The sequence below is a fragment of the Ostrinia nubilalis genome, chromosome 24 (genome assembly GCF_963855985.1).
Source record: "Ostrinia nubilalis chromosome 24, ilOstNubi1.1, whole genome shotgun sequence".
NCBI classification, from domain to species: Eukaryota; Metazoa; Arthropoda; class Insecta; order Lepidoptera; family Crambidae; genus Ostrinia; species Ostrinia nubilalis.
Window position 1 is genome coordinate 4,493,643 of NC_087111.1, and position 72,089 is coordinate 4,565,731.

At 34.8% G+C, this 72,089-nt stretch overlaps 4 protein-coding genes across 7 annotated transcripts in view; 3 read left to right on the forward strand and 1 right to left on the reverse strand.

Moving 5' to 3' along the window:
* The first annotated feature begins 2,060 nt into the window (after nt 1–2,060).
* LOC135083802 (uncharacterized) lies at nt 2,061–5,937 on the forward strand. 3 transcript variants are annotated; one of them, XM_063978550.1, is made up of 4 exons: nt 2,061–2,562; nt 3,080–3,264; nt 4,047–4,319; nt 5,244–5,372. In XM_063978550.1, exons 1-4 carry the CDS (start codon nt 2,249–2,251, stop codon nt 5,318–5,320), a joined length of 849 nt encoding a protein of 282 aa, XP_063834620.1. In that variant the 5' UTR covers nt 2,061–2,248; the 3' UTR covers nt 5,321–5,372. The 3 variants fall into 3 exon arrangements, with proteins under 3 accessions (XP_063834620.1, XP_063834621.1, XP_063834619.1); XM_063978551.1 differs by having other exon boundaries at nt 5,281–5,372; XM_063978549.1 differs by lacking the exon at nt 5,244–5,372 and adding an exon at nt 5,584–5,937 and having other exon boundaries at nt 2,068–2,562.
* Nucleotides 5,938–10,267: 4,330 nt separating this feature from the next.
* On the reverse strand, nt 10,268–11,991 carry LOC135083968 (uncharacterized). The gene has a single exon (XM_063978730.1). The coding sequence runs from the start codon at nt 11,889–11,891 to the stop codon at nt 11,130–11,132; it is 762 nt and encodes a 253-aa protein (XP_063834800.1). The 5' UTR covers nt 11,892–11,991; the 3' UTR covers nt 10,268–11,129.
* A 67-nt stretch (nt 11,992–12,058) lies between these two features.
* On the forward strand, nt 12,059–56,730 carry LOC135083969 (uncharacterized). Of its 2 annotated transcripts, XM_063978732.1 has the most exons (4): nt 12,059–12,136; nt 35,012–35,386; nt 39,832–39,959; nt 55,812–56,730. In XM_063978732.1, the coding sequence occupies exons 2-4, from the start codon at nt 35,062–35,064 to the stop codon at nt 55,986–55,988; spliced, it is 630 nt and encodes a 209-aa protein (XP_063834802.1). In that variant the 5' UTR covers nt 12,059–12,136; nt 35,012–35,061; the 3' UTR covers nt 55,989–56,730. The 2 variants fall into 2 exon arrangements, with proteins under 2 accessions (XP_063834802.1, XP_063834801.1); XM_063978731.1 differs by lacking the exon at nt 12,059–12,136 and having other exon boundaries at nt 34,932–35,386; nt 55,812–56,729.
* Nucleotides 56,731–69,186: 12,456 nt separating this feature from the next.
* Nucleotides 69,187–72,089, forward strand: part of LOC135083701 (uncharacterized) — a 7,967-nt gene continuing 5,064 nt past the window's right edge. Inside the window, exon 1 of the mRNA XM_063978411.1 lies at nt 69,187–69,869. Coding sequence (XP_063834481.1) covers nt 69,335–69,869 — 535 coding nt within the window. The 5' untranslated portion in view covers nt 69,187–69,334. The remainder of the gene's footprint in view (nt 69,870–72,089) is intronic.

Genomic DNA, 72,089 nt, shown 5'->3' on the forward strand with positions numbered 1-72,089 from the left:
TCTTTATTTTAATTACGATTTTTTTTAGAATCTAGGTATTTACTAGATACTTGTAAACATTTCCTCTGTATTATTGTAGGTAATATTAGATTTGAATTTACTTCGAATTGCAAGTTGGGGATGAAAATGATATATCATTGTTCCTAATGCCATACAAACTATAGTAAGTAGAGGAATCACAGGCAGATAGCAAATAAAAAATATTTTAAATTGTTTGGTGGTAAAAGATATTCAAATTTTGCAACCAATAACATTCAAGAGACTTAATTTTTTTTATAACAAAAACGTTTTTATTGTTGAACGATCTATACCTACCGCTTCTAACAAAATTATAAGTTGATAATAAACAATGTTCTCGCAACACTGAAACATAATAAACATCTTAGCAGTCATGTTTTGTCACATATTTTTTCATATTAACGCGATCGAGTAGTTCTAATGCAAAAATTAATTGCTAACTGTGAAACAAACAAGCAAAGCTGAATAAAAAACTCAAAAAAGATGTTTATTTATTATTTATCACTTTATTGTCTAGAAAATATAAATTAAAAATAGATAAATTCATTATTATGTACATTTTATGTACTTAAACGACACTAATAAGCAAGTAATTGCACATTATTACGCAACGAAACTTTTCTAAAATAAATATTTCGTATAAATTAATTTATATAATTTACATTCCAGTAATGAGCCTGTTATTTAATAACAAAAAATCGCGCTCTTAATTATATCCACCAAAAGGCAAATTTGAAAACAGTTTACTGTAAAGTTGTAAAGATATTACGTCAGGCAAAACTTTTACTAAGGCAAGCCGGACGTATGTTAAAAAAACGTACTTTCACTACTTTACTTCTTCCAAATAGTATAGTCGAATATGACGCGGATAAGAATCCGAATGCAAATGAACTTGAACCTTAAAATAATAACGGTAAAGAAGAAGTCAGAGTCATAGTTGATGAAGTTTAAGACGTTTTTAGAGATTCGTGAGCAAGCAGGTTGTAAAACAATGAGGGGTCAAAGGCTCTTGAAGGCGGTGCTTCAGTATCGAACTTAGTTTCTATGTCAAATGAAACGTTTAAAAGTAAAAGTCATAATGTTTATGCAATGGTAAAGATAATAGTTTTTGTTTTCAATGGCTAACGTCATAATGCGTGGACATAGCCATGTTGTCTTGATTTTCTAAACAAGTTCAATTTTGAGGACATGAGTTAAATCAGTGCTTCAAAACTTTCATGACTATTTATTATTACGTCACTTAAAGTATATTGAAGGCAAGAATCATTTACATGATTATTAAATGGGACTTGTTGAATTTGGTTCGTTCGTTCGTTCGTTCGTTTCAGCCAAATGACGTCCACAGCTGGACAAAGGCCTCCCCCAAGGCTTTCCACAATGAACGGTCCTTTTTGTTAATGTTGATGGTTAATGTTTCTCAATCTTGAAATTCTGTATAGCTGTTTAGAGCAGCTTTTAATAAATTGCGATGATCTATAGGTTTGTATCAAACGATTGATATTTACAGTATTATTTATGATTAAGTAAGAGCTACCTAACTGTAATTTCATAAATTATGAAGTTCTCGAATAACACCTTGCTGGATTATGATCCAGCAAGGTGTTATTCGAGAACTTCATAATTTACATTAATAACATATAATTTACTTCATACAATACGTTCAGTTACTTGTAGTGTGTAACGGAATCACATTTAGACATTTTTTTTAGTTATTATGAAGACGTGTCTTTTGCTGCCACGCTATTTGCAACTAATAATTATTCGTTAGTTTGTGTTTATTCAATAACAATAACCAGGTAGAGTTGAAGGCATGTGTTACCCTCATTCTGAAATCACCACTTTTTCAAAACAATGAGCAACTTACAATGGTCTTACTCCACCAGAAGTCTTGCATGAGCTAAATATGCAAATCAATCTTTTGTGTTACAAAAATTACGAAAATTATGCAATGCGGTGTAACAGTACGAAATAAGAGATAGCTCGCACAGATTGCAAATTATCTACATCGAATTTTCACCTTATTGTTGGGCAGACGTGGGAAGACCCGTGACGGAGCTTGCCAAAACAATGGCAAAGTTCAACGAGACATAACCAGGAAAGTCTATAAAACAGCTGGAGCATTGTTACAGTTTTATACGTAACATTTGTTTCATTTCCATCGGTTGTGTTCAAGTGTTCCTGAAATGCAAAAGATATCCTTTTAGTGTGTGACAAAAAAACAAACCCAAAAATGTCTGGACTATTCAAAATTGTGTTCCTTTTAATCGCTTCAAATGTAATCGAAGTTATACCTATTCAATTGAATTTACAAGAAGGGGAGGAAATTAAAGAAAACAATGTAGAAGATTCCCAGTTAAATGAATGTTTGAGTGTGCAAAGAGGAGCAGAAGTTGGAGTTTGTTTTGGAAAAGAACTGCTACAGAAACTCAGTAAATTCAATGAAGCTGATACCTTCAGTTTGGCTACAGGAGTATCGTTTGTCAGAGATGAAAAGACGCCGAGAGATATAGGAAGCTTTCTTGATAAGGATCCAATGGATTTTCGGTACTTTGCATTTACATCAATTCTACTTTCACTTTAAAGTGATAATTTTCATTTAATTTGCGTGCATACATTTTGAAAATTGGAATAAAGTTTTAAATACAATCCCGGGGCTGTGAGTGTCTATGGGCGGCGGTAACCATTTACCATTAGGTGATCTGTTTGCTCGTTTACCTCTTGTCCCATTAAAAAAAATTCTTAAACCCAATTAGTTTCTTAAAAAAAATATTTATTGCTTACTTTTAGATTCAGTGACATTAAAATTATTAAGAGGCAATAACTGAAAAACTGTTACTTTGATGTAACCTTGAAATTGCGAAATTCTTTAAATCTAACAATGTCACCGTCCAAACTTCTACTAATAAAAGATTATAAAATTATTCACTTTGTCGTTCTCAATAATTTTAAGTCCACTCATATTTAATGGTGCATTACCATCAGTACACACAAGTTCCTCCAATTTGTCTTCACAAACAAAGCTTTCTAATCACCAATGTCCAACGTTTTCTCCCAACACTAGTTCCATGATGGAGGACGCCAGTAACCTGATCTCCAAGAGGTCGTTGTACTGGGACCTGAGTTCGTTGTACCCGGGATTGGCCATGAGGGTTGGACCAACCTTGGCCAATGGTGTGTTGGAATTCGTCATGGACCCGAGGATCAAAGATCGGACGTATCATCAACAGCCGCATGAGATGACTACGGGTTTGGATATTACTTTTGAGTTTAATTTATTATGTAGTTTTGGAATTAAATTATGGCCATAGTTATAGTGCCTATACGAATCTTTATCGGAATAAGTTATTATATCAATGAATTTTAACATACGATATTATAACCTTGGTTAGATTATAATATATAAAACCATGGAAAAAATACATAAAATTCAATAAAATAAAAATATTTAACCTGAAGCCGGATAATATTTTTGTAGGTTATTCTAATTATGTACAATTTGTAAGTAGTTAGGAAAATGCCAACGATATAAATCTATTTTAATCTAACTGAGGTTCTAGAGTTAAAGAAAGTTTAAAACCAAACACATTCTATCCTCATTATTATACCAGTTTCCAATTATAATTATCTTTTAATGGGATAATTACGAGTAGGTAAATACTTAATGTACCAACTAACATAGCTTACGATTTTCTATAATCATAATACATATTTAATTTGATTTCATAAAAACACCTTTATACGAATTTAGCGACACCTCTACAAAAAGCAAGGAATTAACTCGTAAGCCTACGTTCAAGGCTGCCAAGGCAATGAACTTGAAAGTTACAGTGACATCTAGCGGAAAACCTTGGCATTAGAATTATCTATCAATGATTGTGCTATGTTAGAAGGTGTTGCTTTGACGAAAGTTTTCCCTTGTTCACTTAGATTTTATTTTATACTCGTACGAGTAAAAGAGTGTTTTAATATTATATTTTTGCACAAGAGATTTAGTAAAAAAAACCTAACCTTTTTATTATTTTTTTCAGGGCGCCTCCTAGCAAGAAACCTGCTAGTTCCCTTCCTCCTTGGCTTCAAATTTCAATTGTCAACTCTACTGCCATTATTATTAGGACTACTTTTGATAGCCAGCAAGAAAGCCTTCTTACTCGCAAAGCTGGCGTTACTTGCTGTAACAGTTTTCAGTGGAGGATCTAGTTTTGGGAACTATGGATCTTATGGAGGATTTGGACCACAGCTCTCTTCTTATACTAGTTATGATCATCATCCTTATCACGATCACCATGATCACCATTCGGGAGGTAAGTTACTTAAAGGTTATTAATTACATTCATCATTAGTTTGGCTCTCATCATTCCTCTCCTTATTGCTTATTCCTTATCCCTAAGAGAGGATCTTATGCCCGTTTTTACCATCATTCCCTAATTTTTAAGTGACTCCTATGGTAACACATAATAGGATTTTTGTTTTTATAGGGGCCACTTAAAAATTAGGGATTGATGATGAAAATGGACAATACTGTCGTTTCAGATCCTTCCCCTATTTCTCAGTCTTCAGTTTCAGTAGTTTTTACTTCTAGAGAACAAATGTTTTATCTCAATTTGACACGAAAGAACATCACAATATCAATCTAAACATAACAAACAAGACACAAAAATCATAATTCATGTCTAACTGGCCTACTTACCCATAAAGATAAAATTTATCAAGGCTCTAAAATCTGTGAGAGAAACAACACAAATGTTCACAAGAGAAAAAAATTAAATTCATCTAATAAATGCCCTAGTTTGACTACGAGTATAATTAAAAACTCATTTTTTCATCACTTTTTTGTCAGTGTTTGCGCTTACCCATAGAAAGCTCACCACCATCCATTGTTTTGGTTTCACACAGTTGTTGGTCTATATGAATAGGGCATTATCTCAAAATACTGATATTTAGGAGCGCAATTTTTAAGTTTATTCTAATCATTTCACTCTCAGCCTTTCATGTAGCTTTTATTTCAATACCAAAAATATTGTTATTGTTATCATACTCAGAAGTCATAATATCTTATCTTTAATATTAAAAAAAAACTACACAGACGTCACTCCTGTAGTTAAGCTATAGATAGGACGAGTAGATAAAGCCAATGGTTGGAAATCTTTGGGCGTATTTTTCAAAGCAAGGAGTCAAATTTTTTGATTTACTGCCCCGTTTATTCAGTTCTTTATGTTCCTTTATAGACGTGTTTTGTTTCGGGGACATTTTCAACTTTTCCAGGCGTCAAGTCATCGACTTCATGTCGGTGTTCTATCACTAAACCATCTTCCTTTGGAAATCGATAAGTTGAAATGCCCCCGTTGACAAACGACAGTGAGTAAGTGAAGAGTCCTGAATCTTAAGCATTCATTTTAATGTTAACATTATCATTATGCTTGCTTGGTTAAGGACTAATCCACTGTAATGACGGAATTTGGGCAGTAGGTAACATTAAAACTGGTGAAGATTTTAACAAATCAGGACTTTATTGTGTAAGATATAAGAATCTACCAACTGATAAAATTGTGCCTCAAATCGTTACAGGCCTATCAGGCTACTACTCATCCAGGCGACCACATCACTCAGAGTACTACTACAGAGAAAAGTCAGCAGCAGAGCAATCCACGGCCACTCCTATTACCCCTGATGAGTTACGAGACCGATTGGAAAGGCTTTTTGTAACTAAGAAGGAAATAGAAGAACCCATTGACGAAGGCAAAATCAGGAATGCTCGGAATTTCGCTTGGACACCTATAAACGCAGGCTAAAATGTAGCTTAAATAATAGGTTTTAGAAGGAAGTAGTATTTTTTTGTGATTTAAATTGTGATCGGTTTGTGTGTATAAATTATTGTATTAACATTGTAAACAGCCATAAATTAAACATTTTAGTTTTGTTTCCGTGTTTTTTTTTTTTCAAATAGTCCATCCTCAGAATCATTATTAAAATCATGCAAGATTTTCTCTAGTCCACTACTTTAAATTCATTAATATTCTTACGGTAACATTTTAAAGAATCGACGGTTAGAGAGACGGTTTCATCATCATCATTTCAGCCATATGACGTCCACTGCTGAACATAGGCTTCCCTCAATGATTTCCACATCGCCCGGTTGGTAGCAGCCTGCATCTAGCGCCTTCCTGCTACCTAAACCTTTTCGGTGAATGCAAGTAGCAGATTCCAATTATCGTCACTCATATCGTCACCAACAATGTCTGTATCGATACCATTTTCACATGTGCCACTTGCGTTGCATCCTGCATTGTCGTGCGATTACATGCTCTGATTATTTCGAAACGGCGCGGTACTGCATCGGAAGCGCGTCCGTCTTGGGTGCTGAAGAAAGTATGTTTCTTTATCAATGACCAATTTCGTATTAATTTTTTCTATTGATTAATTATATTTAGGCAGAAAAGATGCACTCCAATGGATATTAGAGAAAGCCTTAGTCTTCATCTTTGACTAATTTGTTTATTTTTTTATTAAACGTGAAGATTTACGTATCCAATATAGAGAATAGTTAGGCATCGAAATCGTTTTGTGTTTATAACACATTCCTATAAATGTTATTAATTCATAATATTGTATTATGTGTTTGTATATTTATTTTATGAACATAAAATGATTTTGTAATGTAGTTGAATAAATAAATCCTTTTCAATCAAAGTAAGTTCCTGGAATTGGCTCTTACTTATTTGTCTTACTTATGTATCCGTATTTGCCGACAAACAACAATCTATTATTAAAATTGATCCATTAAATCATACAATTACATTCTTAAATTAATGAATTTGATGAAGAACCAAACTTCTACGTTTTCCCTCTTTATCACACCGCCCATTAAAAAAGAAATACAATACTTTCTTATCCCATTTTCCAAGTTTCATAGAACGCCGCTTGTCGTTAAGTCTGAAGTGCATCTAAATACTATGCAACAATTATTTACTAAATGATCAACTAACTGCTCGTATGATTTACTATTTCAATTTTCTAAAAGCGATTCGATCGTATAATTTGTAATAAAGCCAACGCCAATCCCGAACTCCCAACAAACATTGGATCGTAAATTTAACTCTAAACTAATTTAAGCTTCCACCGCTACAGCGATGTGCGCACGCGCTCGTATACTTTCATCGGTTTTTTCAACAAATACCATGCCGGGTATTTGTTCAGCATCGCGTGCTCCTCGTGCCTCAAGCCGATTTTGCGTGTCTAAGAGGTTTTCTTTCATTTCTATGTACGAGTATTTTAAATTCTTACCAGTATTTTTCAGTTTAGCCGTTCTAGCAGAAAATATGATCAGTACCTACTTCTCGTGGATGTCTTATGAGACTAAGGGAGCAATATGCGAACGTCAGGTCACCCTAACACTTCTCTCAAAATTCTCCAACTCCAAAATTATGGTCGTGTTCCTGGAGACCAAATTACTTAATAATGATGAGTGACTCTGATTGTAGCTCCATTTCAAAAGCCTTTAAGCTTAAACAAGACAAGGATTACTTTTCTATGCTCTTGCTCGTAGCATTTCAATTTGTAATTTTGTGTGTAATCTTATTCGATAATTTAAATAGACTGTCATTGTGTAGTGTTTTTTGTCTTTAATTAACCGACTCTGAAACGATTTACGTTATGGGCTCTACTTTTCCCTTGAAAAAGATCTCCTCTTTTTTTTTTGGATCATTCGATTTAGTTGTCAATAATACTCATGCATAATGAGCAAAATAATAATTATCTGTATCCCCTCATACAGAATTTGTATAAAGCAGCCGAAGTCGCAGGAACAAAACTAGTTTATTATAGCGGTTATGTCTTGCTCCAACTGTTTTTGATCTGTGCTAATTGGTGCCAACGGTTCTCCTATAGTCAATTAAGAGGGTTTTTGTAAAGAATATGTACACGCGAGATAAAATCTTATATATTTTTGAAAAGTGGGTGATTAGTTTTTACTAACATCGTCGATTGGTCAGCAAATTATAAGGTTTTTAGAACTAAAGAGAGCACTAAATCTTTATTAAAATATTCGCTTCTTTGATCTCTGGAATTAATAAGATAATTTTAAAAATATTATGTGCACCATTAAAAAGATTAATTAATTAAGCCCGTATTCCCAAAAGGTATTTTATTCAGCGATATAAATCCATCAATCACAACATCAATTATTTTAACTCACGGTGGAAATAGGTAACCATGATACATCAAATGAAGGAAAATGAGACCAAGTAGACCGATGACCTGGTCAGGGTACTTGGAAGAACCTGGACGCGGACAGTGGAACAGTTGTTGAGGAAATGCTCTCTTCTATCCTCTTCGTAAAATGATGAAATTGAAACAACAGTGCCTTTACCCTTAAATATTGTAAGCCTTGGTGGTGGTCATGTAACAGACTTTGATTCCCATCAAATCTTAAGCGGTCGAACAAGGTAGCGTCTCGATTCCCGGGGGCTACAAACTATTTACATAAACCTTCTGATTTATACATTAATTTATGGTGACCCTACTGACGCAAATGGCGAGGCGAAGAAGATCGGCAAGACCTGGAGCGAGATCAAGCGAGAAGCTCAAGACCGAACGAGATGGAGGACTGTTGTGGACGCCCTCTGCCCCATCTAGGGGACATAGGACCATAAGTCTACTGACGCAAATACGATATTTGATGTGATCATCTAAAAATAAAACAAACATAACCGTATGATTAAATTATTACCTCCCCATTATTAAGAAAAATGCATACGTATTAGTATGTATTACTTTTAAAACATGTTTGTAGTTGCTGAAGAAATTACAATATTATGATCATTACTAGTTAAATTGTGTTCCAGAGATCCAAAGAGTGTAATGCATTAACATTAAATGCATACTGACCAAGTTACTGCACCTGTTATAATGTTCATTGACCTATATCTAGGTCACTGCCAGCCACCACGTCACAGCTCAAATAAACAAACAACATCACTGTGAACAAAAAAAATGTTTTAACCCAAAACAATACAAATTGAAAATGGAAGAAAAATTGTATTCACAGATTTGTGGCTAGCATGAAAAAATTAGCAAGAATGAAGGATAAATACGGCATATTGGTTTGGAAGATCAGAAAAAAAAACTCAATTATTATGGATTAAACTGAAGACTCATGGTTAACTATTGCAGTTTATTTAGCTATCTGAATCTATATTAACTTAAATGTCTTGGGATAGATCAAAGCATTAGGAAGTAATGAAGAACAACATTCTTGTAACCAGACTCAACTTAAACACTGCTACAGACCTGATATTCCCAAAGATAGCATCTACAATTATGATCCGAAGATTAGCTTATAACTTTTTATCTTCGTCACTAAACGAAGCATTTACAGCCAGCAATTTCAGACAGCTGATTATTACAGCGTTAGCTGTACGTCACATATAAACGAAAGATCCGCCTCTAAATGGGCTGTCTGTTGCATTTGTTCTGTGTCACCGTCTCGGACTATTTCTTTCAGCTTCCTCATTCACATGTTCGTGATTCTAATTGCAGATCGATATTTTCTCGATGGATATTTCCGATGGAAGCATTCTTCGAGTTTTTGTCACGTTCTTTTAAGCGCCGTCGCTTATCCGTCACAGAATTCGTCACGATTACATTTTCCATATATTAATTTCTTTCATACGTTAGTCGGATGGAACGTCCGAGTAAATGTATGAGTAATGAAATCTGATAAATGTCGGAGACATGGTTTTTCTTGTATCAGTGTTAAGGATCTTTATAATAGGTCAATTTAATGTAGCGCTATAATACCTTTGGACTACAGCACATCGAAGTTAATCCTGTGGCATCTGAAGCATTTGTAATAAGGTGCAGTTTGGCAACAAAATGTAAAGTAATTGATTTGCTGTCGGCTCTACATTTAACTATAGTCAGATTATAGTCCTAATATAGAGTTATAGATATAATACTGATAGAACAACTACACCTATATTTTACTCGTCGGAAATGCGACTCATGTACAGTCTATCTAACGATCAACATCGTTATTTATACATTTATTGTTACACATAAGAACAACTTTTAACGAGGCAATGTATCTGATTCTGAAGATATAAATTGGATCCAATCATGATTTAATTGCGAAGAATCTGATGTTTTTTCTAGTTAGTCGATTGCCAATTAGTTATTTGTCTTACAAAAATATATTTAGTAGTAAAGATCATAACTGTTATATTATTATGAACGGGATTAAATGAAATACTGATAAGCATTCAAACCTTTTTTATTTCGAATGTCACTAAATTTCCAAACCCCAAAATAAAACAAGCCAAACGGTTTCAATCAATTCTCTTTTTATCTCTCTCTCTCTCTTAGGATATCTTTCATCATCATACGTAATTTAATCATAATCCAAGCTACAATCATTACAAAACTATTATTATAGTTAAATTCAGTTACACATTATTACAAATATTCATATTAAAGGTACTCGCGTAACCACCTTGTCTATTATCGACAATTAACAGAAAACGGAAATGTAGTTTATAAATAATTCTGCTACTTATACTAAAAGCACCCTTAAATGAACTACGATAAGATACAAAACCTTATTTGTAAACTTATGCTATTTTTACAAAATTGGACAATTGAACGTTGCGACGAAAATGCACGGGACCCGTCGAATAACCTAACTTATATTTAGACAATAAATAACCTTAAGTATATAAATACTTTCTGTATAAAATACTCAATACATCAACATTATATTTGGTGCAATTATTACTACATATTTAGTTACTATCTAATACTTAAATACGCGCGAATATGCATAAATATAATGTCAATTTTTCTCTTACTTATTTACATTTTGATTACAGTTTCATAAATAATGCCATCGTAAAATAATCCACTAAATATTGATTAAATGATCGTTACAGTAACTACTGAGTAAATACATTAATGTAGTATTATAGTTATTAGTATCGTTTAATTATGTGTTTCATAAATAAATAAGTTAGTGATTATGTTTGTCTCTATTCAAAAATAAGCTTTGGGTATGCTTGAAATGCCGTCGTCGTTGTAAATTTTGTATTTGGAGTCGTAAGCCAACCTTCCTAAAGTATCGTCTACTGCTTCATTGAATAGGCTCTGTATGCCCTATCCTGGGCAGCCGCCTCGTCTTCCACACTCCTCCTGTAGTGTCCTCCAGGTCCTGTAGCGTCGAAGTCGCTGCCGTAGTGGGAAGAGGAATACGTGTGACTCTGAGACACTTGCGGGTGCTTCACGATTTCATACGTAGTCTTCTCATGGGCTTCACCACCGGACACTAACTTCTTCAAACCGATGATCGCAGACAGGAGCAGAGCAATCTTACCAATCAGCAAAGCTTTACCGGCGATCAAAGCGATAGCCTGGAACGCGATAGCGAGGAAACCACCCTTGATAGCAACACCAGCGATGATCGGTCCAATCATCTTCTTCAGCTTGCTCCGCGCCTCGTTCATGGATCTGCCCACATCGCCTCCAATGCTCGTCGGAGATATCACCACTCGGTGCGTCTGCAGAAGCTTCGTAGTAGCAAGATGGAGATATTTGTCGACTTGGTCCGACGGGAGGGCATTGAGGTCCCCATCAGGTAGCGAAGCAGGGAACGCCCGTTCCGCGCCCTCATTCTTCACTAGAGAGACTCCTTCCACGATGGGGAGGTTATCCGCGCGGGCGGCTCGGTCGATGAACTTTGCGGCTTTGACCTTCAAACACTTGACGATCTCCTGGGACCCCTCGCAGCTGTCGTACACCCTGCCCAAGAGCTTGAGGCTGACCCCTAAATCCGCGGTGACAGCTGCCACACTCAAGCACAAAAGGACTATAGTTCCACGGCACTGCATTTTGAATTAAAACCGCGGATGTCCAGTCCCGGGCCGTGTCCAGCCGGTGCGGTTGCGTCTATTGAAATGTGTAGAAAATGTATGAGCACTGGCATTTATCTATTTTCACCGGGAACTGCATTTATCTATAAATCTTTTAGAGCGTGCAATCGTTGCATCGTATGGTAGTGCACTGAGGCATGCGTGGCAGTGTGCGTGTGTGGTGGCTCTCTGCTGACGGTGCGGATTCAGTGGTCAGTGTCAAGGTCAGTAAGCCGCATAGGGACTTTGCTGAAATGTCTAAATAGATTATTCATGTATCAACAAACACTTTTTCCTTGGCATTTTTTCATTCATAGTTAATTTTAAGTTAGCCTGTAAGAAAAGTTGCAGTCAGATAAAATTAACAACACTTCGTACGCGTGGATCCCGTTTTACCCCCTTAGGGTGGAGTTTGTCACAGATTGACATAAATTATAGCCTATATAGCCTATAATTATCTATTAATTATATATAAGTTATCGTTGTAATTTTATTGAATTGTATTCTGTGGTTGTGCCTTTAAATAAATAAATAAATAAAATAAATAATAATATGTTATTCTGCATTATAAACAATAATACTGTAAAATTTCATCAAAAACCGTTCTGTAGTTTTTGCGTGAAAGAGTAACAAACATCCAGACATCTACACAAACTTTCGCATTTATAATATTAGTAGGATCAATAACAGTTTTTTTTGCTCGGATAAACTACAGCTTTCGATTTTAAACATGCCAGCCAAATTATTAAGGTCTGAACTTTTATCATTGAAATTGTAAGTCTATGAAATTTCAGACAAGCTCAGATATTGAAAAATAAATGTAGTCTTATACATTTTTAACTAAAAAATAATGAACGATTATTTTTAAATTAAAATAACCTTAAAAAACTCATTAAAACTCATTTATTTCTGTAAATAGGCTTAAAAAAAGCACTTTTACACGTCCCAGTATTAACCCTACCACTGCTTCAGGACAATAAATGGGCCAGTGCTGAGAAGAAGCAGCGCAAGAAACTCAGTCACTATTGTCAGCCTCTTTTTCAAAGGTTTACATGCTTTAAAATGTACAAAGTTATAAATATTTATGCGAGCTAGGCAGTAACGTATCCCAAACATTTTTATCTTTTAAATAATCATCGACTTTATAGTAGCCCTTTTTCATTAAGGTACTTTTAATATGTGCTTTGAATTTATGAATGGGTAGTTCTACAACAGTTTGTGGTAATTTATTAAAGAATTTAATACATTTACCTGACTTCATTTTATAATTGAATAATATTAGGCCACTTATTATACTGAAACATTTATTGTTATTTTGATCATGATTAATATTAAGACTTCAAGTAGATGATCGGCTAAATAATTAAAAGTCTAATAAAAAATATAACAATAAAAGTGGACAAACGTTTGTCAATCAGAAAATTACGTATTTTCAGAATGTTAACAGGTTTGAATTGCTCCGACTAATACGTTTTTTTGTTAAGTAGTCTAAGGCTGGGTTGCTCCATTTTACTTTAACTTTGACAAACGTCAAAAATCTGTCAAACTCCAACAAAAAACACCGGTTATCGTTAAAGCTACGGTCAAAGTTAGTTGGTGCAACTCAGCCTAAGTTTAACTATTTATAAATCGATACCCATTTATAATGATTTATCACTTTAACATTATGATTGATCACTTCAAATAATACTATCACTTCTGATGCCCCGAGGACCAGAATTTTAGCATTGTTCGTTTCAACTTAGTGCCGTCAATGCTGGACAAAGGCCATCCCCACGGATTCTCATAATATCCAATCCTTTTTTTTCGCTACCTGCATCCAGAGGTGCTTCTCATGACCTTCACCAGATCGTTGGTCCACCGAGGGATGTCTACGTTTTCCGGTACCACTCGAGAACTTTTTCGCCCTTTTGGCCATCAGTTCTAACGAGCTTTGAGCTTGGCAATTTTGCGGACTATGTTATATTAATTAATTATTCAAAAGTTTGTTACAAAAGAGTTTATTTGGTTAACTCGTATATTGGGAATTTCATAAACATAAATCCCTCATTTCAGTCCCGTTCAAGTTTAATTTTCAAGGCAGGCAAATCAATTAGTAAGCGGGCAAACATTTGCCAAATGCAATAGCACATTTTAAAATCACTGTTTATTATCAGTAACATTTAGGAAATAGGTCATCATCATCATCATCTCAGCCATAGGACGTCCACTGCTGAACATAGGCCTCCCCCAATGTTTTCCATGATACCCGTTTGGTAGCGGCTTGCGTCCAGTGCTTTCCTGCTACCTTCATGATGGTCGTCGGTCCACCTTGTGGGTGGACGTCCCATGCTGCGTTTTCCGGTACGCGGCCTCCACTCCAGGTAGGTAGGAAATAGGTAATTCGGAAGAATATTTTTTTTCACAATTCATTGTTTTGTGTTATATTTCCTTACTTCCTGAAATATTTTAAAACATTTGTTTATTCGGGTGTTTTTATTGAAGTTTAAACTCGTTTAACAAGAAGTTGTATAATCAAATGAATCAAATTTATATTAACATTATTTTCCTTTTACACCAGGCTCGCCGGTAGGGATGCGCAGTAGCTAATAGGGCTTCCCGCTGAAAATCAGTGTCGGGACATCCTATAAGGTGTCCCAACTAAAACTGAGCGGGCGCCCTATTAACATGCATTCGTCTTTTTCTTTTTAAAATCTGTTGTATTGTTTTTTGTAATGTGTGTTAATAAAGTTATTTTATTATTATTATTATTTTATTATAAATGTTACTTGAAAAATGCAAAGTAGTCTAATTATTTCATTTCTTTTTCGTAATAAGGCAAAAGTGTAGCATTTAAAGCAAATGAAAATCAACCCTGATTAATGCTGACGGTATTAAAATATACAGTACATTATTTGGGACAAGTTTGAAATATTTTTATCACACTAATTTTTGTTTTTTGTTGTTGTGTAATGCAGTAGGTTTTCGGGTCAGGTTCAGAAAATGGTTAAAATTGTTTGAATAATTTTTCCCGTTTTCGCAACATTATTAATTGATGCTTTGCTCCTTTTCTAGCGTGATGATATTACTGTTATTATTATAACCTCGATAAAAAGGCCATCTAATACAAACATCAAGTGGCAGTGGGCTGGGCACATTGACATAGCTCGTAGAGACGATGGCTGTTGGGGCCAAAAAGTTCTCGAGTGGCGACTACGGGCTGGAAGACGTAGCGTGGCCAGGCCTCCTTCTAGGTGGACCTACGATATGGTAAAGGTCGCGGGAGGAGCCTGGATGCGGGCAGCGCAGGACCGTTCATTGTGGAAAACCTTTGGGGAGGCCTTTGTCCAGCAGTGGACGTCATTTGGCTGAAACGAACGAACGAATGAACGAATACAAACATATTTTTTTCAAATGGAACCAGTGGTTTTTGAGATACAAATAAACTCTTAATCTTAATAATATGAGCAAAAAAAATGTGAAGTCAATCAAGAAGCAAAACATGTGACGTAATAAAGGTCTACAAACCTTACTTTTGTGCAAAAAATTAACATCAGCCATTTCCAACTTTAGCGAATTCAACAAACTGTCCGCAACATATACGGGACGCGTAATCTGCTCTCAATTACGCTGTGATCAAGTGAGTTTAATATTACACCCTACATCCGTAGAACTAACAAATTAACTTACTTTTGCTGCATATTGGAAACCTATAAATTTTTCGATTTTAGAGAAGGCTTTCCCTTGCACTTTTTATGAACGACGTAGTTGGATTTTAGCGTAGTTTTGGAGTAAACTAACAAAATGTAGTATAACAGTTATTTACGTTGCATCTTCTTAGACTGGACAACGTGATATTCCTGAAGCATCGGTCCATCCATCGCCCTTTGGGTAACCTTTAGCCTTTTTATGAGGCCCATAGACCATGTTTCAGATCCGTATGTCATCATTGGCAGAGTTAATAAAACTTAAAAGAGCTGTATTTCGCCTGCCTAATTGCAAAGTAGACCAGTAAATCAGCTTTTTATATAGGCTTGATCGCAAAATTAATATCATTGGACATTTTAAACTGGTCAAAAGTAAAGAAAAACTATGGGTCGTGTAGTGTCCCATAACTAACTCAAATCTCTTACTGCTGCCAACTGCTGGGCATAGGCCGTCTGCTTTTAGTGATTTCTTGCTACCTTATCTAGGTCATCATTGACCTAGTCCACATAATAGAGAAATACTAAGATTAAAGTCGGAGGTAGTCTGGAGGAGATTGCTTCACTTTAATTGTGACATTTATTTTTTTGTTTCATCATCATTTTATTATTCTGCTTTCATGTGTTTTGAAATAAAAATGCCTATTTAGACATATAAACAGAAATAATTATACGGCTTCAACTGTGTATTTAAGTAACACTTTACTAAAATAAAGAAAACATACTTGTTCTTGTTAAATAATTAAACTGCCAATTGCATGCATGCCAATTACATAGTTTAACATGATACCATACCATATCATGCAATACAACAATTCATACATAACACTTCTTTGGTTAGTTAATTATGTAATTATACTCGTAGTTTATAGAATGTTCCGTAAAGTTTAAAATGCTACTAAAGTTGTGATCGGTTTCATTCAAATCACTTAGGCTGAGTTGCACCAAATTACTTGGACCGTAACTTTTTAACAATAACCGGTGCGGATATTTGTTAAAGTCAAAATAAGAACGCAAAACCGTCTTTAATTTACCAAATTCAAATTAAGATTTGTCTTACCCTACGCTGCCGCGCTGGCTGGCTACGCTACGACGGTCTTTTAAAACAGAAGAAGAGTGGGAGTGATCCTATGCTACATTGCTAGAACTACACTTAGAATTAGTTATGTGGACATTAGTTGTCAAAAGTTATCATCATTATCATTCCAGCCACATGACGTCCACTGCTGAACATAGGCCTCCTCAATGATTTCCATATCGCGCGGTTGGTAGCGGCCTGCGTCCAGCGCCTTTGTGGTGGACGTCCTACGCTGCGCTTTCCAGTACGTGGCCTCCATTCCAGAACCTTGCTACCCCATATCGGCCGTCAGTTTTGCGTACTATGTGCCCAAAATGTGCACGCTGTCTTTGCCTAAGCACAGACCACCGACTTTTAGATGGCCGATAGTTGGGTCGGGCTGTTATCAGTATGGAGATTGTATGAAACTGTGTACATTAGGTAGGTACACCGATTTGGTATCGGCCGATTCTTCATACAAATTAGAATCGGGTCCAACTACCAGCCGACTAAAATTCTGTAGTCTACGTCTAGGCTAAAAAGTCGGTGGTTTGGGTCTAGGCTTATCTGAGAGCTAATCCAAGGGTCCAAAGGAAACCAGTCTCTAAACACTGGACTATAACTAGACCATGAACGTCGACCATGAGCTAAAGTCGGATTCTTTAGAAATTTCCCTAAATGTAAACAAATATGGCCAACTGACATTAAAACATTTTTAATCTGTGCCCTAGTGAGACGACAAAACCTCTCGTTAATCGCGGATTGAAATTATTGTAGTACTTACGTACCTATAGAAATAATTTATAATGCTTTATAAAGCAATGCATTAAACAATTAGTAGTACATTCAATGAAGAAAAAATACATTGTTGATTAAGACCCTATTTAAATGCAATCAGTAATAAAAATGATTGAATAATTGAAATAAAATCGATTAAAGGACAATGACCAAAAGTGGTCCAAATGTCCACCACTAATGAGACCTATATTGGCTTATAGTCCATTAAATACAGATTAACTTTCAGTATGGAACGAAAAAAAAATAAGCTGTCAGTAAAAAGTTATGACCGTATGAAAAATTGTAGTAGTTGACGCGCTAATCTCAGAAACTACTGGTCCGATTTGAAAAATTCTTTTTGTTATGGATAGCCCATTTATCAAGGATGGTTTTAGGTTATATAACATCACCCTGCAACCAAAAAGGGCGGAGCAGCGACCACCCGACCATAATTCCAATATTGTTGTCTTTCTTCTGAGTTTATTTTTTTTTTCTTTTAGCGAAAATCTAACACGGCACACTAAGCGACATGACAACATGCATAGATTAATCCAAAATGTGCGATGGATAGAATGATATCTAGAACATTTTTCAGGTGAAAAGGTAAAAAACATGACTTTTCATTCAGTCATAACTTTTTACTGACAGCATATTTTTTATTGCGGTTTGGTTATAATAAATCAGTATTTAGTAGACTATTTTACTACATCGATCTCGTTAGTGGTGGACATTTGGACCACACTCCATACATTTTTGGTCATTGTCCTTTACCGATTATTATCTATGACTTACAGGTTACAACACTGATGTGTCAGAGACAACATGGAGATAACACATAATTTTAAACTTCAAGTCAATTTGACAAGTCTCACAAATTTTCATCTTTCACATAATTTTGCTAAAATAATTTGTTTAAAGATTGATTCCAAACTTGTATAATCGTGAGAATAAAGTTGGTTTCATGAGCTTGTGAAATAATGTGTATGATATTATGAACACGTAAGTGATTATGGTGTAATTGTGTGCAGAAGTGTTTGTTTACATTTAAGGAAATTTCTAAAGAATTAAGGTATACGTCACTATTCATAGTGACGTAGCTTGGATCAATCAAACGTAACCATCTCATTCATCACAAACCCAGGAAGTGTCATAATAATTGATGTTCCTAATCATCCAGTATCATTATTTTTGTTAGTCTAAAAAACTTGATATTCACAATTTCAACCCTATGTCCTCAACATAGGGTGTATTTTGTAATTATTTGCCGATAATGCGCTAATTTCACGCCTAATGAACAATAGTATGGCTTATTACAGGTTATTTGTCTATAGCATGTGTCTATGATTTAAAATGACGGAACCGAATTATTGACTTTCGCAGAATAGGTGTTTTATGTCCAACTGTCTCGTTAAACTGTTACTTGAATTATGGTAATAGTGTAGGTATAATGTAACATTATGTAAATGTTAATTTGTCGCTTTGTACCGTACAGTGGGTCTAGACAAAGTGCACTTTTTGATCGAATCGAAAATCGAATCCGTCAAAACTCCATACAAAAAAAGGCTCTTCGACCACTTTTCGACTGGTTTGCGATTAAAATGTGCACTTTGTCTAGACCCACAGGTAACGTTGAAAAAAGATGTACAAAATAAACGACTGAATGTTTTGTGAAATCCATGGATGTTGAACTGTCCAAAGAAATATATACAGTGTGAGTCACGTTAAAGTGTACATATGAAAATAGATGAAACTAGACCTATTTTTATCGACAAAAAAGAGGTCAAAAAATTTTTGAGTTTTTTTTTTAATTTTTTATAGAATTTATTTCTTCCAATTACTTATTGTAAAGAAAATGTAATAACTTTTAAACTAAGCGGTATATCCTGATAAAATAAAAACAGCAATAATGCTAAATAACAGGCAATACTAAAAAAATACATAAAATACACAAAAATGGCCAACAAATAATAAAAAATGATACTTTTTGAAAAAAATCTGCTTTTAAATTCGTGTTTTTTTGGTTATTTTTTAAATTTCTCCAAAAAATGCCCCTATAACCGGTGGTTTTTATTACTTTGTATTATTCGCTATCGTATTACTTTCGTAAAACCAAAAATCGCATGTCTCTATCCCTATCACAACGTTTGCAATGATCGTTTGAACTAAGCCTCTCCGGGCGCGCCATTCAACGCTTTGTTAACAACAAAACTGAAAATGGCTCTAGATTTTTAATTTTGATAAAGACAAGTTAGATTTCAAGTAAAAACAAAAGATTTCGAAGAAAAATAAGCATTTTAGTGAAAATTAAAATTGTCTCTACCTGTAGCGGAGAATAATGTTGTGGCAGGCCTTTGTTCAAACGATCATAGCAAATGTTGTGATAGGGATAGAGACATGCGATTTTTGGTTTTACAAAGATAATATGATAGAGAATAATACAAAGTAATAAAAACCACCTGTTATAGGGGCATTTTTTGGAGAAATTTATCAAATAACCAAAAAAAACACGAATTTAAAAGCAGATTTTTTTTTTAAAGTATATTTTTTATTATTTATTGGCATTTTTTGTGTATTTTATGTATTTTTTTAGTATCGCCTGTTATTTAGCATTATTACTGTTTTTATTTTATCAGGATATACCGCTTAGTTTAAAAGTTATTACGTTTCCTTTACAATAAGTAATTGGAAGAAAAAAAATTCTATAAAAAATTAAAAAAAAATCTCAAAAAAAATTTGACCTCTTTTTTGTCGATAAAAATATGTCTAGTTTCATCTATTTTCATATGTACACTTTAACGTGACTCACACTGTATACTAATATTATAAATGCGAAAGTAACTCTGTCTGTCTGTCTGTCCATTTAGCTTTCACGCCTAAACCACTGAACCAATTTTGATGAAATTTGGCATAGAGATAGTTTGAATCCCGGGAAAGGACATAGGTTAATTTTTATCCCGGTTTTTGAAACAGGGACGCGCGCGATAAAGTTTTTCTGTGACAGACAAAATTTCACGCGGGCGAAGCCGCGGGCGGAAAGCTAGTTATCCTATAATCTGGCTTCCCCAACCCATCGGGTTGAGGTGTAAATATAGGTCTTCTTCATCTTCGTTGTCACTCAGTCTTGACAGAGTGATCGTGGTCGTCACACCTGGTTAGGTGGCAAGCTTTACAATCCGTCGCCATTTCTCCTGCATTGAAAGAAGAAAGAAAGAAAGATACATTTATTACAATGGACATCACACAAATACAGGTAATTACAAAGACATGACAGTGGCACATAATAATGGAAGAAGATAAAATAAAAACAAGAGTAAAACAGCAGTGTCACCCATTCACAAACAAGATGCCCAACGGGACCCCACTCACTCAGCATAAATGCCGTGGGCCACGGTGACGAAGGCCACGGCGCTGGTTTTCAGTGTGCCATTGCAGCTTTTCTTGTAAACTTGTGGAGGACAAAACCTCTATTTAAATCTGGTAAATTGGAAAGGGTCGTGTTCCTTCAAGCAGTGTTGACTAAACCTCTGAATTGAACTTTTCATCATATTTAGTTCGTACATAAGTATTTATAAGATGAGCACTTTAAAAATCTCAATTTAGATACCAAAAATGCCAGATTATGAAGTTAATTTTGATTGATGTTGTTGTACGTTTTAATAAGCTCTACTGTAAGCTCACCTTTAATCTAAAGCTATTTTATCCATGAGAACCTCCAAACTAATGATTAACCTATCAAACGGAACTATACTCATCGCGTTAAGTATTAAAAAGTGAATGTGTTACATTAGCTGATTGCAGCATGACCTTTGGGAGATGGTGATGCAATTATTAGAGGAAAGTGTTGGGCATTATTTTAGTTCACACCAAAGAAACCTCTGTTGTTTTAGTGGTTATGGGAAAATTCTCTTGGAGGTCCTTGATCGATTCTTAGATGAAACTTTATAGTATTTTTATTAAAAAGACCTAAAACGGCATATCTTGTGGTTTTAATTTTGAGGTTGAAAGCCCTTTGTGTTTACTTACTGCCTGGTGAAGCTCGTAAAGCTATGGCTACAAGCACAGCTCATTCAAAAATTGTGGACATATTAAATACTCGTATGAAGAGGTCAGAAACCAAGCTCTTAAAATGGTTATTTAATAACCAGAAAACTATAGGACTCATATAAAAGTTACTAGACAAAATCTTAGTGAAAGATTTTGTTTCCATACAAAATCTATGGGAGAATCTCGTTTTGACAGTTTCAAAAAGTACGTCAATTGATTGGTGGTGTCAACACGTCTATTCTGATGACCAATACTTATATTGAATGGGTTTTAATTAACACCCATTAATTAAGAAAATTAAGTCTGAATTTACAAGTTGATGACAACAACATAAATAATGGCGCTTGCGCATGAATATTGAGAGATAGATGGTTTTTAATTACGCTTCCAACCCATGTTATGAGGTCTTACAGTGCGCGTGGACACACAGGGTCACACACGAACCAATCACAGAGCTCTATTCAACGCTGTGCGTGCGACTTGCTGCTTCACATAAGCAAGCACCATTTGTGTTACATACGGGTGTTAATATTCACAACGGTGACTAGACGTTGCGACTTTTCAATTTCATTCGACTAATTCGAAAAATTCGACTAATGTCGCGACGACAGCTGGGCCATTCTTAAATTTGTGCCAAATTTTTTTTTAAAATTAAAGAATTTTTTTTTTAACTTTTTGCGATGTGTATCGAAAGTATAAACCAAAAGCATACTTTTGATGTATATGGACAACCTTAAAGCCCTCGGAAAGGAAACAAAATAGCCTACGTAAACACGGCTGTGACACTGCATGACACGGATGTGACAGTTTTACATTTTTACTGTAAATAATAATATTTATGTTGTTAAATTTATATCATAATAGTTTAAATTGATTAACAACAAAATACACTAAATTCGTTTCATCAACAAAGGTGTTATTTGGTAATTATGTACTTTTTTCTGAACATCCAAAAATTTAATTAAAATTGAGATCAAAAATACCGTCAGGTAGTTAATATATCTACTAGATAATAAAAAAATAGACTTTTTATTATTGGCACTATCTGATCATGCTTCCGATATGCTACCTACATGGTTTCGATATGATAATATGCTTAACAAATTAGTAAATCTTAAACACAGTAGGTACCTAATTGAGTATCAAATGAGATTTCTGTAGGATTCACATAACAGTTGGTTTTGACAACTTAAACATGTTTCATAGTCACCCTACCACTAAAAATATGGTTAATAGCAATTCCTTTTAAAACAACTCCGACCACCTCTGCAGGGCCTTTACCGGGAGCTGTCTCAGTAAAATTTGATATTACTGCAGAAATGAGAAAGTGCAATAATTTTTCCTTCGTGGCATCTAGAAAATCATACTAGCGAAAAATAAGTACACTTACTAAAAGGCTACTCCTAAAAATTGCACAATACACAAAATAATTTAGCAGAACAACAAAAACTATTAAAATAATAAAAATAGAATGTCACAACCACGCGTTGTAATGTCACGACCATGTACTTAAATAGTTTGCGGTAGTGACACATTTTTAATACCATGGCCGTGACAATTTGGAACGTGTCCGATATATCCAAAAAACTATCTGTGAATTAGCAGATCTTTTGCAATTATCTGAAACTATACTGCATGAGGTACATAATTATGTTTTATACAATAGCGTGACATTGATACCTACCTTTAAAAACCGTACACGGGATGGACGTGTTATGGTTGTCCCTTTTTTCAAATAAATAGGAAATATTTTTTTGCTGCTCACTCACTACGTTCAGCCATTTGCAAATCTAATAAGATGACAATGTTACTGTTCTAAAAAAACTTAGCAAGGGATGTCAATATCAAAGATAGTTTTTTACCGAGTTACGCATATTTAAAGTGGCGCACGTGGTTGTGACACAAAAACTGCTCACACAATGTTTGGTGTTCAAAATCAAAAATGGTAATTATTATTGATATAAATTTTTAACAGTCTTATATAACATGTATTAATCTTGCATAATTACTGTAATATTTATCAAAATAACATAACATCTCTTTAGAAAAAAATATTGTATGTCCAAATCCGGGAATCTCACACTACACGGTCCGTGACATTTTGGACTTGTAACTTTTTTTTAATATTCTTCTAATAGTTTTATGATAAAAATGATATTGGGCCTAGTTAATAGAGGTATTTTACTAAGTAAATTAATATATAGTGCACTGATTTTCTTTAAAAACATATGCTATTCTTACATCTCACACAAAAATGCGTAAGAATAAGAATGGCCCAGCTACCATAATTTGAAATTGACAAGGCGCGGTGTCTAGTCGATTTATCGCCCAGTGTGCGCTGTCACTTAGGGTTCAGCTAAACCAACGCGATCACACGCGATAAGCCGATGCAGCGATGGCGATAAGGCTGAACTTTTAATAATGAGAAAGGATTGCGACTAAACGATTATGAAAAATCAGTTTGTGCCACCACAAGATTAGTTAAAATTAATTACCAAATGTAGTTTTCAGTGGTGATTCATACGCCCGTATTCACAACGATGCTTGCTTAAGTGAAGCAGCAAATGGAAAGCTCAGCGTTGAATAGAGCTGTGTGTTTGGTTCATGTGTCACCATGTGCATCCACGCGCACTGTGAGACCTCATAGTAATGTTTGTGAATACGGGCATATGTATGCTCAAGACATCACAAAGTCGACCGTCTGGTAACACAGTCGCGCTTCGTTTGAAACAAAGTGGAAGTTAACCGCGTTTATGTAGTAAACGTAGATATTCATTACTGTACACCCGCTGGAGAGGGTGGATTGAGAGGTTGTATTTTTGTTTTAAAAATATATTTTTTGTTACTTTTACTATGAGGTTTTGCGTGTGCTTTGATAATGTAAAAAAATGCCCATTTGCTGCCTAGTAGTAAGTACAACAATATTGTATAGCAATTAGGTATACATTCTCGATACCTTTTAGTAGACTAGCCATACCATCAAGTTATAAGCTTGTATTGTATTTTTGCATCGAAATTATGAAAGCAGTTCTCATAACAGACATAGTTTATTTCTTATTGTGTATTAAGTATAGTACCAAATAACAGCCGAGTTCCAATTTTAAGGAATGTCAGATAAAATTCATAGACTGGGTTTCGATAACTCAGAACAGATAATTATACCATCCTAGACTGCAGCTCACTTAACACCAGGTGCGATTGCGGTTAAATACCTGTTTTGTTATGGTTATGCATAAAAAAAAATAAGCTGATTTTTTGTGCCAAATTCGTACTAATAACAATCAAAGGGTTGTGACATTATTAGTGAGCATAACGATTTTTTGACCTAGAATTTACCTCCGCTTTGAGATTTTTAGCTTGAGCGTATTCATTTTTTAGATAAGTATAAAAGAGAGTAAATCAACTTTGAGAATTTAGCTAGAGATATCTTTGTTAATTATTGTGATTTATAATATTTTATTGGTTGGCCAGCGTCTCAGATCATAGATCTGAGGCCAGCGTAGATCAAATAAGTAGGCCAAGTGCAAGCCAAATCCTCTATTTGCATCTGGCTAAATGGAGTGCTTCGTCTTGAAGTGGAAAAAAAATAACTAGATGACAACGATGTGATAATCATCTTTGTTAAAAAAATACTTTTAGATTTTTTTTTTTAATAAAATAAAAATCCATCAAATCTCGCGACATTTTAGCCTGCGTCTGTACATAGCAATTCATGTTAATTGTGATATCCAATTAACGCGTTTTATGAACGATGAAGTGTATAATGATATCATCATAAATATATTTTTTACTTTTAGATTTAGAAGCTTATTAATAAACAAAATATTTGCAAAATTGGTACCTAACCGCTTCAGTAGTCAGTACAGAAATCTGAAATAAAAAAATTAAATAAATTAATGATAGTAACAAACTGTCCATTCCCTAAGCTATCTAAAAAATATCGCTTCATAACGGGACTATTCCCACCTCTCATTCCCACCGCTGCAACTTCTGTGTAGCCAGGATCTACAGCTTAACCGCCAATAAAAAACCCAACTAATGAAGGTCAAGTTTGTCCCGGGGGAAAGTTAAACTGTCATTGGACCTGCAAGGAAATTAATCAGAAGAACATATGAGGAGTTCAAACTAACCATAACTTCAATAGATACTACTATCTACATATCTATACTAATCTATACTATCTATCAATTATACTAAAGTTTAGTAACTCTGTCTGTCTGTCTTGCTTTCACGCCTAAACCACGGAAGCCATTTTGATGAAATTTGGCATAGAGATAGTTTGAGTCCCTGGAAAGGACATAGGTAGTTTTTATACCGGTTTTTGAAACAGGGACGCGCGCGATTTTTCTGTGACAGACAAACTTCCACGCGGGCGAAGCCGCGGGCGGAAAGCTAGTCGTATAATAAACCATAGTAGTATCTATAAGTTTTATTAAGCATTTAGTCGTTAGTGTCCACTGTTAAAGTTAACCTAACTTTTCTTACACCCCGTATAACATAATCGTATAAATGACCATCACACATCTGAGCACGCAATCACTTCTGTAGGCAGTTTGGTTCATTAAATTTGCTATACCATCATCGTTTTAGTCATGGGAAGTGACAGTTAGATTCTATACATAAAACTTTCACTACATTGTTAAAGACATTTAGAATGAACAGCCTTTTGACTAAGCAATTTGGTGATAAGAATCGAATAGTTCTGAAGGGAAAATATACAAATATTTGTCGTAAAGAAGGATAATTTAATGAAATTAATATTAACTGAGTAGGAAGCCATTGTTTGGAGGGATAAGTAAATACTCATATTTATGAATGAGTAAAAGTATGAAACTAGGTCAGGTCAGCTTCTTTCTGAAAATACTACAATATTTTGTGCTACCTAGTAACTTTAATTGAAGACATTCAATGTATTAAAGGAACTTCTGTACTACTCGCAAAGCAATTCTTAAATAAATAAAGTCTAAAAAAGTCTTGAAATTAAGCCGGGATATCTTTGGAGTACCTAAATAATTGTTCTAAAGATTCTGTTCCTGAGTTATCCTTGCCTTGGCTTGTTTTGTAGCTACTTAAAATGCCTGACAAAAGTGACCCACAAGCCCATTTTTCAACTAACTTAATTAGTAATTGGCAATGAAACTTTTGAACTTGAACTTGAACTAAAATATAAGACAATAAAATTCAATGTCAAAGCTGCTTTGTTTCTTTAAAAGATTCCCAAAGTCTCTTACGTGTAATTGAAGAAGGTACTTTCATTGATAAGTTACAATTAACTTCTACATTCTACTTAAACATTTCCTGGCGCTTTCCACTATCATATCCAACCCTTAAATTCCCGTCACAACAATAGCAATCATTAAGTACTTACTACTTTTCTATCATCAAGTAATTACTGCCAGATCATTGTATTGTTTGTAGTCTTCAATTTGTAATGCGCATCGATCTCCATTCCATATTGGTTTTTGCGTCAAATGATCCGCAATGTGAGGCACACGGTCGTAGGTTCATTACCCTAGTTACAAGAATGTGAGCTGATGATCTATGGTGATATCGGAATAATAGGTCTACCGCTTAACTCAGATGCCCGTATTCACAAAAGAAGCTTGCTTAAGTGAAGCAGCAAATCGAACGCACAGCGTTGAATAAAGCTCTGTGACTGGGTGGGCAGGGCACATAGTACGCAGAACTGACGGCCGATGGGGCAGCAAGGTTCTGGAGTGGAGGCCGCGTACCGGAAAACGCAGCGTGGGACGTCCATCCACAAAGTGGACCGACGACATCATAAAGGTAGCAAAAAGGCGCTGGACGCAGGCCGCTACCAACCGGGAAGCATGGAAAGCATTGGGGGAGGCATATGTTCAGCAGTGGACGTCGACTGAGATGATGATGGTGATGATTGGTTAGTGTGTCACCCTGTGCGTCACGCGCACTGTGAGACCTCATAGTAATGTTTGTGGATACGGGCGTCAGTGCCTGAGGTATGGGAGAGGCACGAGAGGATTTTTGAGACGTTTGTGTCAGACGCCAGCGAGACTTCAATGTGCTTACCATAAGTTTACGTTAGGTGCACACACACTGCACTCCTAGCAAGCACTCGCTAGCGAGTACGACAAAAAAATCTATGAAGATTTTATTTCTTGAAAGTAAGTAGCCGCTAGGAGCGCTAGAGGACAATAAATTATGTCATACATTATTAATGTCATCTTTTACTACAGTCGCTAGCGAGCATACGAGTATCTAACGTAAACTCATGGTAAGCACACGTCACAAGGTATGCTTCAGACTGTATGCTCTTTCATGACAGACCATATTTTATATTATGAAATCTCGCTGCTAGCTATCTGATATAAGGGGATTTATTACAAAAAGTTAGACCCTGGTTTTAATTGACATTTAGTATGGAAATGTCATTTTAAATCAATGTTCGTCCCGGGTATAACTTTTTTGTAATAAGGCCCAATATGTTAACGTCACCGCTCCCATACCTCAGGCCTGACTGAGTTAAGCGCTAGACCTATAGTACGAAGTTGACATAATTGACTATGCATATCGTAGATATCGTTAGTCAATCGTAGGGATAGAGTCATCATCTATACTTGTCTACTATGTACTTGATCGCAGAATTGCTAAATCAAGTGGCAGTGGGCGGGGCACATAGCTCGTAGAGACGATGGCCGTTGGGGCAGGAAAGTTCTTGAGTGGCGACCACGGGCTCGAAGACGTAGCGTGGGCAGGCTTCCTACTAGGTGGACCGACGATCTGGTAAAGGTCGCGGGAAGAGCCTGGATGCGGGCAGCGCAGGACCGTTCATTGTGGAAAACCTTGGGGGAGGTTTTTTTCCAGCAGTGGACGTCATTTGGCTGAAACGAACTTGATAATGAGACGAGAAAGTATGTGAGGATGTAGAATGTGGATGTCTCTTATTCCTTTAAACAAAAACTAAGGACGGGTTTTGATTAATTGAAAAAAAAAAGGCTGACAAATGTTGACTGTATTTCTTCCGCCACTTCTTCTCAGCACCTGCCCATACGTTCACCCAAAGTGGTGGTAGAGCAAGCTATATTTGGGACGTGTGCAAATGTCTTAAATGGAAAGGAAAGAAGGACGGAAAGGACCTAAGTACTGGATAAATATCTGCTTTTGATTTTAGGATGTTACAGCTTAAATCAGTATAGCTAATAAATAAGTTAATTAGCTACCAGATTGTTTCAGAACCCTAATAAGTAGTTAGTTCTCCTAATACGTAGTAATATTTACATCTGTAGATTAAATTAATTGTAATCTCCACAACGCCTCCAACCATTTTTGATGGTGATTAAGATTTGAAAGCGATTGTAATGGTCTTCGAATACATTAAACGCATGATTTTGCTTATTCGATTGTGTAACTCAGTGACATAACAATTAATGTAACTGAAAACATCTTACTTATGCTACATGAAAGATTACATGAATGATTTTTAAAATACGGCAGCGGTAATTAAAAGTCTTCAAAATATTGTACTAACAAGATTCTATGCTAAGTGCTCTAATGAAACGGAATGATTCTACTATTCAAATACAACTAATTATTTACCTGGAATTTTTCACATGACTATTAATCCAAATTAAAAAATAATAATGTTCATACTAAACTAATTGAATTTATTGTTTTTCTCATGGGAAGAGTTGTCGCATTTGAGTAATCCATTTTGTTTGCCTTTAAATACGAGTATGCTTCCGTGTCAAAAATAACTGTTGACTAAATAATTTGATATAATTTTGACGAATATTAAAAATCACAGTGAATTGTGGGACATGTACTACCTAATGAAGCCTTACTGTCACACTTACCCACTAATAAGAAGGGACTTGCCACCTTACTTGCCACTTACATAAACACAATACTCTAAACTAAACGATAACATTATAACTTTTCTTTTTACGACAACACTGATGTGGCTGACGACCGATAAATTCCGTAATGACACTTGATGATGACACTTTAGTTGTCGAAAGTTTAGCTTGGGTGACGCGGGCGCATCAAAAGTGGTCTTATAATGAAAATAAAGTTCAGAAGCTCAAAGTTGCACAGCGTGCTATGGAGAGAGCTATGCTCGGTGTTTCTTTACGAGATCGAATCAGAAATGAGGAGATCCGTAAACGAACTAAAGTCGTTGATATAGCCCGACAGATTAGCAAGCTGAAGGTGCAGAAGGCAGGACACATAGTACGCAGAACTGATGTCGATGGGGCAGCAAGGTTCTGGAATGGAGACCGCGTACCGGAAAACGCAGCGTGGGACGTCCACCCATAAGGTGGACCGACGACCTGATAAAGGTAGCAGGAAGGCGCTGGATGCAGGCCGCTACCACCCGTGCGATGTGGAAGTCATTGGGGGAGGCCTATGTTCAGCAGTGGACGTCCTGTGGCTGAAATGATGAATGAAAATAAAAACTACAATTGTGGTATCTACATACAAACGACGGCACATCAAGCTACTTGACGTTGTGTGTCTTATGCCTGTTTTCACCATCGATCCCTAATTTTTAAGTGACCCATATGAAAACAAAATTCCTGTTATGGTTACCATAGGGGTCACTTAAAAATAAGGGATTGATAGTGAAAACGGGCATTATGTGATGTCTTTACATACAGTTGACAGTTAACCAGTTTACCTGAAGAAATAATTTTGGACTTTAAATCTTCAGTAGAGTCTAAATGGATTAAGGGCTCATATTCATTTTGTGGCAGGTCTATCATTGTAAAGTTACCGAACAGTTTGAAAAGAGTTGATGTTAACAATCATGAATAATCTTTAAATGCTTTAAAAGCTTGTCCGAGGTGTGTCCACACCTCTTAATTTTAGATATAAAAACTAAAACTTTAGTAAAAAATTTAAGGAAGCTTTTACACGTAAATATTTCTAGGAGGGCTTCAAGACTCATCTTGTTGAAGCAGCGCTACCTACCCATCACAACTGTTCACTGGCTCCAGACTAAATAAATTTATCAATATACTACATTATGTCAGGGACTACTCGTAGTAGCTTACATTGTAAGTCCACTGCTGAACGAAGGCTTACACCAACCGTCTTTGGCAGCCAAATCTGCATAAAATTCCAATTAAGAACAGGTAACCTAAACTATAAGTACAGAAAGAACTAACCAAAACTGAACTCTATTTATTTTGTTTGTATTTTGTTGTCTCTATTTGTTTTCTCTATTTTGTTCCATACAGGCAACTCGAATATCCAACAGTAAATAACATAGACTGACAGTATCGTTAGCAGTATTATAGCGAAAGTCGACCTTTCACCCGGCTTCTTTTAACAATTTTGTAATTACGATAATTATTTTTATATCAATCTATGCTCGATTTGATAGGAAACCCCATTCCGATCGGCCAGTTAGGTATTAGAGACAAAAAACTAAGTAGCTTTACTAGCATTTTTTGCCGAATAAAAACGAAGCTATTAATTGTAAAAATATAGTAAAGGTAGCCTTTCGAACTAAGCGTCACAGACGCAGCGTCTTTAGCTTTGGTCTAAAAGGTAGCCTTTTGAAGCGAGTTAGTGACGCGGCGTTGGTGGCACAAGACCAAAGTTATAGACGCTGCGTCTGTGACGTTTAGTTTGAAAGGCTACCTTAAAGGATAAAAATTAATTATCCTTTTGACACTAATCCTTAAAATGGAGGAGAGAAGGAAGACATTTTAGGAATTAAAAAGCACTAAGTCTGTGTATTCTATTCATTTTCTGCGTGAGACGTCCACCCACAAGGTATACCGACGACCTGATAAAGGTAGCAGGAAGGCGCTGGATGCAGGCCGCTACCAATCGTGCAATGTGGAAGTCATTGGGGGAGGCCTATGTTCAGCAGTGGACGTCCTGTGGCTGAAATGATAATGATGATTCATTTTCGCGAAGTCGCGGGCGGCCGCTAGTCTTTCATGTTCAAAAAGTAATTAAGCATGCTTAATCAGTGGAAAAGTAACTACCCACATAACTCTCAATCTCACTATCTTTTCTACATTATGACAGATGTAAATCCTTATTAAGTTTTCACTTTTCCTCGATCTATCATTTACGCAGGTATGTGAACTATAGTATGAATGGTGTTTGCTATAAAATAGCGTCCTGTTATAATCACAGTCGCTAAGTATAGACGATGCATCAAGCCCGTTGCTCCTAAGTGTAATTAAAAGACACGTAATGATTGACAAGGTGAGGTTAGGCTTTACGCACATTCTGCTTTGATTTAAGATACTGTATCTTCATCATCAAGTAACCCTTGAATAAAGAAACTTCATCTTCAGGTCATTTAGCCTCAACTGAAGGTCGTTTCTCTAATTTACCAGAGGTAAATGGAGGATTTGGCCTTTACAGTCCCCTACGCTTCAGCGCTGGCTTAATATTTTTTTAATCCAGGCTGTGATATATGTAGATTTGGGTTAAAAAGTGGCGATAAAATGAAGAATTCGTGTATAGAATGCATTATTTAAGTATGTTCAGATTATAACGCGTTGTTCTGCGTTGTGATTCTCAAATCCTTAAGCAAAGATACTATTTGGATGAAATTTTGCGAAAAGTTATATTTTGTAACTTAAGAAAAGATACAGGCCACCTTTTGTCGTAAAAATAACTTGGATATGGATGAATCTAGTGTAGCTGTAGAGCAGTGGTTCTTAACCTTTAAGTCACGAGGGACCATTTTACCAAATTTCTGTCTTGTCAGGGACCACTTATATTTTTTTTCAAAATCCTATGAAAGGGGAGGTCGATTTCTCGCCCACTGTGCGACATTTGCGTTGTGTTGACTCGACTCATCACGTCACGTCACTTGCAGTTTATTACGATGTCTTCGTGGACCACTTGGAATGCCTCCAGGGACCACTAGTGATCCGCGGACCACCGGTTAAGAACCACTGCTGTAGAGGGAACGATCCATTTTTACACTGACACATGCTAAACTATTAAGACTTTATACTCGTATTAGGTAATCAGCAGTAATTTCTATGCCAGATCAAAATACACGCGATAAAAACCGCGGGCAAAGTAGTACCTAATTAGAAACTAAGTAGTACCTAAACCAAAAAAAAATGTCCACTGCTGGACTAAGGCGTCCCACAAGGACTACCATAACGTTTGGTCCTGCACTGCTCGCATCCAGGTCCAATGCCGTAATATTCAATTTCTGACGTTAAAAAAGTATGATACACGTGAAATGAACGATGGACCTAAACACAAGTATTAGAGAAAGTACACGTAACAAACGACATGCAGTTTTATAACTTTTACCCGTGAAATGGGTATATTTCTGAATTCATCACAATAACGTAGCTTTATTAGCAATAATAACACGGTTTTACAAAAAAATTGCATCTAAATTTTTAGTTTTACATACGAAATGCCAGAAGCGGTGAACATTTTTGTAGTGTAGATTTAATTTATGTATATGTTACAGGAAATGTATGAAATCCGTCATTGTATACAACTCCTAGGAATTGTGTATAAGTCCTAAAATCACCCGGAAATGTGTGATGTAAATTATATTAGACACATTTCCTAGGAAAATTATACATTTCCTAAACAGCAATCGGAAATGTTAAGATTTCAATGAATACGCGTGGACATGCGGTGCGAGGGGAGGATATTGCATCATCCGATTACGCGGGGTCTCTAACGAATCGCCAAATTTTTTGTACGCCTAGTTGTCTATGGCACACAAATTTTAAGCCTAAAATTTTTTACACAAAATCATTTAATTATTACGCCACTTTTTTTTCTCCGAAACTTAAAAGTTTCGGAGAAAAGGTCGCAAGTCTAACCTAACCTAACCGAGACATTGTTATCTAGCTACAGGAGTACTAAAACCTTCATGCCAATAATAGTTTAATAAAAGAGATGTTAAAATTAGGGATTTCCAATACTTCAGCGTAATATGCGTGATGCCGAAAGAAAGGTATGCTAATAAATTTTAGGCAAATATTTTTTTCGGCCAAAGTATAATAGTGCGAAAACAACTGTCAGGCTAAACAATAATAATTGTGAATTAAAAGTACCTATCGGCCAATGTGGTTTGGCTAAATTAAATTTTAGGCGTACCGAGGGGCACCCGACCACGCGACCGTGCTTGTGCCGCTTAGTTTTATACATTTCCTAATACAATATTGGAATTCTATAAAATTCCTAGGAAAAGTATACATTTCCTAGAATATGTGCGTATTAAAAAATCTCTGAAGCAATATTTTATACATTTCCTAAATAGCTTCGGAATTGTATACATTTCCTAGGAAAAGTATACAATTCCTAGATTTCATACATTTCCTGTAACATATACAGATACATAGTTGCGTGCATTTAATATATCTTGAAGTATATCTTCACGGTACTGAACTGCTGACTGAGGGAAGTTCATAGATATTTTAATTACAATGGAACTGGTATAATTGTTAATGACAGCGTTGGTCGTGAAAAATTGTGGGCTCAATACTAAAGAATGTTGTTGGAAAATGCCAAGTTACAAATGAAAAAAGGTGGAAAAATAATGACTCAAAACAAAAAGAAAGATTTAATATTCCATAATATTCATAGCCATATCAATAAGCGACATAATTCGATAAGGCAATGTTAGATAGCGTTACTGACGACTATTTATTTATAATTGCTTGCAATAAAGGTGCTCAATTTCAATACATACTTTTTTGTTAAGTATTTGGTGTGGGTTACCTAATTTTTTATTTGACGTCAAGCAATTTAACTAAGGAATTAAGCAACATACTGCTTAGTTCTCAAAGAAAAGATGACAGCTGCCATCATAGCAGTGGTAGGTATAACCAATGTTTTTATTCGAACAATCACATCTACAAAGTATGCAGAGGTTAGGTATAGGTACAATGGTGATAGGTAAACAAACTTAGAGCACGAAAATACCGTAGAATACAATATACATGATCATATTGATCCTCTAAGACCCCAAGTGCAATTCGTGATCATTTCACTCAAAATTACTCCCTGAGGGATTTGAACCCACTATCGCACCTTGTTTTGTAGTCCGGTTAGCGATATTTTCTATTTCGTTGTTGCTGTAATAGCATAAGTAGTTTTCAATCAAAGATGCCTATGGTTTTAATTGAATACATAATTAACAATGCGTGCTTCTCCCACTATTATTTTCTAACACACTTCGGCATAAAAACAACGAATAATTCACAATCAAAAGTTCAAAAGGGTTTAAGGTCAATCTCAACATAGCCTCTTCTCTACCCTTTCATTCAATAAACAACGTTTTCCTTTTCACTCGCACACTGTCTAAGCCTCTCTCTACACTGGCAACATTTCACAAAATTGCACCTAACTGTCTAGTAGAGTCGGTCGTGCACGCTTGTTTCTAACAGTGTGGTACCGGCCTAACACCGTACCCCCGATCCGAGCGTACAATTCATTTCATGACCGCATAGGCTATATATTGAGCGTTGTTTGCACGAGAATCCACAGTCTTTTTTATCAATCCGTCCCGTTTACATCAAAAATGTACGCTAAAGTGTTAATTTTGGCAGCTGCTGTCATCGCGGTGACAGCGAGAGACGATTTAGGAGTCAGATACGCCATGAGGATATACGAGGATTGTCAACGGAGTGACGGGATTATTCCTTGCTTGAAGAAGAAGGCGATACTGTTCTTCGATAGAGCAGCGAGAGCAGAGGCGATTCCTTTGGTGGATGGAGTGGAAATTGTGAAGACATCAGAATCGGAGGTGAAACCAATCAGTGAGAATGACATAGAGTCGAATTTGCCAAGGAATTTAGCAGACAAGAATGAAGCTTTGACAGATATGCTGTGGGACAGGATTGCGTCCTTTGCCAACTCCAGGACGATCCAACTGTCACTTCCTAAGATCACAGGACAGGACCTCAACAAGGGCGTCGAAGAAGGTAATACTTTTTGTTTATTTTCCTTTGAAAAAAGTTCAATGTTATTAGGTTTTGTATACTTACGAATATATTTAAGTTGTTGTCATTTACTTCACTATAAATGCATGTTTCATTCAAGGACAAAAGGCGCACAACTTTCTCATTATTTTTATTGCGATACCTAACCTTTCTTATTATAATTTTCATTGTGATTCCACTAATAAGTTCAACTATCATCTTCATCTCCCATATTCATTTATGCAAACGTTTAATTACTCAAACCCGCACTTTCCATGCAAATTAGCAAAGTTTTCATCATCATAATTGACTTAAAGCCTTAATTAAATTACATTCAATGACATACAGTTTTGCATTCACTTGCCTAAAATCATCAGCATGACTTCCGCTGAATCGACTGGCGTGACTTTTGATTTTATCATCGTTGATGAAAGGAAGACCATTTATCCTCAACTTTGAACTTTCAAATCATTGTTCGTATCAATATTTTGATGAATATCATACAACACATTACCTTTAAGCAATTGAAACATTAATACAAAGGCTGGAACATGAAAAACTTATAAATACATTCCTAAAATTAGTCTGAAACTTATTGAAACTAAACAGTATTGTATTTTGTTTTCACAGTAGTTTAATTTTTCATTCCATCTAATATTTTGATATACATGAATGAAATTAAACATTAAAATAAACATTTGAATATCTAGGCAAGTAAGTCAAAACATGTTAAGCTTCTCTATCTTTCTTTTCATTACCTCTAGGACATTGGTACCTACACTAGATTTTTGAGTAAATATAACAAACGTCTACCAAATTATTTTTGTTTTTTGTATGAATAACTCAAAAATTGCAAAAATGCAAACACCAATAGATCAAACCATACTTAAACATTCATTTAACATCATAAAACAATAATAACAGTATTTTAATTATTCATTATTTGTCTATGTAAAATTAATTTACGGTAAAAAAGCAACTCATGTATTATTATAAATGTTATTAATTCTACTCATTATCATAGCCTATACTTTATTGATTGTAATAAACGATTATTACAGAATATAAACTGCGATGCATTTTATTATGCATGCAAGATTCAATTAATTTTCTCAATATTCTCTTCTGTATGATTAAAAGAAAATGAATTGGAAATTAAACGACATTTTTCTCATGGAAATCTCAGGAACTGTATTATTTCCCTGTCACATGAATCGTATGTGACTCACGTCTATTGTTACATCTTTTGTGCTTTTTACCACAGAATAATAATAAGTACTACGTACAGAAGTTTTACTTCGCGGAGGTATTTAAAAAAATGTATGCTCAATGTCATTAACAATATGGTGTAATTTAGCCTGTCTCAAGAGTCAAGCACCATTTTGTTGACAAACGTCAGTGATCGGCACTGCGCCGAAGCTATAGGGCTGACTTCGGTAAAATGATGAGACATGAGGTGCCAAACTACGGAAAATGGCGGAGGAAATACATGATTTAGAATGAATTATCATGAATAATATTAACTACTTATTTACCTCTCAGTGACTTGAGGCAACTTAAAAAAGTACATTCTGTGTTTTTATTATTATTTAGGCAGTTAAATACTGCACAGTATTTAGTACACCATTTTCTTTATTTTCTTCCATCATACACAAGAATACGCGTGCGTGAGTCAATGTTCGCTCGTATGTGAGGCCTTGTCGAATAGTATCCTGTAGGTGGGAAATCGTGCGTGTTTTGTTTTCGATGTAAACTCGCGGAGATGGACAGGCCTGTTTTTACTGTGTTGATTTAGATATGAATCATCTGAATAGAGACATAGAGGTGTACAAATAAGTAGGTCAATGGGATGAAAAGCTTCAATGAACTTCAAGAAGCTTGAAAAAGCTTTAGAAGTAGTTTTAAGACTTATTTACTAAAAGGAAATCTTTATTCATTTTCGATGAGCGACACAATAAACTTACAGAAGAGCCTAAGCGCTTACATGTTTATTTATTTATTTATACTTCAATGCCAAAATTTTAACATTAGGCGAACTTAATGCCATAAGGCATTCTCGTCCAGTTTACCTTCGGGTTATGCAGAAACATTTGTTAGAAGTTTAGTCACATTTTTTTTTGAGTAAGTACTTATGTTATAAAAGTGTTTTTTAATTAAACTGTAATTATTTTAAGTATATTTCATGCTTTTATGAATCTTGATGTGATGGATATCACAATCGTAAGATTTCGACCAACAAAACGTATTCCAAACCCGTAGGAATCTACGTAACACCACTATAAAACTGTTATAAACCACAGACACTGTTTCTGCCATTAACACCGCCATATCACCCCATAACCACTAACTAAATCGAGAGAAACCACAATTACCAACATCGATTTACAACAATTCCATGGATTATGGCCATTTACATCAGTCTTGGTCCAGTAATGGGGTGCTCTAATTTCTTAGCCATAAAGCTTTTCTTATGGGAAAAGCTGTTTAAGAGCGTTACAGATGTGTGTAAATGACCATGCGTTTTTGAAGAAAAGCAATATCACAATGCATAGCAACGTCATTTATATTAGTACAAGTATGTTGCTCTTAAAGGTATTTGCAACTAAAAATCAAACAAAATACGCCAGCGAGTGTAGGCTAGAATACAAAACACTAGTCTTCCCGTTCCCACTATTTCAGCTTTCATAGCTAGGATCTGCAGCTTAACCTTCGACGAAACCTAACTAGTAAAGAAGTGTTATAATTCTGGAATCATGAACATAATGATTTTTCATTTCAATTTAGCATATTTTTCGCGATAAAGGAATCCTTTTTTATACACCTGATAGCTAGAAGCGTGGTTGCAGTCTATTTATTTATTTATTTGATCATCAACAAGGTTACATGGTAGCGTTCGTCTAGCGTCTAGGGTGATACATACTGATGCCTTGAAGACACATGATATTGTGATGGCTGTAGGGGTCACACAGTCAAAAGCTCACCTGTTAGATTCTCCTAATTTACACAATTGTTCCTGATAAAACTCTTATAATGTAGAAAGGCTTATAAATATGAAAAAGATCCATCTCATAATAATATTTTATGTCAGAAAAACGGCAGAAGATCCTACAAAAGATTAATGTTACGCAAAAATACAAGCCTCTAATTCGTGATGGAGTCGTGAAAAAACCATCGGAGAGTAAAAGTCAATGGTCAGTAATTCGATAGAAAGTCAAGTATTTGAATGATGGTGAGATCAAGCAAAGGTCATAGTAATCTTTAATGACTCGGAAACATCAACTATTGTTCCAAAAAATGATGGGATTTTTGTTCTTAGGTAATCATCTGTGATTCGACGTGGTGGATTCTCACGCAATTTTTGAAAGAAAGTTTTGGGTTGGACGAAAATATTAATAATAATCAAATCTTTTTTGTAAGATTTTTATACATATTACAGGCAATGCCTCGTGTGGAAGTCTGCCTTTTTGTTTTTGTACTAAGATTGGTGTGGCAATAGATATTTTCATTTTCATTTCAGTCTTTTATCCATAAGTATTTTCTCAACACAAACACTAGACTTCTTTATATCTTTTAGATCCCATTTTATAGGAGATCCTAAAATATCTCGAAAAAAAAAATTACAACGCAAAAGTACCTCATAGTTTCTCCCGTAAATTTTGTCAACAGTAGCAATTACACGTAGTAGCAGCTATTACTATAGTTTATTACATCGTTTCATTTCACTAACGTTGAAGATAATCATTTCTACTTGGGGAAGTGTATAAATTCACGCAATGGTATTCATAAGTGACAATGGTGTTTGCGAAAATGCGTGTTGAAATGACACGTCCGTGATTCTGTTAATTCTTTAATATCTTCATTAGCTATTTCTTTCTCTAAGTTGCTAATAACTTAGTTTACCAACATTTATTTAGAAGCTCAATCTTAATAGATTCTGTCCGGTGATTGGTGATATTAAAATTTAACAAATCAAAAGCCTCTAAAGTTTTGGGCCTCTTTCTGTATGCGCCTAAGATTTTTATCCATTCATTTTCGGGTTCTCCAGACAATAAAAATACTTATAATTCAACTAAAGTTATTTCGAATGCATAGCATCGTTAATTGCTGGCAAGAATTTTTAATTATTGACCAATCATAGGTAATGCCTGTTTATCAATTTTTTACTAAAAAAAACATGCATCAGGTTTGTAGAAAATAAAGTCCACTGACACATTTATTGAGGAGTTTGTGTCATTCAAATCAAAGTTAACAGTTTCACGTTTGTCTAACAAAGTTACATTAACTGTACTTACGAATATCCTTACTTTTCAGCAGCATTGATTCCGGAATATTTTGAACATTTTGAGACAAAGCTAATTAAAAAGATTTGTCAATAAACTGGTTTATTGACAAAGCGTTAAAAGGCATTTATGAACTGCATTTAACATGTCCATCACCGAATTTTCCAGGGCGAGGCAAGATGAAGAAGATGATGAGCATGATGATGATGGGCGGCGCGATGAAAATGGCGGCCATGATCCCACTGGCCATCGCTGGGCTGTTCGTGCTTGCAGGAAAGGCTTTATTGGTCTCCAAGGTAAATACATTCCCATACTTCTTAACACATGACGTCACTTGATTGGTATCAGATAATTCTTTATTTTTTTATTTATTAGGACAACCATTAAGACAAACAAGAAAATGAAATATTATAACGAAAATATTAAGAACTAAGGCTGGGTTGCACCATCTTACTTTAACTTTGAGAAACGGCAAAAATCTGTCAAACTCCATACAAAAACACCGGTTATCGTTAAGTTACGGTCAAAGTTAGGTGGTGCAACTCAGCCTAAGTTCTTCTTCTTTTCGTGTCGACAACGGCATGCATTGTGGACAGTTTGATTACAAAATTAAAAATTAACAAACGAAAAAACACCAAACTAGGTTTTTTAACAAAGTAGCGTCTTTTCATGCATCAAATAGGCATTTGACAGGATCCATAATACTACTTGTAAATTACCTAACAGTTATTAAATGTTAGGTCATTCAGAATTATTAGTTGTCCAATGTTACTGCATAATATTCGCGCATTATTGTTTTATCATTTTGCCTCGTTCGGATACATACTCGTACCTATGAGATACTAATACACAATATAACATAATATCGAAAACATATAATTTAATTTTATACAATACGTTTCTAGCGACGCTTGTGTACCTTCTATACCTACTTACCATTCTGACCGGTGAAGCCTGAAAAATCTCCTGAAGCTTAAATACTGGTTACATGATGTGCAGAATCTATAAATTTTAGTTGATGCTATCTTAATTGCAATTTTGAATTCCTCAAAAGCATTTGCATATTTTTAATATTTAAGTACTAGAAGAAATAATGTCGGCTAAATAATAATTATTTTAAAAATAATAGTCTTTTTAATTTCAAAAATGTATATAAATTTCATCTTCGTCTTTCTGTAATTCAGCTGACAAATAATTAATTTAATACATTTTTATTCCGACACACTAAAAAACGAAATTATTAGCTACTGATATTCTTTGTCGCGTCCAATATTTTAAGTTGTCATGAAACTCCAATATATCAAGCAGTCAATCAAAAATATTAATAGTTATATTATTTTAATAATATTTTTTTGTTAATACATATAAATATTTACCGCGTCATAAACTTTTAATATTATAATAATATTATCATACTTTAAAATAAGTACGGGACTATTCCCTCCTCTCGTTCCCACCGCTGCAACTCCTGTGTAGCCAGGATCTACAGCTTGACCGCCAATAAAAACCCAACCAGTTAAGGTCAAGTTTGCCCCGGGGAAAGTTCATCATAATATTATTACATGTTTAATGACACACATAAAGCACTTTTAGTTTCTTGAACTGTAATAATTACCACATAAATATTCATACTATTAATCCCACTCAACCAAGATGGGTTTATCTAATTACATCCTCTAGATAATTTCACTACTTTCTTGCATTGTTTCAGTGAGAATTCCCATGTCTAGTTTATGTTAATACTTTCCAAACATTAAACATTTTACTCTATTTTCATGAGAAAATCAACACCAGAACAATTTATTGTTCAAAAAATTGTTGGATCGTTCTAAAGATCTTGTGAAACGATTAATTCTAAATCAATTTTTATCTTTTATCAAAGTATCACTACCAGAATAAATAGTGTAAAATTTACTGCTTTTCGCATTCAAATGTGAGATATTTTCTCAGTGCATTGTTAACAAATCATTAACCAACATTACTTACTTAATGAGTTTATTCATCACACACAAGATCTTCTGCTAGAAAAAGTCATTCTTGCCTTAATTATAAAACCGCAACTTGATCGTCCACAAAATGATATGTCATCAATAGAAATGGAGAAAACTCTTAATTATAAATAATTGAGCCTTAATAGGTATCAAGCGATCTATTGTATGAGTTCTCATGCACGTGGGAAATGTATCATTAGGTGACATTCTATCTCTATCTTAAGATAATATGCTTCAAAGATCTATGTCAGATACTGCTGCGCGCACTTTACTATGCAGTGAAATTTTGACCTGGCTTTAGATGGCAAGAATTTTGAAATGCAGAATGTATTTTTTGTGAATTCTTTGGCTGAAAGTAAGTTTTAAATGAAGAATGCCTAGAATATTTAGACACTATTTTGCACGTAGGCTTAAAAGTAAGTCACTAAATACGTCTGCCACTGCGACTGCCTAAATCTATATGTATAGTAAAAGTAACGTACTATCGACAACATCAACTCAAATCAAATTAAATCAATAGATTTTTTGCTTATTGGACTTTATAGACTTTGACTTCGCCGCTTTGATTTCGATAAAATAAGATTTTAAAGACGAATACCCTTATTCATAATAAAGCAAACAGCGTAATAGGTAAACGTATTTTAATTATTGCACTGTTTTGTCACTTTCTATCAAATGGTGACCGCACCAAGTAATGTAATGAGATAAAACAATAGTTAAAATAAGTTTTAATAAGCTGTTTGCATATTGAAAACTCCAATAAAATATATTACCACCCAGTATAAAAGCTCAAACCAGGAGTCGAACATAAATTGTCTCTAGCCTGGTATACAAGCTTAGTCACTTTCTTCCAGTAAGATGGGGGTCAATCGTGGGTCTCGTTACTTATAACTAGTACTATCTGTACTGGTTTCTCTATTATACATAAACTAGCTTTTGCCTGTGGCTTTGTATGAATTACAGTCCCTTCAAGAAAGACTACAACGACTCCCCCTTGCGGCCTTGCAAAGCCCAGGATATTGACTGACAGGTCCTAGTGGATTGAAATTCGGCAGGTTGAACTGCCTACTTTTAAATAAAACAAATGCTCATTAAATCGTGTAAAAAATAAGTGTGTAGTACAATGTAAACAGATATCTCTATACACAGAATCAGTAGTATAAGGACGAAGCACACTGTCTTATCAACCCGGAAACGGATCGTAACCGTATCAACTCGAGGCGGTCAGTATTGTACCTAAGAGGTATCCAAGATGATGAACTCATCGTATTAGCTAACTGAAGTTTGTATCCCCGTATAGAAGCACTAAAAAGCTTGATCTCAAGCTTTTTTATACGGCAAAGATAATAATAAAACAAATACTTGATATTAATAAAGGTAAAATGAATACGAGTATAAGATCTTTAGATGTCTGGGCAATTTGGTGTGTACTAGTGATAGTACATCTCGAAAATTCATATATTTTAAAAGGTCACGCATCTCTGTGTATCAATTTATCTACACCTTTCACAATTTCAATAAATACATTCACCAGAAGGGTCAAGATCTCTTGATGATAGGCTTATACATTCGTTAGTGATAATTGTTTGTGTAGTGAAAAGGTAACTTGACATTTATTTTTACAATACTACTTACGGCGAACGAAAAAACATAGAAAGTTCTTGTCGGCCTCAAGAGCGTTTTTAAAGACTTGGTTCGTAACCGAGGTTCTTTTTATACTTTTGTGTGGTTGATAACATGTCACGTTTTATCAGTGCTGTACGCTTAATGTGTGTTTAATCAAATAAGGATCTTGTTTATCTCTTTCCTTATAAAATTTTAATCAAAGTAACATTGACATTTCTTGGCAAGCAAATATACAATTTTAAAACATTATGTAATAGCTAACAAATCTATAGAGACACTTGTACGAGTACGCATAAACCGTTATATTCTTAACGTTATCATCTATGCTTAATTATTAAGCCTCTATGCTCTCACTCTCACTCAGTGTTACACAATTAAAAATTTGAAAAAGAAATAGTGTTGATCGATGGTGTACTTCAGAAAGCCTAAAGAACACAAGTGCTTTTGAAAGTACAATCAAAACCTATTGTCATAAGATAAGTATTTCTTCTGGGCATACAGCGGTAGAAAGTATGAAACGGATTTGCAGCCCTTTCTATAAATTATCGAGATCTAGTTCGGAGATATTGAATTTAGTTCTATACTAAGGATTCCTATAAGTACCTAACTATAGGAACCAATATCAGCTCTATCTAACATCCCTGTTTTTATGAAGAAATATTTTTGGAATGTTTTCGTAATTTAGTTTTTAACCGACCTAAAAAGGAGGTTCTCAAAATTCAGTTGGTATTTTATTTTTATTTAGTATCAAAATAGTTGTTAGTTTTATTGGATCACCATAGTCCATAAATGACTCACTCCAGTTTACTTAATAGTTTTAAAACTAAAAATCGCCTTCGTACCACCGAAATTTACGTTATTTCTTACGTCTCCACAAAATACTGCACTCCCACATATACTCTCCCAAATTGTTAGGTAAACTTAGCTTTAGCACGAATCACAATCCCCCAGGCCTAAAACCTTCTCAATTTCTCTTCAACGTAAAAACGTCTCATACTACCAGCCTCTTCTTAGAATGTGCCGATTGTACAATGAACTTGCATTCTTGGATGATAGTCACCTGGATATCTTCGACCAAAGGAAGCATTCATTTAAGAAACATGTCAAAGATGCCCTCAGCCAAGCTACCCATGACTCGTCATAAATAATGTTGAGGAACTCTTTGTTTTGTTTACTCTGCAGTTTATTAACACTTTCCGATTTATTTACCTATATATTTTTTTTTTGTACCTAATGCATGTATAACGAATCTGTGAAAACATATTTAGGGTTACATTTTAGTCTGTATCTACATTTAAGCATTGTTTAAACCATGTAAAGAATGTAATCTGTTTTGTTTTCCAAATATGTAAATAAAATTTAAATTAAATTAAATTAAATTATTTGTTGTTAAAAAGTGTATTTGTCTATTTTAATATGCAGACAATTTGAAAACGAAATTGCCAATGGTATTTTAATTAAACTTGACTGTAATCGGTAATCACTGTTATTTTTATAGTAGTACTTTCTAATTAAACATAAAGAGCAGGTTAACAACACAATTAACCGAAGAAAACTATAAATTCCAACCGGGCTTTGACACAGTTGGAAAATAATACCTTAAGATAGAAGCTTTAAGCGCTAGCAGACTGTGGTTAGCTAAACTGCTTGGGTATGGTCAGAAAATTAATTTTAAATTAAATTTTAATATCATACTTAAAAGCTTATAGACGGAGAATTAGGTGAAGATTAAAAATGATGATAATAGGATTGTCAAGTGTTAAATCAGGTTCGTGCATCAACCTGTGTGAAAGAAGCAATATTTCCTAGCGTTTTCAAAAAAACCGTAACCAAATAATTATATTTTCTATGTTGACAGTAGGGACTTACGTGATCATAGATTTTGAGCTAACAAACAATTTTAATTGTTTTTCTTCATAAGCTAAAATAGCAAAGTTATTATTTATTATTAGTTTTTTATTAAAACAAGATTTTGGAGCAGAAAATAATCAAAAAATCATAAAAATCTTACTAAAGAAACAAGGGAATCGGAACTAAATATATTTTTTCACTCACCGTTTGTCACAACCAAGATTTTGTATATTAGTCTTATTTTAACTTTGACAAACGTCAAAAATCTGTCAAACTCCATACAAAAAACACAGTTATAGTTGCGGTCAAAGTTCGGTGGTGCAACTCAGCCTAAGACTTCATCGTAGCTTACATTCGCGATAATTCAATACAGATTTACACAACTCTATAATAGAAGGCAAAAGGTTTTTATCAATTACTTAAGTCAAAAAGTTTTTATTGACGAATTATTGCCTACAAGATATTTAAATGTAGCTCATCATCATTTAAACACATCTTAGACATTTGAAAGGAAAAGTCATTACAACAAACAGCGTTCAAGTGAACAAAATTGTAAGACTGTTCACATCAGACTTTGTCATTGGAAAATAGACCTTACTGTCATCTACATAAGATGCCATGGTGTTTGCCATAATGTGTCATCTGTACACAAATGTTCAACTTTCTTTGTATTTATCTAAATAGTGTTGCTATTGTAGTTCTGCATGGGAAAAAATCTAAATCGAGTCGTTAAGTCAACAATGAAGAATAATAATATGTCAAGGCCGCTAACTCTATTTCTTTACTACACAATGTACTGTACTAAGTACACACTAATATGATGACTTGCCTATACTCTTTGGAGTTTTCAAATATACTTTTCTGACAGACGCCTAAATTTAGAAAAGTGCTGAATTTCATGCGCCACTTTTATCGTTAAACCAAGCTCTTTTGTTTTATTAGAAATACACAAAAAAATTATTCCATAAAATTATGAACAAATCTGTTGTAGTCGAAATACACTCAGAAGGTAGTTTGACATAATATTATGTTTGAGGGTTTATACTCATAACAACAATATCTTCGAATGTACGAAGATATCTTTAGTTTATTTTAAAACACTTGTTACACATTATTAAAATCTGGAAGCAATAATTAAGGAATACAATAACACACGGTCATCATTACGCTTGTTTATTAACAAAAATAACACGTTGTGAGGTGGTCTAGCTGTTCAATATTTGACATTTTCTTCTTGGTAAATATTTCTTTAAACAATATTTAACTACTTAATTTTTAATTCAGTTGTTGCGTGAAATTTTTGATACTTTTGATTTTGATTTACTGATTAGACTGACGTAAGTATATCGAAAACTTGACCGAGTTTGTGAAATTTTAAGTCGAAATTATTGACACAGGGTCAGTTTTTGGATCAACGGATCAGTTTAACTGACCGTCAGTTTAAATGTCCATCTTTAGTTTAGAAGTCATTGACTTTAGTCTATTATTGACTGTAGAGATAAAATATTTTGCACTAGCGGCCGCCTGCGACTTCGTACGCATGGATTGTACCTACTTGATGGTATTGTTATTAATAGTCACTTACTAATACGAGATGAAATACTAGTATTTCTAAATTTCTGTACCTGACGCTACTCTCAGCGATATCCCATTATAGGCAACTAAGCTGTACTGTTTCTGGAACAGCTGGGACACGACTGAGTTCACTGCCATCTATGTACTAAATATAGTACAATGCTGTTGAACACTAAACCCTATTACAAATAAAATAGATGCTACAGTGTATACCTTGATGAGCCCGTACATTGTAGCTAGAGGCTTATTTAAGTGAAACTTGAGAATTGACGGAAATTTTGTCTTTGGAAAGATAAGTACCGGTTAAACGTTGTAAGTACTTACTAACAGTTTAACGAACCGTTTGAGGGTTCAAGGTCTTATTTATGAAAAGTTGCAAAGAAAAATAGAATTCGTAATAAACTAAATATGAAAATTGTATTGAAAATTGGCTTAGCTTTTTCTCACTTACTCTTCAATTTAAATTCATATTAAGTATTTTATATTTCAAATAAATATTTAAACGAATCAATATCATTAAATTTTATAGCTCTGTCCAATTATTAGGTATTTACAGCTGAAAAAAGGTACAATAACTGTAATTGTTATGAAAAGTTTCGTTGCATTATTTTGTTAATCCCGTGTTAGCCAACCGCTTTATATTATTCCAACCACATAGGTACGTATGGTAAATCTTAACTCTCAATAATTGATATCACTAAAGGCATAAATAACATATTAACATTATGGCTACTATACTATAAATCTGTGGTATCGGATATAAAAGGCAAAGTAATACATCAAACCAGGGCAATAATAACACATACGATGAAAGCTAAACCTAATGGTTCCATAAACTGCTATGTAAAACATCGCCCCCAATGACACTGACATTGACATTGATTTGCTATAGCATAGTTAACGGCACAGTTTACACAGCGCACAATAATGAGAAATAGTTTTTACTAAGATCGGAATAGGGTAAGTGAACCGCAGGTTTTTACTGCTGATGTGTGAACTTTGACATTAAAGAGATCGGCTGTGTGGTTCCGACAGAAGAACTTTTACACCAAAGCAAGATTTCATGACTACGCCCGTATTCACAAACGATGCTTGCCTAAGTGAAGCAGCAAATCGAATGCACAGCGTTGAAATAGAGCTCTGTGATTGGTTCGTGTGTCACCACGTGCGTCCACGCGCATTGTGACACCCCATAGTTATGTTTGTGAATACGGGTGTAAGTTTACCTATAAATGAAATGCTGTCTGCACACTAATATGAAAGAAGATAGATTTGATTAGTTTTTTGGATTGAATAGGTTCCGAAAGTACTGGTCCGATTTGAAAAATTCTTTCACCGTGAGAATCCTACATTTCTGATGAACATAGGCGATATGAAGTTCGCCAGGTCAGCTGGTTATAAAACTTACTTATTTAAAAGTTAGTCCAACGATGTAGATGTAGGAACTTAAAAGACACGAAGAATTATATGTTTTCGAGTGAAAAATCATCCTAGACTGCATCTCATTTATCTCATTTAACATCAGTTGCGATTGCAGTCAAATACCTGCCTTGTTCTGCATAAAAAATCTGTGGTGTTTCTTTTTTCTCAATAAAATTCATTCAATTTTGTTTTTGATGTCAAATCTCTTCATATTTTAAATCATTCTCATATACAGGGAGACGTGTAGTGTACAAAGACCAAAAAATATTACAAAAAACGTTCGTCTTTTATTTCTGAGATAGCGACTAACTGACGCTGATGGCAATCAACGGACCTAATATTTCCAATTGCCATGTGATGATAGCCACTTTCTATCAGGTGAACGACACTCGCATGCCATCCGTGAGTTACGGACATTATAACCTCAACTCATAATTACATCCATTAGAAAACTTACAAATGATTTTAAAAATTTAAATAAGCGTTGATATACCCTTTCATAAATTTTGATGAGTGAAAGTTCTCGACAATAATTAACTATGAAAGTAACGTAATTTCGGTCGTAACCTGCAATTTGGATTGACCTGTAGTTTATAAAGACATTTGAAAGGTAAAACGTGCTTTATGAGCGTACGTGAGTCAAAATAAGCAAGCAACTCATTTATGTTTTATATTCAATCTTCGATGGCTATCAAATTATTACTCTTCTGCCTTATTGATAGAAAGATACTTTATTCCACAAGACTAACTGAAAACTCAGATTAAAAACAATAAATGGTCACCTTTTATAAATCTATCTATATAAATAAAAATGAATTGATGTTCGTTAGTCTGATTAAAACTCGAGAACGGCTGGGCCGATTGAGCTGATTTTGGTTTTAAAATGTTTGTCGTAGTCCAGGGTAGGTCTAAACGGTGAGCAAATACGCGCGCGATATTGTTTTTCTGTGACAGACCAAATTCCACGCGGGCGAAGCCGCGGGCGGAAAACTACACTCGACGTCAAATAAATCGCACCTCCCGCGACAAGCATTTTCAAACGTATGCATCCCCACTTCCCACCAATATTGGTACCATTTAAAAGCCTAGTTCTAACCTTCATTTCATTAAAGGAAAGGTTTTTACCCCAAAAATGTGTCTTTAGAAGGATCCAGAGTCACTTCTTCAAAAAATAGGTAGTTATGCTAGAGCCAACTTTTATGGCTATAAAACTGTTAAGTTGCGTTTAATTTCTATCCATCTGTTAAAGAGGACACGTGAATCATTATTTGGTTTTATAACCATAAAAATTGGTCTAATTGATCCCATAGGTGGGCCCAAAGTGAGGTATTTTTTCAAGTCACATTTATGGTATATGTTAATCATTTATTAAGAAATCAAATGTGTTTTTCATTAAGGATATTTATTGGGCTTTCAAATAACACCAATATTGTTGGGGTACCATGATTGTGTCAGAAGAAAATCGTTAAAGTTCGCGTCGCGGAAGGTGCGGTTTATTTGATGTTGAGTTTAGTATATAATAAAAATTAAAAATGACTCTGAATGAAACCTGAATTCACCAAAGTGTGTAACGCTCTGTTTTCTGTTACTATTTCGATATCATACATATCACATTTTTACTGTCATAAATTGTTGAAATGAAAACTGGCTGACTTATTTATTATTGTAGGTACACACGTAATCTGGGGGCACGGCAGTGCCCCCACCAAGTCGAGCAAAAAAGCGGCACGGCCGTACCATCCTTTTCTCGAAGCAATTCAGGCCATTTTCGACTGCCTGTAACTTCGTTGTGGATAAAACTAGAAGGCTGAATTTTCATTAGCTATGCAGGCATTGTAAAGACACGGTATATTTAAAATTTCATTCAATTTGAACCAGTAGTTTAGGAATTATAACGGGTCAAAGTTACTTAATTTTGTCACTCACTGACTGACTCACTGACTCACCGATCATCAAAATTCTAAGGCACTTCTAGCAGACCTAGAAGCTTCAAATTTGGAATATAAGTAGTGTTTGGTGTATGAATCAAGGAAAAACTAAAATATTTGGGGGCACGGTAGTGCAACCGCCAAGTCGAGTAAAATTTTTCAATTTCGGTCCAGCTAGTTTTCTAGATACATAACTGCTGTCTACAAAATACAAAAAGAAATGAGATTTGGGGGCACGGTAGTGCAACCGCCAAGTCGAGTAAAATTTTTCAATTTCGGTCCAGTTTTCTAGATACATAACTGCTGTCTACAAAATACAAAAAGAAATGAGATCCCATCAAAAACAATACTTGTCAAAAAAACCAAGTCTCGCAACTCAGTTGTTCTACGGTAAAAAGTTGTGAGATCCATGTAATACCAAGTCCAGGCCAGGAAATCTTTAACGTTTTACATAAATATATTGACTTGGCCATCGCATGAAAACACGTGTAAATTAAATTATTTAGTGCGATGGCCAAGTCAATATATTTATGTAAAACGTTAAAGATTTCCTGGCCTGGACTTGGTATTACATGGATCTCACAACTTTTTACCGTAGAACAACTGAGTTGCGAGACTTGGTTTTTTTGACAAGTATTGTTTTTGATGGGATTATCTTTTCGGTAAGCTCGTAAATAACATCGTGATATCTTTCTTCTCTAGTTTCACTTATTAATAACTTACAGTAATAGATAGGTAGAGAGAACAGCTAAATAATACAATAATAGCTGTAGAGTCAACGTGTAACGCAGAAATGTATGCGTAGTACTTATTACATTTTTTTTTGTTCAGTCAAAATTTATTTACTTGTATAGACTTATTAAAAATAGTATTTACAATTCATCAAATATTTTGCTCTTAAGGAGCCTCTACATGTTTCATAATCTTTTTACCCTACCAGCGCTTTGAGACCAACATTTTGCAAGTCCTTAGAAGATTTTTATCATAAAAACATACATTATGCATTTATTAAAATAACCCGAAATGTGATTCGCATGAAATCACAAGAATAAAACAATTGTATAATCACCACCTAATTTTTACTTTTCATTCATATAATCTACGTCATTTACATGAAATTATCATTATAAGATTGTTTGACGTAAGTTTTCGCGAATTGTTGACATTCACTTTTCACTAGAAACCGTAATTATTACGTAGAACTGAAAATTCAGATAATAATAAGAATTATCAAGGCACATGATGTCTTGCCCGAGCAATGCTGCACATAGTAGGATTTAATTAATGCTGTTGACAACACCACTCTTGTAGCGGAGTTTTAGACTGACACTATGAAGGTTTGTTGTCGACACGATAAGAAGAAGAAGAAGAATTATCATAATAAAAACAATAGCATCTGTTGGTTCTTACGTTATTAGAACTCAAAACTTATCAGTTTCATTACTCAATCATCACGTTACAAAATTGAATTACTTTTCAATTGGATCCACGTCACTTGTCCATTAATCACTACAAATGAAATTCTGACTTCGATCAATAAATCACATTCAAAGCTCTTCTTTAAAAAAGTTAAATCTATTCAAGTCATTCTTACACAATTGTGAATGTTATCTCCATTGTTTTTTAGTTTGATCTAAAAATTCTAGTCACGTTTTAAAGTATTATGGATAAATTAGAGAAGATTATTGTTATGTTTTATGCTGTTTAAAAAGCTACTTTTAATTACTTACGACATACTAAAAGTTTTTTTTTATAACAGCATCGCGTATGTCAGTCCTAACTATGATAAGATATCAGCAGCAGATCAGCTTAACTATGGCACATACAGTAAATGGAATCTGTACTGCAGTTGCCTGTGGTGCCTTGCCTGTTGGTGCCTTGAATATAAATATCTTACTAATATTAAATTTGCATATTAACCAGTTTTAACAATCTCAAACATTTAGAAGGTTTCTAAAGTTATACGATTTAACATAAAAAATCCGTTTTTTTACAATTAATCAAAACAAAAGAAAACACAACTCTGTTGTATCGATGTCACGGTGTCAAAAGTCAGTAATTATTTTTCCTCTCGTCACTATTATATCTAATAACATCTATAAGTATTAAAATAACTCGCTACGCGTACAGACGCCAGCACGTTAATCTAAACTGTAGCTCTTATGCAGTCGTAATAAAAGCTGTTTTATTTTAAAAATATGTAGCTATGTGCTGTCGAGCGTACAAGCCTTTCCCTCGGACCTCTGACCTGAGGGAATCGTGATATGGGCCTCCGAGGACTTTCTAACAAATTGTTTTCAACTGTGAACTCAGATTGTCGACATAGCTTGAAGGTTTTTACCAGCACATATCAATTTCGAAAATAATACTGGGTTATAGTCGCGATTTTTCCCACTTGGAGTTTCTGAATCGTTGCAATTATTGATAATTCTGATTTAAAGTATCTCATAGGATTTTTGCTTTTGTGTAACAATACTCTTCGAAAATCTGAATGAATTAAACAAAAGGAAGACTCATTGTCTCTCTATTATTCGAGTAGATTAATGCTAGTTTTCTATATTCAATCCTAATCTAAATCTGTCCGTCAACTGTCAAATTTCTCTACGGTTTTCGATGTTTTTATATTTTCATATACACTCGACAGCAAATAAATCGCACCACCCGCGACGCGAACTTTAAAGATTTTCTTTTGACACAATAATGGTGCCCCAACAATATTGGTGTTATTTGAAAGCCCAATAAATATCCTTAAAGAAAAACACATTTAATTTCTTAATAAATGATTAACATATACCATAAATATGACTTGAAAAAAGACGTCACTTTGGGCTCACCTCTGGGATCCATTAGACCAAATTTTATGGTTATAAAACCAAATAATGATCACACGTGTCCTCTTCAACAGATGGATAGCGATTAATCCCAACTTAACAGTTTTATAGACATAAAAAATGGCTATAGCGTAACTACCTATTTTTTGAAGAAGTGACTCTGGATCCTTGTAAAGACACATTTTTGGGGTAAAAACCTTTCCTTTAATAAAATGAAGTTTAGAACTAGGCTTTTAAAAGGTGCCAATATTGGTGGGAAGTAGGGATGCATACGTTTGAAAATGCTTGTCGCGGGTGGTGCGATTTATTTGCTGTCGAGTGTAGTTTAAAAGATTATATAACAATATTAAATTGTAAACGCATCGAAAATTGTGAATGTCTAATCTAAATCTGAATTAAATTTGACAGTTGAAATCCGGATTTGGACAAGGATTAAATATGGAAATAGGAAATCTGTGATTGGTTCGTGTGTCACTCTTTGCGTCCACGCGCACTGTGAGATCTCATAGTAATGTTTGTGAATACGGGCGTAAGGTAGTTAAGTGAAAATGATAGTAATAAAATTTGTTTGAATGTTTGCCTTACTCAATTAACCTGACCTATAATAATGTCATTAGATTTATTTACAAATAATAACTGCATAGCGTTAATGCTTTCGTGACCGGCGTAACTATTAAGTAATTTCCACTATCATTCCATAAATACACCAATAAACAAAAATGTTATCATTTATCTTGATCAAATACCACTGACATAGTTGTGCTGCTCTCGTAAAATGTACTCTACATTCTTGAATTTAAGATGCATTTTGTAAAGTACGATGTAGGAAATTAATAAGTTTTGTAAAAACAACAGCACATCAAACTTTTCATTTTCGTTGCAAACTCGCCTCTATTACTTAGGACTTAGAAGCCACAGTGTCAAGCTTGATATGCCCTCGTCTGTACAACGTAATACCACATGATCGACCTTCGGGAATGCTTATGCTACGCTCCGCTCTACGCATTGTAATAAGGATTGGGATACCAGTTGGTAACATTTACCCCGATTTAGGGAGAATATTCCACAGGGCCACTGAAAAAAGTTTCAGAAAAAATCTTCATTAGAATTTCAGTTAAAATAAACGACGATCGCCAAACGGCTACCTTCTGCACTCGCCACTCTGCCCGGTGAAGCTGGAAAAGCTCTTAAAGCTACTGGCGCGCGTCCCTTCAAAAGAAAAAGTTAAAATATTAAGGTGACCATTTAAGAGAAAACATTGAACTGTGTAATTAGTTTTTCAAGCTTTATTAAAATCTTAATTAAGGTACTTCAGGAAAACAAAACATTATTCAAAAATGGTCAAAATTATTCAACTGCAAATATTAAAAACGTAGCTGTATTTTCTTTCAAAGCTCTACCTATCTACCAGTCTGTACGAAGCACGGTTTTATCTGATCTTAAAAACCAATTACCATTCAAATTCATTTGGCATTGCATAAAACGTGGATATTACTAACCCAACTTGGCCACACCGAATCACAGGACGCAGTCATCTTAGCAACGTTCTTTCAACTAGACGTACTCTGTGTTTTTGTTTGTTTTTTCCACGTGGTTTTAAGAAGACAAAGACATTTTAATTTTGATGTTGCTTTAAGTAAATCTCGTGCGGCTTGTGATAGAATTGGAGCCGTGCGAGATTTATTTCGAGTGATGTTGAAATAACCGCCCCTGAAGTCTGCACATGTGTTATGGTGAATGTAGGTATTGCACATGTTTAAGTAAAGTATTTTAGTTTTAATTGATAATAAATGAAAACGTTTTTGACTATAGATGGGTGTTTGGTACCCATCGTAGTGGGTGTACGAAGTGTAAAAACTACTGAATGAGTTAAGATAAAACTTTAGGAAACTTTATCACTAATTGAACATAAGTAGGTACATACTTACTTTATACATTACTGTTTTGTGATTTAACTGTTTCGATTTTTAGTACAAACTTAATAAAGCTACACAGTATTTGATAATCTTCTTGATAAAAATCCTTAGATATTTTTAATTTAATGGTTATCAAACAAATATAAAACTTAGGTACCTACATATTGAAGATTCAATTCAGAACAGTAAAACGAAATCCCAACAAAGAATCCAATATAACTTCGTTACAGATTTTTTACTCTTTTTAAAACTGGTACAAAAAGAACTTGATTCAACAACTGGTTTCTTAGCATGATAATCAAAAGTCCTTGAATATAAAACCGCATGCCTTCCTTTTGTTTAAGAATGTAAAAAGTCTAGTAGTTTATGGTCGCGGCTTGAAAATGTTTAACTAACTCGGAGTTCATTTCACGGAAGAACATCCAGGGATTCCGATAGATAGTAGCCCATAGGCTCGATTGCACCATCTTATGGAGTTTGACAGAATTTTGACGTGTGTTAAAGTTAAAGAACTCTAACAAACGTCAAAATTCTGTCAAACTCCATACAAAAAACACCGGTTAACGTTATAGTAAAGGCTAAAGTTAGATGGTGCACCTCAGCCACAATATTCCTACGTTTTATCTCCCGATAAAATTCATAAAGAGGTTTTTTTAAATAAATTAAAGCTACGCATTCTCTGGAAACATAATAATATGACGTGTATCGTTGAATGCTCAACATAATATTTCACTAACGACGACGATAATAATATGGTAAAGGTAGAGAAGCGAGAAGCACCTTGATGTCTTTAGGAAATCATTGAGGATTCCTTTGTCCAGCAGTGGACGTTGGACGTCCTTTAGCTGAAACGTCGAACGATATTTCATAAACATGTGACATTGTCAGAAGTTCTAAACAGTTTATCACGTTCGTGCTCTGTGTCACCAAACAATCTTTCATCGCGTATTTGTCAACATTTTTCAATTGTTTTCATTCGATCTAAAACACGCTCTCTCTTTCTTACAGATCGCGCTCCTCCTAGCTGGTATCATGGCCCTCAAGAAGCTCATGTCAGCTAAAGGCGGCAGCAGCGGCCATGAAAGCCACGGCTGGTCCTCCGGAAGCGGTGGCGGTGGCGGTTGGGACCGCAGAACCTACAACGACGTCTCAGATCTGGCTTACTCAGCTTACAAGAAAGACTAAGCTGAATAAGCTAGGCTATAATAAGCTTATTATTACAAACTAGCCTATACAAGCGAAGCGAGCTAATTGGACTTATAATTCTAAAAGATAGTAAGTTTAATTTAGCTTTTCCAGCTTTTTAAAGCTGTAAGATTCAAGCTTTCGTGAGCTAGATTAATAGATAAGCTTATTATTATAAGCCAGTAAATTTTTAAGCTTGTTGATACAAGATAGATTAATTTATAGGCTTAATGATACAGGCTATACAAAATACGGCTGTAAATTTTAATTGTTCAAAAAGTTAATGCGTTCATTTTTTTTCATTTGATAAAAACAATGCCATTTACCATTCTTGTTCGCTAAAATAAAAGTTAGAAAATCGCTAGAGGCCTGAAGATTTTAAGTACATTAATTTTTCATGATATTTTTTGAAAATTGATCCACAGGGTCAATACCTAGTACTTTTTATTAAAAGACCTTATTTATTCTAGTAATAAGACGTTGTAATATAGTTTAATTTATTTAATTTATTGAAAACCTGTGCCTGAATACTCATTAATTTGTAAAGTTATTTTTGTAATTAATGATAGTGGGTGAATGTCGTTAATTTTGTTTTGTTACTTTTTGTTTGTTTTTGTTTATGTTTTGTTACTTTTTCTCTTGTTTTGTTGTTTTTAAGTTGAATATAATTATGTTGGGCATAAATGTCTGTGGTACTGATACGAAAATGCATTTCTTTTTTGTAGATTGAAAGTTTTAAATAAAGTTATTTGAAATAAAATGTTGTGGTTTATGTGTAACATTAAATGAACGTAAATTAGTAAAAATAACAGTTTTACCTTACAGCTAGGAAAAAAATTCAGGGCTAATCGGTAGTGTCTGGTGTTGTACTTCAATTTTTCTTTGATTATTTAGAAAAGTTAGCAAAACACTGATTTTCTCTACCTGGTACCTATAATACTTTCTTTGGAGGAAGATTGATGCGAGAACGAGAATCTACTGATATGAACTGAACATAATTCTTGCAACAAGACGTAGTAACGGAAATCCTCTTGCCCGATGGACCGACGACCTCAAGAATATAGCATGTAGTAAAGAAGGATGAATAGACAGAATAACAAAACTCATTCAGTTTTGTTAATTCTTAAGTGAATCTCTAAATAACTAGATGATACTCATGCAAATAGATACCTACACAATCCTAACCTAAATTTAACAGTTCATAAATATAATCAAAGTGACGCAGGCCGCTACCAATTGATCAACATGGAAATAATTGGGGGAGGCCTATGTTCAGCAGTCAAAAACTTAGAAGGTTTTAACGTTCAATCAATATTGACAAGCGGTTCCATAATCAGGCAAATAATATTGATAACTACCCAAGGGACTCTAGCATTATCATGCAAATGTAAACCAATGAGGCACGCGACCAAAAGAATGTATTATAATGAGGTATAGTAATCAATAAACGGTTCAAAGGGCAATCGGTTAATCATATTTTTGAATAGACAATTACTGAAATGAAAAAAATGATGGCGGATGGGGCAGCAAGATTCTGGAGTGGAGGTAGGTCACGTCGTCGCAGTGTAGGATGTCCACCTATGAGGTCGAGAGAATCGAACTCACGACCTTCCGCTTGACGGGCGACTGCTCTTCCAACTAAGCTGCTTAGACACTGGATAAACCCGTCGAAGTCAATTTTATTCTTCAGTTATTCGATTATCCCACAAGGAAGACCGACTAACTCATAAAACCAGAAGGAAGGCGCTGGATGCAGGCCGCTACCAACCGGCTAATCTGGAAATCTTTGGGGGAGGTCTTTTTTTTTTATTTATTTATTTTCCATATAAATACACACAGTAAACATTAATATTTTCTGCCAAACTGTGACACAGTTTGTCGGCAGCAGTTCTCACAGTACTACATAGCCTCTAAATAACATTATACGTATAGGTACAGACGACGGGACGCCAAGTAAAACACTTAGGTTGAATTGCACCACCCCACCCCAATCGCGACCACAACAACCGGTCCCTTCTATATGGAGTTTGACAGACTATCGTCCTGTGGCTGAAATGATGAAATTGTCAAAGTCAAAGTCAAAATGTCTTTATTTGTTTAGACTTATAAATAGTTCTTACTAATCGTCATTTTTTCATGGACTTATGCCTGAAATGATAGTGATGAGATTGAAACAGTAAAGCAGCGTAACTTTAATATCTTCTAAACAATACAAGAAAATATCTGATTCTAAAGGGGACGACTATGACTCTCAAATAAATCTTTTTATAAGGGCTCAATATCGAAAATTTGAAAATAGGTCGTGGTAAAAAAGCCAGATAGTATTTCAGTTCAAGATTAGGCCTCTTGAAGGCCTCTGTTAGTTCCACATTTTTCCGTCATGCGAAAGCATCTGTGGCTCTGTACTGTCTAGAAAACATAAACTCATAACTACAATATTTTAATTCATCATTTCTTCTGCAAACTAGATGGCGTATATGGCTATCTAAATAGTATACAACAATATATCTAAACAACGCCATCTAACCACCGAGTCTTAAACTAGTTACTTGCTTCATTTGAAGTGCGTAAAAATATTGTTACAATCAATAAAGACTAGCGCTAGTCAAGTTTTTCTACACGTAATTATATTTGCGAGGATATAATTATTATGAAATATGAGTTTAATAAATAATACTGTCATTTTCGGTGTCGACTTATCACAGAAATCCATTTAATAACTGTCGTCATCAATATGATATATTATTATTGAAATAATACTGACACCTTGTCTGTATCACAGAGAAATTGACACATTTAAATAAAATTAAAACGGAATTATTCACATTTTTTTAGGGTTAACATAATGAACAGTCTCATACTATTAAAAATAACAAGTGTCAAACATAATCATGAAAATTTATTGTGAATTCATTTGTCAATAAGTACGATGCATAATTGATAACTAGCTTTTGCCCTCGGTTTCGCCCGCGTGAAATTCTTAGTATTTTAATATAAAGTTATTCTGAGTTAAATAAAATAATACTTTGAAGTTTCATCAATTTTTTTTCAGTAGTCTTGCGAGAAAGAGTAACAAACATTTACATGAAATAACCATGAAAGTTTAAAACAATATTCATTACATCCAAACAAACTTATGTTAGTAATATTAGTATGATTATTAATAAATAGACTTCCATCACTCGTAAAAAACTCTATGAATTAATTATACATTACAGACATTACGCGTTAAACTGAAATTAATGAAATAAATTAAATAATTGCGATTTTTTCGAGAGAAAATCGTCTAATTATTTAAAATTAAAGGTAATTACATCAGTATTACTGGTATTACCTATCCGCGTGTCGCGTTAAAACCCAATTTAACTAATTAAATTATTATGAAACGCGAAAGTGAAAATAATTATGAAAGGACTATTTTATTCAACAACGATATTATATTTTGAAGGTGCGTTTGCAAACTTGTATTTGTCATCATTTTAGTAGACCTGTTATGTTATTTAGAAATAAGTAAGTAAATAATAAATCATTTATTTTCCCTCACAAACTTAAGTTAGCACTACAAATTGAATAAAATACATTATGCTATAGGTACTTTGTAGAGAGGAAAAATCAACAGCCTCGTTTAAGATAAAACTGCCCTCACCAGTCCAATAACAATAAACTAAAGATAGGTATTATTTTTGTTACTTTTCATTATAATCGATCATTTAGAAGAAAAGTTCTCGAGTGGCGATCAAGGGCTGCATAACGAAGTGTAGGCAGGCCGCCCACTCGGTTGACCAAGGGTCGCAAGAAGGGTCTATTCCACTTTGATCACCTGGATTAGATCACCCAGGTGATAAGAAGTCCACTTTGATCACCTAGGTGATTTTAGATTTTTCTAAAAAAGAAGAAAACCATACACATGAAATTCGTCGGTCTGCCAGACCAAACTACGATTATAGAAACGTAGCTTTTTCAGACTTAAATTACCATTCTCCCCATTCCAGCTGTCGTCTGACACACTACTTTTTTATTGCCCCAATTATAACTGTTGTCTGTAGTTTTCTTTATAATTGCGTTTGATTCTGAACAGCGACTTCCTAAGTAATCACTTGGTAACAAACATGCGTGGAAGCCCGAGCTTCCTTCTAAGCGCACGCGAGTCTAGCTTGAACACTGGCGATTTTAAACGCGGCGGTTGAAACGCGGTTGGAAACCGCTGGCAGAGAGAAGTAGGGACTTATTCATTCATGCGTTTCGGTATCTGGAAGTCCAATGCTGGACGTATGCCTAGTAACGCCACAAATCACTATCTACCGCTTTTATCAGCTATCGGTCGTCATTCCATCAAGCAGGTTGAAGTTGGTGTCATTTTTTATTCCCCTGTGACTGTAAGGTACATACACATAAGGGACTTTTAACATTTTTTGATCAGGTATTATTTTCTGAGACACTTACAATTCGCGCCACTGAGAAAACTCATTTAAATTTGCACATAGGCTTTTAAAAAGCACTACCGTACCACTGCTTCGGGACAATAAATAGGCCAGTGCTGAGAAGAAGCAGCGCAAGAAACTCGGTCACTATTGTCAGCCTCCTTTTCCAGGGTGTTACTTTTAAAGAAAAAGGTAATAAATATTGATGCGAGCTAGGCAGTTAAGTTTACTGTAGGATAAGGTCTGTAGAGTAAGATCCTGTCACTCCGCAGTGATGTCAAATGGCTTCATTGTACTGAAGACCAAACACTACGTCAAAAATGAACAACATAACTAGGTATTTGAAGCGAATTTTTGTCGCCAGTGCGAAAGTTTATTAGCATTAACAGCCGTCGTCGGTGTACCCAAACACGTAAGACAAACTATACAAGTATACATAGTCATGAAAGTATGCTGTGCATGACTTAATGCAATAATATATTAGATTTGTTCATTAACAGTACCTATTTTTTAAACCAATTTGTAATTAGTATTTCGTAGACTAGTGTAAATACTTGTCGTCTTCTTCAAATATTTACTACGTAACTTGTATACGATCCATTACTTAAATTATTTTAGATTCAATTTATTTTAGGGATGATTAGAATAACTTTCGTCTGAAGAATAAAATTGACCTATTGACAGTTGTTGAATGGGAAATATGTCAAAATGTCAATTTTATTCTTGAGATAAATATCAGTGTACTTACCATGAGTTTACGTTAGGTTACAGCCGATAGTACCGTTTGACTGAGAAGCCTTAGTTACACAGTTCATTCACAGCCTATACACATGTATCGGTATTTTATTATGTTTTGCCTTACTAGGAGATGAATCTTTGTACCCCGCAAAAAACACAGTCACCATTTTTTTTTCAGTAATTGACATCAAGTAAAAACATCGATTTAGACCAAATTGCATTTAATACTTTCGGTTTTAGTGTGATTTGGGCATTTAAATATAGCGAAACTATCTCGAATATCACTTATATTAGAAAGGTATTTATTCACAGGGTCTCATTAGAAGATTCTGGTCAGGTATTATCAGATAGAGGTGGGAACGAAAGGTGGGAGTTGTCCCATTTCTCTAGCCCTTGTTAATTAACCTTATAATTTAATAATGGATTAAAACTCTCTACTTTGTCTCATTCCAAACTTGAAATACCTACATCTATTCCCAAGGCTAGATGTCTCGTCAAAAAAATTCAAACTCTAAGCTCGAAAAAATAAGCTCTACTTTTGTGTTTGTTTTACGAACGTGTGTTTAATTATTTATGTTAGAATCAAAACTATCACGAAGGTTATTATGATGGAGATTAGAGCCAATAAGCATTTTCTTGTTCCACACACGAGGCAGAGACAATGATAATTGTGATGCTAATTACCAAGATAAGTATGGGTTGACGACTCCAAGATGGCTCTTTGGAGATGTGCTCGCCACTTTCGATATTCTTTCTGCTTTCAAAGTTATAAAAAAAATCAAAAATTTTACCACATAATCAATTTTGACCACTAGCAGCATTTATGAACGTCAAAATACAGTAAAAAAATGTAGCCTTTAAGGGGCAATTTACACGTCTCCCAATCTTTTGGGCCCTACCAGCGCTTCGAGACAAACATAATGGCAAGTGCTGAGAAGATACGCCGGAACAAAGTGATGACATAGGGTAGATTCTTTACGATTACGCGACTCTTGAAGCGCAGTCTTGGGCTGACACTGTACAGGTTTGTTGTCGACACGACAAGAAAAAGAAGGGTATGTACCGGTTTTGGCCATCTCTATTATTTGCGCTTTAGCCACTTTAAATTTTTTACTAATAATAATAATTATGTAAAGCAATCATTAGTTTCAGCCGAATGATGTCCACTGCTGGACAAAGGCCTCCTCCAAGGATTTCCACAACGACCGGTCCAGCGCTGCCCGCATCCAGACACTTCCCGCGTCCTTCACCAAATCATCGGTTCACCTAGTGCAACAACTGCATGTAAAGCATTATGAAATCACTAAATTATGTATTTTCATAGAGCATCTTTAAATTAACCTTCAGTTTTGACTATTTATGAAATAGTTTTGATTTGACAGTATTTTTGAATTGGCTATGGACAAAAAAGGTAAAGTGGCCACAAAAGGTGTCTTTACCCTATAGAAATATTAGCCAAGTTGCAAAAGCCAAAGCCAAAAAGTAAAGTAAGTACAAAAAGTTTTCGAAGTGCTTCATTTAGGAGCTTTCATTTTTTTTTTATTACAATATTTGGCAAACTCCTAATTGGAACTCTATGGAAATGCCTATAATTATATCAATTTAATTTTTATAACCAGTCATCATAAAAAATTACTAACGAGACATGAACAAATTATAATTTTGTTCTAGTTGCTTATTTTAATAATTAATCACGAAAATACTGAAGTTAAAATTAAAAAGTACCTAAACATTTTGTTATAATAATATCAACACATAGCATGCTCAGTTATTATTATTATTGCAAATATTTGAAAATAATTATTAAAATTAGCGTGACTAAATAAAAGTTGTAACACATTCTGTGTTAAGCTGAGTACTCACACGATAATGCGAATGTTTCAAAATGTAATCGATATTTTTGGGTGGTATGGAAATGCTATCAGCCAGCTATATTCGGTCGTCGGTCCATCTTGCAGGTTGGAGTTCTACACTAGGTTTAATCCATTTATCATCGGTTCTCCGACTATTAATATGGCCAGCCTACTATCACTTGAGAACCTTAATTTCGAACTCCTCTTATGTTCTTCTGATTAATTTCGTTGCGGGTCCAATGACAGTTTAACTTTCCCCGGGACAAAGTTGAGCTTCATTGGTTGGATTTTTATGCCGGTCAAGCTGTAGATCCTGGCTACATAGGAGTTGCAGTGGTGGGAACGAGAGGTGGGAATAGTCCCGTACCACTTGAGACAGAGTTAAGATATCAGCAAATTTTTGCAGCAGGGTATTGGGACTAGACCTGTCAGAAAGATGATAACTACCAGTATGCTCACAAGAGACAACATAAAAGCTGCCACAAAACTGGCAAAACAGATATATCATGTATAATACTGTCACGAACGCAGGGCATGCCCGATCCAGACTTGTGTAACGTTTATTGCAGTGTACCTACTTATCATTTAATATAACATAGACTGTGTATTGATTTTTTATTTGATTTCTGCTTAAGAACAACACTACAAAAAATTGCCACGCGAAATTAGAGTCAGCATCAAATAGTTCGTGACACCCAAAGTAGCCAATAAGTTCGCAACACGTCTTTGTTACTATTGGAATAAGGTTGTGTTGTCTGTTTGAACACATTGGGTGTCACGAACTGTTTGACAGTTTTGACACTGACAGTAAATGGCGATCAACCATTGGTTGTCGATTAAAAAAAACAATAAATTGCGTAGAGTTCGTCACACTACCCTAATTTTACGAATCGTAGTATAAGCATTCGTTGGCACTTAGAAGCAAAAAAAGTTGTTACGTTTCATAATGTAGGTAATTTAAGTTGAAACTTGGTATTTTTAGTATACATTTTTCTTTTAATTTCAATTAACGTAAGTGCGCCTATTAACGACCCCCCAAAATTTGTATCCTATTACCGCCCTATTTTTCTTTCTTTCATAAAAGACATAATAACAGGTTCCAGAAAACACGTTACCTAAAAAATATCTAGATATGTCTATTGACTATCAAAACGATTAAAGTTTGTGTTCGTAAATAACCAGTAAACGGAGTTATTTGACATTAAATGGGACGCACCCGCAACGGACGCACTTTTCATACTGACGCGCTCCCAGCTACTTAATGTGCACCTTGTTATTAATTAGCGATTTTAACACATTTAAAATGAGTATACCAACATGTTTTTGCATAACAATATTAATTCGTACTTTAGTTTCCTTAATAAACCCTCAATATAGCCCTCTCGCTGTATTTTTGTGGCTTAAATACAATTTTAAATAAGGGCGGTAATAGAAACACTTTTCATAATTTGGTTCCTAATAACGACCCATGGCGTTGTTAGAATTTCGATAAAGTTTTTTTATTTTAGTATTTATATCTTTAATTACGCATTTAACCTCTATTTTGTTGTCTTGATCGATTCATAATAATATTTCACATAGTTAAATCAATTAACGCCATACGTTAATTGTCATAGGTTTGGCATAAAACTGCAATGAACATTAAAGAATATCTCTAATAATGTATGACAATAGATTTTATAAAAACCTGTTAAATTCTAATTAGTACCTATTTGATATAAAATACAACCTTATAAACATGATACTTCACTGATCATGTCTTCATTAAAGTAGATATTTTAGCTGGTTACTGTTTTTTTTTACGGTCGCTAATAGAATAAAGTAATATTCATACTTAATTCTATTACCGCCTCATAACTATAACGCCACCTGCGAAGATTTATAAGCCTTTATTTTGTATATAACTAACATTTATGACATGACACCAAACCAATCATGCGTTATCACAACTGCTATGTAACTTTTTAAGATCTTTTGAATAATAAAAAAATAATTTAAAATAATTATACAGACAGTGTCCATAGTTTAAATTAAAATACACAATTACACACAATAATTAAAATCAAAAACATTTAAGTCAAAAACTAATAAAAATAAAATATTAAATGAAAATTAAATTTTATTAAAACTCAAATATAGTTTAAATAATGACCCCCACTACACTCACTAGGACACCGGGTTACCGCGTAATCAGTGTATAATAGAGGAATTTATTATTCTACTATTTTTGCTTGATTATTTATTTATTTTCGAGAAGCGTGTCTTTTCTCTTTTAATAATAAAAAAATAAATAAAAGAAAATAACTTGAAAAAAAAAATCAAATTTAACTAAAACTAAAAGCAAAACAAATTTAACTTGAAAAAATCTAGTGGTTCCCAAGCCTCTGAGCGGGATTCGAACCCGTGCCCTTTGGAATATACCCAATTGAAGAGCAATATTCTTAGCGGTCGGTAATAGAAACAGAAAAAACGTTAATAGAAACACACCTCGTCTATAGGTCGGTAATAGAAACAACTGCTTTTTCAGATTAAATTGTTATTTATTAATTATTGTGTGATTGAATACTCATTGTTACTACTTGAATTCAAAGATTACTTCATCATTGTTATAAATAAATTAAAGTGTCTTTTCTATCACCACGTCTTACATCTATTTTTCTAACGTTTATCCGAAGTCAGCTTAAACTGGCGGTAATAGGCGCATTTACGTTATTACTTTTTTTACTAATTTACAATATTCAGCTGGCATCTAGAATATACATAAAATAACTACGAAGTATGTAACATCAGGTTCTATTAAAAAAAACAAGCTTTTCTTCAATCAAATCAATACAGCGACAATTTTAGCAATTTGTTGGTAAACTTAAATAAATAAAAATCAATTTGGTTTAAAAAATATTGTGCATTAAGTTATCAGTCATCATTATAGTGTGCCAATAGAGTATGATAATTTTGATGGCAAGATAAGTACGATGAAAATTCAAAAAATTAAAGAGACTGAACCGTCTCAGCGGTCTCAAGATTACTTTACTTCGCTTTGCAATGACAGATCTTCTCAAAATACTAGGAACAAGAATTGCCAAACTTAAGTGACAGTCTGTGGACAGAAGACATAGCTCGAAGAACTGATGGGACAGAAAAGTTCAGTCGTGGTGGTGTCGATGGGGCAGAACTACGGAAAACGTAGTTGTAGGAAGGCCTCCCATTGGGTGGACCGACTGGCACAGGTCGCGGGAAGCATCTGGATGAGAGTAGTCCTTGTTGAAAAAAAAGTATTTGAGCATGTTTATATCCATTGTCTGGTACAAGCTTTGAATAAATTGGGACTTGATGGGGCAGTGTAATGTCCGAAGATATTTAAATTCATGGGAATTATTTGTCCAGCTGTGGATGGTCGGTATTTGATTGAAACAGACTAGGGCTGTCCATAATTCGTTTCAGTCGAATACTGTCTCTGACTCTTGACTCTATAGTCAATGTACACACAGTGTTAGCTATCCATTTCCGTTTTTGCTCTCGCTCTCATCAAATGGTGATTCCTTGCGATAGAACGAGACGGCATGACCGGCAATGGGCAGTTAACACTGTTGGCATTACTTGCTTTGGGTTTGCAAGATTGCCAAAGCATATTGGCGCGGTATATCGTGTAATATCATTTGATAAATGGCGCTAATGTGGAAACAGCAGATTAACACCAACTACCGATGCTACTCTAATTAAACTTATAAAGTGTTTAACTTTTCAATTATCGAGAAATAGCGACCAAGCACATAATATAGCTGAAATAATATAATACGGATACACAATGCGGTGTATTTTCGATTAGGAAAACTGGAATTTCTTGGTACAGATTATTATTTGGGAAAAATACTGGAAAATTATTGTTCTGTTTTAAAATCAACGGTGGGATTTTTTTCAACAGTTTAAACGTATGTGCGCAGAAATTATGGTATTCCCGTTGAACAATACAAAAACTAAATTCGAAAAAAGCAACCCTTTCTGAAGCGGTGCGGGAGGGTGTGTTTTGTTACGTCATAAGTCGGCGAAACTTTAGAGTGCTTAACGCCCGTATTCACAAACGATGCTTGCTTAAGTGAAGCAGCAAATCGAACGTACAGCGTTGAATAGAGCTTTGTGATTGGTTCATTTGTCACCCTGTGCGGCCACGCGCACTGTAAGACCTCATAGTAATGTTTGTGAATAGGGGCGTTAGATTCGTACCGTAACAGCTCTTTCTTATAAAATATCACATGTCGATTCTCCTGCACTGTTCCATTATTACAGAAGTCTAGTCAGATAAGCATTTATCTATACCTTATGTTATGCTCCTCTCCTCGGTCCTACGCTACTTTTTTCAGGTACAAGTGTAAGTCGTGGTCTCAATTCGTGATTTCCTTTACTCTATCCATAGAGATATAGAGAGATGCCAACTAATGCGCTGAGTTCGAAACTCAGTGTCGCATTAGAAATTGGCACACACAAAGTATTCAAAATATGTGCTCATTATCCATTGCGGTATCAGTACTCAACGTTCGAAAATCTTTAGTACTACGCAAGCAATGTAAACTGTTTACATTATGACGTCTACAGCAATGTGGTCTGTATTTGGGCATATTACTGCGACACCGGCCCCGCCCTTTTGTCATATCTCCCTTTAGTTTCTGTGATCTGTGACTCTACCCCTTGTAGGTCCGCAAGTAGATGTCTTTAGTAGTAGAGTAGGATAGTCATGCAGGGCTGAGGTCGTTGCCTAGTGTGTCATCTATTTAATAGAACGACAATCTCAAGAAGATATTTCGTAGAGTTCTGGCATATCTTACAGGCAGGCAGGCTGAAATCATTGTTCCTTTGCCTTTGTATTATTCTTCTCTTTTATAAGCAGATCGCATCGTCGACTATCGTGTTTCCTATGTTAGTTTTCTGTGTATCAGTATCAGTGACTCGAGAATGTAACGAACTGTGACGCATTTCACTCGAGTAAGATCAATGATCATTTACACACATTGATGACGAAAATATGAAACTGATCAAGTGTGAGTTGGACTGTATACAAAGGTTCAAATACATGTATTTAGGATCTCATGTAATGTTATATCGGGATTTTGCAACAAAATATAAAGCCTGATGTGCTATCGTCTGTTATCCTAGAAATTTCGTAGACAGAAGTGCATATAGATTGATGCACATAACTATATGTTGTAAAGCACAAAAGCATAAAGGTATTCCGCCACTGTTCGTGAGTATTCGACAATTCGTTTACTTCGCTTTTGATCGGTTCTTGTAAAGCTCAATTGGCTATCAGTAACTAGGTATAATCATTTCATATCAGTAATCTTTTTGGAATATTTTGTCATTTTTTATCACAGGATATTTCAGTGTATAAAGCACATGTTTGTATTTATTTGATAAAGAACCTCGTCAAGGTTTCTTGCTTTCAATAATTTTAATAACATAGTTAAAGTAATTTCCAATCCCATCGCTAATCGCAAAAATGCGAGCTTTCAGTTTGAAATAGCAAAGTTTCATTTAGTGAGATTTGTTACATATCCTTCTAAAAATTGCTTTAGCTGTTGCACTAAATGTTTTATATTAATAACATTTTTTATGTAATAATAACTCATTAAAGTCAGTAAAATTACTATTAGGAAATATTGTTTAAATGATTGTTGTGTAAAACGAACAATAACAGAACTATTAGTACTGAAGAATTTTCGTTACCAGAATACATTAAATAAACTGTTATTTCTTTGTAGCATGTTAATGATAATGATTGAGTTATAAAACGGATAATGACGAATACATCGCTACTAACTGCCAACTTTCCAAAAATTTGGGAAAATTGGTTTTTCATTTCACATATGACACGATGACAGAGAACTCTCACTTTTGGCCAATTTGCGAGGCAAAATTAAATCGACCAAAAACGTTCCGGAGAGCGATTCTAGACAAGAAAATCGTAACGGCGACATGGTAACGACACACCAAATTGCCCCCCTATCGGCCATTCGAAAGGAAATTATCGGAAGTAGCAGCCCGTACTGCGTCTAAGGCACGCGAATACCATTTTTTCATTTCCAACCATTTTTCGCTCACATCGGAATTGTGAAGGAAGCCAAAGCACCCGGCCGACCGTGAACAGGCTGGAAAAACGCAACTTTATAGCAACACGTATATAAATATACCGGCGGCTAACGACCGTGATTCAGTTATACGCGATCGCTTACACAAAATGGTGGTTGAAACAGGGATGACATATTAGAACAGATAAAAGTGAATCGTGGACAGTTGTGCAATAAGTGACGTGGGGACCAGTCGTTGTATTGAAGATACCAAGATGCGTGTGAGGTTACAGACTTTGTTTGTGTTGTGGATTGCCGTGTTGTCGAACGCGAATGAGGATTACGAGAACAAGCTGACCAAGCTTTGGTCGGTGTCAAGATCGAGCAACAGTGATGGGTCAGCTGTTTTAAACGTCACGAGTGCGTCAATTGTGATACAACCCTCGAGTTATGGCACCGACCAAGTCGCAAGGGCATCTAGAGAGAGGAAATACGCCTTCAAGCCGAGGGCCATACCGCTCCGAAGGGCTGAGGCTCCCCAGGTCGAGAGAAACGTCTACTATTCCGATGATGTGAACAAGTACAAATCTGAGGTTCTTTTCCCCGGTAATTATTTCCCAATTGCCAAAGAGAAAAGTAACGAGAACTTAACTAAGGATTCAGTGTACCAACAAGTTTTTCATCCCAAATCTATACCACTGATCAGGAGTCAAGAGTTCCATGCGAGGTCACTCGACACAAACTCAGACCCGATCATTGAGAAACCCGAAAGTTTTTCAGAACAGCCCGCATCAAGACGATCGCTATCTTGTGAGTAAATTGACTTGTTATCCAAATTGAATTGGAAATCAAAACATTTCAATAATGATTCAATCATTAACTTTAATAAACAACTGTCAGCTACCTTAACCTAATTATTACGAATAAATATTTATTATTTACAATAGTAATAACTGATAATTTGATTGAACAAACATTAATTGTGCTGGTCAAAGACTGTTTTAATTCAAACTGTATTAGAAATAACAATAATAACAAATCCTATTATACATCAATCAAATTTCATGACAAAAATGAGAAAGATCCAAACATAAATAATTAATGATCCGAGTCTATGTTATTTATTATTTGTACCGTCATGTCTGAAGCGTCGTTGCATTTATACAATGATAATCAACCAATTAAAGAAGAAAATCTTGTAAGAGGCACCTCAAATGCCAAAATTACTAATTAATTTTCTAATTAGGAAACCATTCAATGCGATGCTTGCTTTTCTAAAATATACGATCTGTTTAAATAACAATAGTGTATTGTAAATATTCTGATTTGTAAGAAAATCGTAATTTATTCGAATAATTAGAGTTTGAGATGAATGACGTGAAAGATGATAATAAATTATTCATTTATTTAATATTTAACACTAAATGCTCTTAATTATAGCAAGTGAAAGCTTTTAAGAAAAAAACAAATAAATATTCATCATGAAGCATAGTTTTTATAATTAATTAAAATTTTGTCACAACGTACCTACTAGACAATTTCAAGAAAAGCGGTTCTTACTTGACCTGGTTTAGGGTCCCACGCCCAAGGGTTACTTACGCCCGTATTCACAAATGATGCTTGCTTAAGTGAAGCAGCAAATCGAACGCACAGCGTTGAATAAAGCTCTGTGATTGGTTCGTGTGTTACCCTATGCGTCCTCGCGCACTGTGAGACCTCATAGTAATGTTTGTGAATACGGGTCACCCGGGGCGGGGTTTTATTCTTAATCTGATGTATTTTAAACAAAGTGTCATCTGTTGAAGCATAGAGCAATCATTTCTTTAGCCTAATAGTTGCTTTCGCCCCCGGTGACCTTATTTTAATTAGGTAACTATAACCTATCTACAATTTCAGATGTCACATTCGATTGACCCGTTATCAATGTACGGTGAATTCAATTTTATCATTCCATTTTGCTGTATCAGCCATTATTTCCCGTTACATTTCACCGTGGCACGATCATTGCACTTTCGATAATACCTTGAATTTCATTGAAAACGCAACTGGCAATCTTTTCCGCTTGTGGACGGTAAAATGTAAATAGCTGGGGTAGCGTGATCGAGACTGCGGCGAGGTACAGTCGGACACAAATGTTATTAGACGTTGCATTCGGGACAGTATGGATGGACAACGGCCATTAAGGATGTATCTGTGACATCTTTTGTGAATGGGTATTTGCCACCACTTCCCAATAATTCTAAAGCGCTTTTAAAATATGCACTTCATTCTGGTCTTAAACTTAATTAATTTTAAATTACCTGTAAATTAAGAAATTTGGTTGCATTGTAATTGAAAAAGTAGTTTAATTGAGTTGACAAAATAGTGACGTCACTGGCTAGTATTTCCATACAAAATCTATGGGAGAGTCTCATTTGACAGTTTTAAAAAGTACACACGGCCTCACTGTTAACTATCCATTTCCGTTTTTGCTCTCGCTCTAATTAAATGGCGATTCTTTGCGATAGAACGAGATGACATGACTGGAAATGGGCAGTTAACACTGTTGCCGATGGTACGTCAATTGATTGGTGGTGGCAAATACCCTATTGTTATTAGGTGTTTTGCGGCAAAAATGTTTAGTCTAACACAATAATATGCATTTCGGTTCAACACTACATGTATTTATTGTCGTGACCAGCAAAACCGTCCCATTGCTATTGCGACACGTATCGGGCTTTATTCGGATAATCTTGTTCCAGACCATCATTATCAATTCAATTCATAATTATACATGTTAAGGATTACGGTTTAGATTAATCTATGGGTTGTTATCTGTGCCTAAATATGATTGTAACTTCTTTTGTAAGCCTTAAATAAATAAATTCGATTTTGCGTCCGGCTGTACCGATTGATGTTGTGTACATCGCCCTTTATTCACAACTATCAGGAAGCCTTCATTCTATTAAGATGACAAAATTGCGATATCACGTGTGATCTTTTTTTTCCACTAATATCTAGGCTAAAATTACGATCTAAGTGTCATAATTA

What these genes read in the sequence shown, in the direction of transcription:
- LOC135083802 (XM_063978549.1), top strand. Translation starts at nt 2,249, where the DNA reads ATGTCTGGACTATTCAAAATTGTGTTCCTTTTAATCGCTTCAAATGTA. An exon ending in AAGGATCCAATGGATTTTCG is followed by an intron (nt 2,563 to 3,079) that starts GTACTTTGCATT and finishes TCCCAACACTAG; the next exon opens with TTCCATGATGGAGGACGCCA. An exon ending in GCCGCATGAGATGACTACGG is followed by an intron (nt 3,265 to 4,046) that starts GTTTGGATATTA and finishes TATTTTTTTCAG; the next exon opens with GGCGCCTCCTAGCAAGAAAC.
- LOC135083968 (XM_063978730.1), bottom strand. Translation starts at nt 11,891, where the DNA reads ATGCAGTGCCGTGGAACTATAGTCCTTTTGTGCTTGAGTGTGGCAGCT.
- LOC135083969 (XM_063978731.1), top strand. Translation starts at nt 34,984, where the DNA reads ATGTACGCTAAAGTGTTAATTTTGGCAGCTGCTGTCATCGCGGTGACA. An exon ending in CAACAAGGGCGTCGAAGAAG is followed by an intron (nt 35,387 to 39,831) that starts GTAATACTTTTT and finishes CGAATTTTCCAG; the next exon opens with GGCGAGGCAAGATGAAGAAG. An exon ending in AGGCTTTATTGGTCTCCAAG is followed by an intron (nt 39,960 to 55,811) that starts GTAAATACATTC and finishes TCTTTCTTACAG; the next exon opens with ATCGCGCTCCTCCTAGCTGG.